General features: G+C 49.5%; 1 protein-coding gene and 1 pseudogene across 5 annotated transcripts; one reads left to right on the top strand and one right to left on the bottom strand.

The window, feature by feature from the left end:
* Positions 1-28,620: 28,620 nt before the first annotated feature.
* LOC147984775 (uncharacterized) lies at positions 28,621-32,321 on the bottom strand (annotated as a pseudogene).
* Positions 32,322-36,518: 4,197 nt separating this feature from the next.
* Positions 36,519-42,737, top strand: LOC125541451 (uncharacterized). Of its 5 annotated transcripts, XM_087543734.1 has the most exons (11): positions 36,526-37,252; positions 37,455-37,529; positions 38,424-39,454; positions 39,555-39,627; positions 39,714-39,815; positions 39,902-40,155; positions 40,244-40,453; positions 40,542-40,634; positions 40,717-40,818; positions 40,983-41,447; positions 41,534-41,923. In XM_087543734.1, exons 3-11 carry the CDS (start codon positions 39,446-39,448, stop codon positions 41,768-41,770), a joined length of 1,545 nt encoding a protein of 514 aa, XP_087399860.1. In that variant the 5' UTR covers positions 36,526-37,252; positions 37,455-37,529; positions 38,424-39,445; the 3' UTR covers positions 41,771-41,923. The 5 variants fall into 5 exon arrangements, 4 of the variants coding, with proteins under 4 accessions (XP_087399860.1, XP_087399861.1, XP_048560820.2 ...); XR_015616219.1 differs by adding an exon at positions 42,556-42,737 and having other exon boundaries at positions 36,519-39,454; positions 40,983-41,481; positions 41,534-41,698; XM_087543735.1 differs by adding an exon at positions 41,957-42,259 and having other exon boundaries at positions 36,526-39,454; positions 41,534-41,698.
* Positions 42,738-72,089: the final 29,352 nt, after the last annotated feature.

The following is a 72,089-nucleotide window of genomic DNA, read 5'->3' as shown; positions in this document are numbered from 1 at the left end:
GCATGATGAGCAACGAACTGGAAAATAAATAATAATATGCCGGTTCAGTCTATGGTCAATTATAAAGCAAGTAATGGCGGTTTAACTAAGGGCTAATGGTATATAAGGAAAAGAAAGCCGGAGTGGTAAGCCGCCATGACTACAGATTTTCTCAGAAGGCAGAATTCAGTTAAGTGTTGGCATAAACAAGTTTCACCAAGTTCTTATTATCATTTTGGATCAAAGGGCTGTTTCAAAAAGGGAAATATTCTAGACCTAAAAAACATAGTGCAGCGGAGTTCGTCGACTATAACGAAGCATCTGTATAGGTAAAAGGGATCTATTGATATCAAAAACGAATGCCAAACAGCTACCGCGCGAGTTATATCTCTTTTCTGGATCAAAATATGTTGCGGAGAGGATCTACAAGATGGCCCGTGATGAACAGATGAAGAACACTGAAGAACTCGTAAAACCTAGAAACAGATCTAGGTGCGAGAGAGAGAAGAAAGCTTACAAGATCCAGGCCTCCCGCGAAGAGTTGCCACGTTCTCTGGACGAACTCAGGGTGATGCAGTGGCCAAGCTTGAGGACGATGATGAGAGTTGCGGCGACGGTGGAGCTCAAGAAGCGACGGAGGTCACGAGAGGAAGAAGATGAGGAAGAAAGGAGAATGAGAAATACCTAAGTTATGCCTATTTATAAGGGAATGCGCGAACAGGCGGGCTCGAAAATCAAGGAGACCCAGTAATAATTATCCAACCGAACAGACGCCTCGATTCCCGGAAGACAATAAAAATGAAGGATTTGTTGGAAGGTGACGTCATGAAAGTTTTTTGTATTTCAAAAAGATGACATCACGGCGGGTTAAGGAAATTTTCAGACGAAGGATGGATTCTACCTAAGTATTAAAGATTGACAAAGAACAAAGTTCAAAGTCAACCTAGGGCCTAATGTTGGGGATATAACTATCAGCTAAAACCTGCCCAGGAGGGGCCGGGTCAGCCTTAATGGCGGATTATGTAAGAAGCCCAATATACAGTCAAGATGATAGTTTATTAGTATATATAGAAAGCCCAAAGGCCTCGGGCTGGTTCAAAGCCCGTTATTGTAAACTGCCATATGTGCGGAAAGACTTGTAAGGAAAGGCATGTAAAGGAAGTCACCGAGCCGGACACGATTATGAGCCGGCCGGGACTCTATAAGACACCAGGCGTCAACCCGTGTATATAAGGGGACGACCCGGTGGCGGCTTAGGGGAAGAAACAATCAAGTCGGTCACCAAGCCGGTGAGTTGAGCCTCTTGGAGATCGAAACCTCAGCAATACCAATCCCAACTAGACGTAGGCTTTTACCTTCATCGTAAGGGGCCGAACTAGTATAAAACCCTCTCTCATGTCCTTTGTCCCGATTAACCCCTTTAAGCTTCCTAGTGCAATGGCCCTACAACTAAGTCCTTGCTCTATGACATCTACTGTGACAATTCCACGACAGTATTCAACCCAAATTTATTGATTAGACATAAGGAGAGCTAAAGACTTTTCTCAAGTATTAGAAGTTGAGTTGTCAATTCAACCACACCTGAAAGACTTAATATCTGCAGCAAAGTATTTAATAGCAAAGTAACTTAGCAAAGATCAATATGAAACAAACTCGTAGCGAATGGATCAATGGTGGATAATTATGTCGGATGGCATTCATCATGCAACATGTTGGGGATATAACTACTGAGTATAAACCGCCCAGGAGGGGCCGGATTATACTCATAGTGAATTCATTTCTGTCATAGCCCACGAGGACAAGAAGTACGACGCTTTACGAAGGAGAGTTAACAAGAGGGCCCAAGGCCCAAAGGTGGATTATGACCCATAGATATAAACCTTCATAAGATTAATAACTTGTGTTGTAAGATAAGAAAAGGTAGAAACCTATCCGGACACGTTTATGAGCCGGCCGGGACTCTGTAAACTGCCGGGCGTCAACCTGTGTATATAAAGGGACAACCCAACGACGGTTTCGGCACAAGAAACAAGAGATCGAGAGCCGGGTCAAGCATATTTTCTCCCCATTCATCGAAACCCTAGCAATACCAACTACAAACTGGACTAGGCTTTTACCTTCATCGTAAGGGGCCGAACCAGTATAAACTCCCGTGTCCTTTGTCCTGTTTAACCCCTTTAAGCTACCCTCAACGCGAGGGCCTCACGACTAAGTCCTCACACTAGGACATTTGCCGTGACGTTTCCACGACAGTTGGCACCCATCGTGGGGCTATCGCATGATGGTTTTGAGTTCTTGAAGGGCAGCTTCGAAGGGCTCAGGGATACGCCGTGGGCCGGATGACCAAGAGTCGCCGTAGAAAGCTCTACATCGATGACGCGGGATGGGGCCCCGAGGCCGGCTCCATTGAGTATGTGTACTGGGTCCCCTTCGGCGGAATTCACGTCTTTATCGGCAAGATCGGCGAACCGGGCCCTGAGCCGGACATCTGCACCGACATCATCGAGACGGCTCAGCGTGCGAGACCCGCCCGGGTTCAACCTGCCATGTAGCTTACCTTCGTGGGAGTCATCCACGGGGCAGAATCTGAGGGTAGATCAGTATCTGATGATGAAACCGTCGGTTACTCCGATGGCGAGTCATCTACTTGAGAGACCGAGTCATTGTACCAGCTGGAAGCTAGCTAGCTTGGGGGCTATTCCGATGGTGACAGTATTCTGGATTCCCAGAAGCCGCTGAACCGGGTTGCAATCTTTATGGCCGGTACACAGCCGAGGCATAATTCTTCAACTGTGGCAGCATTAATATCCGGGTTAGCAGCAGCAATAGCAGCCGGAGCAGGAGGCCCTGCGCACCTATCGACTCAGGTTTTGTCCGTTTTACTTGACGCTTTAGCAACACTGATGGCGACCAAGGTTAGTGTGGCAAACCAGGATGAGCCTAATGCGGAAATTGCCAAAGTAAGAGACCAGATAACTCAAGCCAAGGAAGACCTGGTAGCTGAGGATGTAAGGATGGCCATGATGCGGGCCGAGTTGGAGGCTCGGGCGCAACAGGTTCAATTAGAATCCTTCCGGTTTATGCTAGATCAGAACGCGTCGAATGATGTCATGAGGAGAAGGCATCAGACCCGCTTACCTTTGGTTTGCGAGCCGAGAAACCTCTTCAACACGCCCAGAGCAGGCACGATGGATCCGCCTCTGCAGGGTGATAACCCGCTGCAGCATGCACCGACACCGCATCATATGCCGACATCGCCGGGTCATTACTCTATCCCCTTGGATAACACGGTCGTGGCCGATTCAAGTTTGGCGGCTCTCCCAGTCGAAGGTGAGTCCCCAGTAGCGGTTGAGACGCGACGGGCTAGAGAGCTCATTCAGACAGCCTTGGCTCAGCAGTAGGCTTATTCATACAACCGTGAGAGGATTCATTCCACCCCCCGTTCGAGCCGGAGTTACAGCAGACACATTGATGAGCCAGCCGTATCCAGCAGTGCGCGGAATCGTAATCCGCCTCATGGCAATAACCCGGTAGGCGGTGGTGTCGGTGCTTAGAACATATTGGACCAAGGGAGAGCACGTCGAGAGGCCAAGTTAACGGCGTAGTACGTGGCCCGTCAGCCTTCTCTTGTTCATCCAACGGCTTCGATCGAGACAGGAGTAACTTTCAGGTCTTTTGGTGTGCCGTGTTTGACCCCGGATTTGCGTAACGTACGGTTGCCCAAGGATTTCAAAGGTCCCCGTAAGGTACCCAACTACATGGCCGATTTACCTCCTGAATCATGGATTGAGAGTTATGAGATGGCGATGGAACTGTTGGATGTTGATGAGGCTTCATGTGCTAAGTATGTTACCATGATGTTAGAAGGAACGGCTCGTACTTGGTTGAAGGGATTACCGGCTAACTCTATTGGGTCATGGGCCGAGTTAAAAGCCCGGTTTATCCAGAATTTCAAGTACACGTGTAAGCAGCCCATGTCAATTATGGATTCAGCTTCTGTGTCTAGGAAGAAGGAGAATCAACAACCCATTGGGTGCGCCGGGTTTCAACGATACTGCACTCGTCAGACCGGATAAATGTCGATTCAGCAGTCTTGACATTAGAGAAAAATTGCCGTTTTACGCCCCTCAAGCACAAATTAGGGTGGCTAAAACGTCACTGCAATGACATGGGGACACTTATAGCTGCTCTGGTTAAGTACGCTGACTCTGATAATACCAAAGATCCTGAGTCTGATGATGACAAACCGGGAAAGGGAAAGAAGAGCAGCAGCACCAAAGGGTAGCAGCATAACCCGGCGGCGAATCACAGAGGTAATGGTAAGAGCAAGGATGATAGCAACCTAGATTTTGTGGTAAATACCAATGCACAGAATAATGGCCAGGGACGTAAGGGAGACCCCCCCCCCCCCCCCCCCCCGCGGACCGGAGGATCAAGCATTAATCTTGAGCATATGTTGAATCTGCCCTTCCCAAAGCATGATGCACGTCAAAGAACGCCTACTCACCTTTGGAAAGATTGTTACATCACGAGGGGGTTCAAGAATTCAAATCTTTTTCAAAGCAACCATGGACCGGGAGGCGGTTCAGGATCCGGTTCACAGGGGCTGGGTTATGGAGGTGGCGGTGTAGGCTCTGGGTTCCAGGGTCATCAAGGTCATAATGGTCAGCAAGGTCATCTAGGAATCAAGGCAATCAGGGCGGTTTCCATCAACAGTCTAGTCAGGGGAATCAGCAGCAGCAGTTTGGATTCTAGAGTAACCCAAAACAGTTGAATAGTGGGCAGTATCACGTCTTCACCACGAGGTTGTGCAAGCGGGATCAGAAGCTTCATAAAAGGGAAGTAAACTCCGTTGAACCGGCAGTTCCCCGTTACTTGCGCTTGTCTGAGCAGCCCATTGTGTGGAGTCAAGAGGGTCATCCGCCCCGGGTTGATAATCCAGGTCATCTTGCATTAGTGGTTGCGCCTCAGGTTGGAGGGTATATGTTCACCAAGGTGCTCATGGATAGAGTGTCAGTGTACAAACGTAGGGGCTCTCCTTTTGACCCCTTTACTTGTGCACGGGCAGTCAGAGCCACGCGCCGCAGCCACACTTAGCATGGCAGAGGAGGGAAGCCGGAGAGAAGCCAAAGCACAAGACGACCAAGGTGACGCCAAGACCGGTAGCCCAGGAGGGCAGGAGGGCGAGGTGGACTCCCTCGGCAAGATCCTTGCCGAGGTGGCCCCCCTAAGCCCCGGCAAGAGCGTTGCCAGGGCAACTTGCCTGATGCCAGTGGAGTGAACCACCCTTGAGCCAACCCGCTCCAACCTAACCAACTACATTGAAACCAGGGCTCGGGAGGCGCCTCTCTGGTGGCATGCAAATCTTCGTCAAGCTCATAAATATACGAGTTTAGATGAGGCCTAGAAGACGGCGACCCTCGGCAGGATCCTAGCCATGGAAAATCCACAATACCCCGGAAAGACCCTTGCCAGGGATGACAACAACGCCCCGTGAAGACCCTTGCCGAGGGCGTCAGCAAGGCCACTGCTAGGCCCGCACTAGCCAAGACTCCGCCGCCGTTCGCATGCAGCTACCAGCCCAACCAGCTGGGCAGGCACCTGCGTGGCAATATGCAGCTTCCAGGCCAAATCCGCAAGCACCTGTGTGGCTGCATGAAGATCTTGATGAAGGCCCTACCACCGCGCCACCTCAGCTGCCTGCCTACCTACATGGCGTGGCATGCATCGCTAGCCCGGGCACGTGTCGAAGCGATGCGGGGCAGAGACGGACGGGACGGGCCTCGTTCCCTTCCCCGATAAAGCTAATGGACACCAACGTAGCGCATTTAATGCGCTTTGTCCCGTAATGTCGTGCGATAAGCTCGCACACTGTAGGCCTTTCCACCTCCTGTGTGACACTATGGTAGCCCTTTTTTCCTATAAAAGGATGCCTGAGGCGACCAGGAGAGGGATTCGGCTTTTTGGGACGGCACAGCCACCGTAGCTAGTTCAAAAAGCTCAAGAACACTCAATACATCCACCAAAGCAGGACTAGGATTTTTACGCATCCTCGCAGCCCGAACCTGGGTAAAAAACCCGTGTGCTTGCTCCTAAACCTGTTCTTCTCATGACCCTGCGCCTACCGACCGTAGAAGGGATCCTAGTGATCACATAGGTGTCGTTCTCACCAACATCTTTGGCACGCTAGGTAGGGCAGGCGGTTGTGAGAATATGGTCTAGCAGTTAGCCTAGCAGTTCTTTGTCGCCATGGCTCCCAAGAAGAAGGCGGCACATGACGGTCGGTTAGCCTAGCAGTTAGCCTAGCAGTTCTTTGTCGCCATGGCTCCCAAGAAGAAGGCGGCACACGACCCGCGAGCACCAACATCGCTCTGGCAGTCAGAGCCTGGCGAGCGGTGTCGTTCGTGCACAAGGCGACGGGCCACATGCCGCGAAATCCAGAGACGGAGCTGGGGCCCCGCAGACGATGCGGGACCCTCCGGGGGCGTTGCCGTACCAGCCGCGGGCGGCGCAGCGACCTCCAAGACGCCCACTTCGGCGCCCACAAGGCGCTCTTCCCAGGTTGTGCGCGACGAGCACCGTCACTACACTGGTGACCCTGGATGCTGCCGTGGGAAGAGTACTGTGCGTCATCCGCGGGACGAAGGAGGCCAGCATGCCCACCGAAGTGCTAGCAAGGATGGCGCACAGCCGCTAGGCCGTGACCGAGCTCCTTCTAACGTGGTTAGAAGTCGAAGCGCGCCATGGTCCACGCAACTTTTTCCACCACCCACGCCAGCACAAGCCCTGGCACGCGCACAGCTGCTCCTCGACTTCCGTCCCACCGCAGAGAAGCTCGACGGGTCGAGAGCCACTATCCGGAGCCTCGTCGGCATCGCCAATAAAGACGAGCCACGACCAACAGGGCCCTCAGGTCGGCGCTCCATCGAACCACTCCATGACAGCGGTGGAGGGGCCGGAGGTGCCGTGGCCACTGTGGACTCTCCTCCTCCTCGCCAACCATCGCGGTTGTCGGTCAATCGTGATGATGGTTGTGATGACATTTCCATAGCGTTGTCCGACCCATGGACCCGCCGCGACCAACACCAGGTTCTTCGGGAGCGAGCCCGTGAAGATGCTTGAACCCATATTGAGCACCGGCACGATACGCGCCACCAGTCAGACAGGCGGGTGGGGCCCGCTATGGACCACCCAGCACAGGGACGCTCCGGTGGCCTACCTTACGAGGTGGGTTGCCCAGCTTTTACCCGTGAGTTGCGGCAATTCCAGTGGTCATCCCACCACACGTTCAAGCCCGACGTCGGCGAGAAGTACGAAGGCAAGACCCACCCGTCAGAGTTCCTCAGCATCTACACCATCGCGATGCAGGCCGCTGGAGCCTGTGACGACAATGTGCTTGCCAATTACTTCCCGTTGGCCTTGAAACCCAATGTCATGTCTTGGTTGATGTACATGGCGGCGGATTCCATTTCTTCTTGGTCAGATCTGTGCTACGAGTTCATTGGTGCCTTCACTGGAGGCCACCAAGCTCATGGCCAGGCGAGTGATTTGCAGATCATTCTCCAGAAGGATGGTGAAAACCTGCGCAAGTACATACAGAGGTTCAGCCGAGTGCAATACAACATCGCAGATGTTCATCCAGCCGCCGTGATCAGCGCATTCCATCAGAATGTGCGTAACCGCAAGATGCGTGAAGAGATGGCAATGAACAAGGTGAAGGACATGGCCGAACTTTACATTCTGGCCGATAGATGCGCCCAGGCTGGAGAGGGAAGGAAGTACCCCGGTGAAGACGCCGGTGCGGAAACCGACTCTACTGACGAAGACACTACCGCCCCGACGAAGAAGGGCCGACGTCGCAACAGGAAACACAAGGACAAGACCGTGCTTGCCGTCGAGGGATCCGACGACACCAGTGCCGCCAAGAAGGCCAAGGTAGACGACCCCGGCAAGGAGATTGCCGGGTGCGCCGCTTGCCAGGCCTTGGCGGCTGTCGACAAGCCACGGGGTTCCGACAAGAAGTACTGCAAGATCCACCGCACCAAGGGCCACGACCTCCAGAACTGCTGACAAGTTGAGCTGCTTGCTGAAAAGCAAAAAGCCGAATATGAGATGCGGGACAAGGAGAAGGGTCGGCATGGTGCCGAAGGATCCGTCAAGAAGCGTGGCGGCCAAGGAGGTCACCGCGGCAAGGATAACCAGCAAGAGAGGCCCGCTCGGGACCGCGACATGAAGCAGGAAGACGATGATCATGACGAGGACGACGAGTCCGGTGAGCATGAGTTCCAGAAGGCTACGGAGGCCATGTGTGGCGATGGTGGCGCCTCACTGCACACTTCTCACCAATAGCTCAAGCAGTGGGCGCATGAGATTACAGCAGCATAGGCATCATTCGATGCTCAGAAGCCACTGAAGTGGTCCAGCACGCCCCTCATCTTTGACGCCGAGGACCACCCTGACCGCACAACTGCGGTCGGTTGTTTTCCATTGTTGGTCTCACCAACCATACGCAACCTCAAGGTGAATAAGATGCTGGTTGACGGCAGGGCCGTCCTGAACTTGATCTCGTCCGTCGTGATCAAAAGGCTTCAAATTCTTGATGGAGACCTTGAGGAAACGGGTACTTTCAAGGGGTCAGCCCGGGAAGGAGCCAGCCGAAAGGGAAGTTCACATTGCCCGTGACGTTTGGGGGTGAGTTGAACTACAGGATAGAGAGGATCGTCTTTGATGTGGCCGAGATCCCCTTGCCCTACAACGGAAGTCTCGGCCGCCCGACACTAGCCAAGTTCATGGCGGCGTCGCACTACGCCTACAATACGCTAAAGATGCCTGGGCTGATGACCATCATCACTGTCCCCTCTGACAAGAAGGATGCCCTGATCTGCACTGACCAACTCTATCGAGAAGCAGTTGCAGCTGCCGCCGCCAAGGCACTGGCTCCTGCTGTTAAGGCCCCGGGAAGGAAGAAGAAGACCGGCAAGACCTCTCGCACTCACTCCGGCAAGCACACCTCTTCGGAGTGCTGTGCTACCGTCGAGGATGTGCCCGAGAGATCTACCGGCAAAAGCAAAAAATCCAGAGCTGCACCACCAGAGACCAAGAGGGTGTCTGTCAAGGAGGATGGCATGGGAGGGGCTTTCACCATAAGCTCCACCCTTGACAGCAAATAGGAAGGCGCGATCGTCGCTTTCCTGCGGACGAATGTCGATGTGTTTGCGTGGCAAGCATCCGACATCCCTAGCGTTCCTAGGGAAGTGATTGAGCACCACCTTGCTGTCTGTCCCCATGTGTGACACGTTAAGCAGAAGGTCAGGAAGCAAGCTTTGGAACGACAGGAGTTCATCACAAAGGAGATCAGGAAATTGGAAGCGGCAGGTTTGGTGAGAGGAGTGCTTCATCCGACGTGGTTGGCCAATCCGGTGGTGGTGCGCAAGGCGAATTGGAAGTGGAGGCTTTGTATTGACTACATGGATGTCAATAAGGCTTGTCCTATGGACCCCTTCCCGTTGCCGCGCATCGACCAGATTGTTGAGTCCATGGCCGGGTGTGATCTGTTGTCATTCCTCGATGCCTACTCGGGCTATCTCCAGATCTTCATGGCAAGAGAAGATGAAGAGAAGACAGCCATTATCACCCCACGTGGTACGTATTGCTTTTTACGGATGCCTTTCGGGTTGAAGAGTGCTGGATCGACATTCACAAGGGCGGTCTAGATTGGTCTTGAGCCCCAGCTACATAGAAATATGGAAGCATATATGGATGACATAGTGGTCAAAACCAAGGACAAGGCGACCCTTTTACAAGACCTAGGAGAGACATTTGCCAACCTACGCAAGATCAACCTCAAGCTGAACCCTAAGAAGTGTGTCTTTGGCGTCCCATCAGGAAAACTTCTCTGGTTCTTTGTGTCGCAGCGTGGGATCGAGGCAAACCCAGAAAAGATCAAGGCTACTATGCAGATTGAGGCACCCAAGTGGATCAAGGATGTGCGCCAGCTCATTGGCTGCGTTGCCACCATGAGCAGGTTCATCTCCAAGTCCGATGAACGTGCCCTTCCCTTTTTCAAAATCTTGAAGAAGTCAGGCCCAATGGAGTGGACCACAGAGGCCGAGGCGACGTTGTAGGATCTGAAGAAATACCTTTCCTCTACGCCAATACTGTCGGCGTTCTGGGAACGGGGATCCCTAGACTTGCCTGCCTGCGGCCTGCGGCGTGGCTCAAAGGGGGCCCCAGCATGGCCCATCTTCATCAACATAGACCCAAGACCCTCGCGAGGGGCCAAGCCTCGCGGGGCGGACGACACAGAGCTTCCTCAAGCACGGCCTCATCAGGCTGGCTCGCGAGGAGGCGGAGAGATCAAGGCGGGGTACCTCACGAGGTGCCCGTGACGCAAGCCATGACGACCAAGGGTACCAGGCGGGTGCCAGCCCGCGCAGTGTCCTCCTTTCCTCTTTGGTGCAAAGGGAGCAAGCGCAGGCGAGAGCATCAAGCAAAGGCACCCGTTTCGGTGCAACGAGACCAAGACTAGCCCAATGGCAGGGAGGAAGTCATTGTGGAGCCCAAGCTAGCGTCACCACCAGAGCCTTTGGTAGGCAAGGACCAACTTTAGTCAGGATAAGTGTACTCGATGTTCCCATTCAAAATGGCCAATTGTTGGCGCCCTTCCCGCTCAATATTTGGGAAGAGGCCCAGGGCCTTTGCCTATAAATAGGACTAGCCACCCCCAGGGTAGAGGAGAGAGGAAATGAGTTGAGAGAAGAGATCAGAGAGGAAATGAGCTGAGAGAAGAGATCAGAGAGGATAGAAGGAGACCAGATCAGCAAGAGAGAGAGAGAGAGAAGGGTGACTGAACTCCTCCTAGCAGTTCATCCCCCCAGCCAAGAATAGACCCTCGCGAGGCTGTTCGTCCTTGTATTGTTCATCATCATCAGCCCAAGAGGCAATCCACCACACCACACAATGGAGTAGGGTATTACACCACAATGGTGGCCCGAACTAGTATAAACCCTGTGTCTCTTGTGCTATTCTTTCCATAGCTTAGATCTTAGCGAGGCGGAGGGGTGCAGGTAGGTAGAAGGCGAAATCTCCGCGCGCACCCCAGTGTTCGAACCTCAAGGGTCTGCCGGAACCCGAAACGCGACATTTGGCGCGCCAAGTAGGGGTGCGCCGGAATTCGTCTTCCACCGCCCCGTTCTCCTCTGACCATCGCGTCCATGTCTGACACTCGTCGGGCCCGCGCCGAGCGCCGGGCCGCTCTCGACTCCCGCGTCGCCCAGACGGCTCTAGTCGTCGGGCGTCCTCGCTGTTCCCCGTCACCTGCCGTCAATGCCGCCACCGGCCCGGCGGGACACGAGCAGCAAGCGTCGTCTCAGCATCCGTCCGTGTGGCAAGACGGCCGCACCGCTACTCCCTCGCTCACCCCAGCTGGTTCTTCGTCCCGCGCGCTCCGCGCACCCATGGAGGCTCGAGCTGCGCTCATCGTGGCAAACGAGCTCCTGCGCTACTGTCCCGTCAATGACGTCTACGAAGAATGGCTCGACCGCGTCGCCGAGCTCATCCGCGCCGCAGGGGGCTCTCCTGCGCCGTCCGTTCCGCTGCACCGCACCCCGCCCTGCGCGGGCAAGGAAGCTCCGGGGGCGCCCCAGCCGCCTCCTCCTCAAGAAGGTGCCCAGGCTCCAAGGTGCGTGGCCCCTAGGCGGAACCCACTCCGTCAGGTGCCGGCGCGGCAAGAGCAGAGCTGCCAAGAAATCCCTCGCCCGCAAGAAGCTCCCCGGGCGCTCCCTGCTCCAGCACGTCGCGACCATGCTCCTGCTCCCGCACGTCAAGACCCCGCGCTGCTCCCAGCTACAGCGCGTGGGGACCAGCAATACCAAGCTCTCCATCACCCTAGGCCTCCTGTGGGCACAGCAGGCTGCCGTGCCTTCAACACCGAGCTACGCAGCGTCGCGTGGCCCGGCAAGTTCAAGCCAGACCTACCTCCTCGTTATGACGGCACGACCGACCCTACGGAGTTCCTCCAGCTCTATGAGCTGGCCATCGAAGCTGCCAACGGAGACGAGAAGGTCATGGCGAACTGGTTTCCCATGGCGCTCAAGGACAGGGCCCGCACCTGGCTCCTGAACCTAGCTCCAGGCACGATCTCCTCCTGGGAAGAGATGCGCACCCGCTTCATCGCCAACTTCCAAGGTACTCGCGACCGGCCAGCCGCCATGAGCGACATGCGCTGCATCAAGCAACAACCCGGAGAGACCCTGCAAAAGTACATCCAGCGCTTCAACAACGCACGCCTCAAGATTCCCAAGGTGACCGAGGAGGCCATCATCTCAGCCTTCTCCGACGGCGTGCGCGACGTCAAGATGAAGGAGGAGCTGGCGATGCATGAAGACCAAGGATGTGAAGCGCAAGGGCGCTGCCGTGCTCGCGGCAGAACCGGACACCTAGCGGGGCAGAGATCAGCCTGAATCTTCCAAGGGCAGTCGGTACTGTGTGTACCACGACCTCCACACCCACAACACCAACGAATGTCAAGAGCTCCGAGCCGTACGAGAAGGAAGGATCGGCCATCGTCCCGACCGCGCTGACCGGGGCTACGGTCGAGGAGGAGGAAGAAACGCAGGACGCTGGGAAGACCGATGCCCGCGCCAAGGGTGGCGCAATCGACCTCGCGAGGATCGCTGGCAAGACCCGCCTCGTGAGGGAAACTGGACGGATCAGCCTCGCGAGGATCGCCCGCAAGGCAACGCCGGTCTCCCTCCACTGCCGCCGCAGCCAAGGAGAAACGAGGACCGCCATCAGGACGAGGGGGCTGGGGGCTTCCAGGAGCCGCACGCGATCGCCTGCATCCTGGGCGGGGCTCAAGCCCCAGCCTCTCAGCGCATCTTCAAGCAGTTCGCCCGCGAAGTGAATGCAGTCCTCCCCAAGCTCGAAGCCACGCGCCTCTCAGGTGGTCGGCGCGTGCCATCACGTTCAGCTCAGCGGATCAGCTCAAGTGTGCGGCCACGGCCGGAGTCCTCCCGATGCTTTGTTCCCCAATCATCAGCAACGTGCTGGTCACCAGGAACCTCATCGATGGCGGGGCAGGGCTCAACGTCCTGTCCGTGGAAACATCAACAATCTCCAAGTGCCCTACAACCAGCATCAGCCAACCAAGCCTTTCTCCGGAGTCGCCGACGGCTCCACGGTCCCGATTGGGCAGGTCCGCCTCCCTGTCACCTTCGGGGCGCGCAACAACTACCGCACCGAGCTCATCGACTTCGACGTCGCTCACATTCGCCTGCCGTACAACGCCATCCTGGGGTACCCAGCGCTGGCCAAGTTCATGGCCGTAACTCACCATGGCTACAACGTCCTCAAGATGCCGGGAAGTGGCGGAGTCATCACAGTGCCCTGTGAAGAGAAGGATGCGGTGTGTTCCCTGGAACGAGCCTTTCAGGCCGCATCACTAGAAGACACGGATCGCGGAAGCAGGAGCCTTCCCGAGGCCACCCCCAAGAAGAAGAAGACATCATCCAGGCCCGGCTCCTCAGGAGGCAGGCCCCTCAGGGCCCGCGCCTGCCCAGGGGGAACCTCCTTCCATCGCATAGGAAATCGCGCCCGACGCCGTCCTCAGGCAGGGCTCGGGGCTCTCCCCTGGAGGGCCACCGACCTGGCTAAGGTCACGAGGGAGGCGCTTGGGCACCACATGGAGGCGTGTTTCGAAGCACGTTTCCCTCAAGAAGGAGTAAGGCAAGGAGGGCCAGACCCTCAGGAGTTCGTCAGCAAGGCCATTCAGGAGCTACAAGAGTCAAGAGTCATGAGAGGCGGCCGCCGCCTACCAGCTGTGGCTCCCCATCCAGGCGAGGATGGTGGGCTGCGCGTCTGCATCGACATACCCGGGCTCAATCGAGTCGCCTCTCTGGAGTGCCTCTGGTCCTCGCGAGTGGGGCGCTGCGAAGGTCCACCCCACAGCTACGTTCGCATGCCTTACGGCTTGCCGAGCGCGGCTGCCACGTACCAGTGCCTCATGAGGGGCATCATGGAGGCTCAAGAGGCCAGGCATTCTGTAGCCCTCGCGGAGATGGAGATGGTTCGCGAGTAGCCACCAGCGCCTCCGGAGCCTCCCGAGGCCCCTGGGCCTGGGGGCTCGTGAGGATCGGCTTCCGCAGCCCACCGAGTCTGCTACACCAATGCTGCTTCGTCCTCAACTTCATCAGGTGACATCTTTCAAGTTTCATTTCCAGCTGGGAGTGCCCCCCAGGGCTGCATTATTCCAAGGCCGCGTGGGTCCGTCCCTGCGGCATGTATCCCTTTCATTTCATGTTGCAAGCTTACTTTGTTGGGGCCCCCCTCGGGATGCATCATCCCCAAGTCGCTCGGGCTAGACCCAGCGGCATGTATCCCCTTTTGCGTTTATTTCCGGCTATGCGCTCGACCCACCATGCTTGATTATTTGATGCCGGTCCACGGCACCTCTTCTTCTCCATGTCGACCACTTGCACGTTAAAGGGGGGGTACCTGAGCATCGTGACTCAGGGCTCTTACTAGCTCTCCAGCCCTCACCCTCTGGCCTTGTCCACAGCATCGCGACCTGGCATACCAGCGACGGCTAAGACCAGCTCGAGGGCCGGGACCCGAGGACGTAGAGTGCCGGCATCTAACCAAATTTGGAGTAACACATCACAAGATAAGGCCCAGTGCCAGGCGCAACCCGCCTAGAGGTAGGGCCCCGTGAGTCCCGCGCTGGCTCACGGGTGCCCAGATACACCTCGGTAGGCCCTACCGTGCCAGCCATGTGTCAGGGCGGGGCTGTACACTCCCCGGGGGCTCCTCCCGGAGGGGAGCCCCCTCCCACGTACCAGTGGAAGCACCATGCTCCGTGCTGGCTGATGACACTGCCAAGGAGCGGCTATGCCCGTACGCATACGGAAGCGCTATGCTCCGCGCTGGTGATAAACAACTGAGGGTGGCCCCCGGGCCGCACTAACCTCAGGGAGCCCAGAGCTCAGTGTCTAGCCTCATCGTAACACCTCCCCTCGGGAGTGCCGCGCGAGGGGGCTGGGCGCGGGGGCTGCGCCTGGGTCACGCCCAGACGCACGCCACCCAGCCAGGCCCCCCCGGGCCTATTTCATCGCGCATCTCTCCCCGAACGGAGCCAAGGTACGAAGGCCGTTTGAGCATCAAGGGGGACTCCTGAGCATCGTGACTCAGGAGCCTAACTTGTCACATAGCCCCTCACTCCTTGGTCCTGTCCTGGTTTCCGATCGGGGCTAACGGCGGCTGAGGTATGCGCGGGGCCGGGCTCTGCCGGCGTAGAACATAAGCAAGTAGGAAGGAAAAGCGCAAATTTCAAGGAATTCAAAAGCAAATATTACAGTCCACACTATTATCTCAATGCCAAACGCAAGTTTAAAAGCCTCCCCGAGGCATGATACATGTGCAGGAATTGAAAGCAGGACATGAGCCACAACGGAGTCACTTGTCGGCGGCGGAGCAGCGCGGAGTGGCTCCGCCTCATGGAGCAGCAGGGTCGGCAGCGCCTCGCTTCTGCTTGGTGCTGAAGGCCTGGAACTTCCCCAGCAGAGCCTCCGCGTGACCCTTCACGGCCTCGGCAGCGGCAGCAGCACGCTCGCCGCTTGCTGGCTCCAACAGGCTATCGAGGTCGACGCTGGGATCGCGAAGGTAGATGTGGGTGAGGACCCGCGTCAGCGCTGCAGAAGATAGGACACGCGCCTCGGCTTCGGCCGTGGGGCCAAGGCCAAGGGCGACATCTTCAAGAGCGCGAACCAGGAAGGGAAGCAGCTTGGCGGGGCCGTCCTCGGCGCCAGCCAGCGGGCTCTCCAGGCCGCTGTCGTAAAGCGTCCTCAGCGAGGAGCGAGCCTTCGCCTCCATCTTCGCGAAGGCCACGCGGTCCTCGGCAAGAACCTGGGCCTTGTCGTCCAGCTCAACCTTCCTCACCCCCAACTCCTGCTTCAGCGCCTAGGTGGTCACGACACCTCCTGAGCTTGGCCTCCCGGTCCTTGACGACTGCCTCGCGAGCCTTCACGCCTTCTTCCTGCTCTTGGCGAAGGCGGGCCTCTTTCACGAGCTGGTCCCGCAGGCCTTGCAACTCGTCCTCCAGCACCTTGCAGCTACCACTGACGTCGACAACCTCCCCCAGGGCGGCATCACGAGCAGCCTTCGCCTCAAGGACGACCTGCCTCTCCTCGTCACAAGCCGTCGAGGCCTGGACCAGCGCCGCCCGAATCGAAGCGTCGAAGCAAATCCATCCTGAAGCCAGCTCCAAGCGCCCGGCCACTATGCGAGGGTCGACGCCAAGAAGATCCTGCCGTAGCCGGCCCAGCTCAGCAGCAGCACGATCTAGAACGGCAAGAGGATTCGGAGAGATAGCAGTCGGTGGAGTAGGAGGAGAAGGCGGCGGCGCGACCACATCATCCTGAGGCGGAGCTTGCTGCGCCCCAATGGCTCTGGTGGCGGCAGCAGGCAAAGGCACCTCGGCAGTCGCTTGGGCCATGGGGGCTGAGCTCGCCCTAGCCGGCTCAGCCAGGCCTCGCGAAGACGACCGGGCAGGAGAGGCCCGTGCGTCGCGGTCACCTTCCTTCGCGGGCAGAGGCACTGCCCTGGATGGAACCTCAGGAGCTCCCTTCGGCTTCTTTGCTGCGGGCGCCAGCCTATCCAAGAGACGCGGACGACAAGCCTCAACAGCAGAACAAGAAATAAAGACAAGAATCAAGCGCTTATGGGTCATCGCCAGTGAGCTCAGTCAGCCTCCGGCCAAATTTGAAGCCTGAAAGCCGGCTGGAAGGGTCAACCTCGGGAAGCTCGGAAGCGGAAGGCGCATCTGCGATCCGCCTCGGGGCCGGGGCAGACCCGCGGGAGATCAGCCCGGTCCTATCCTTCTTCGGGATCAGGGGCAAGCTCCCGCCGCTCTGCTCATCATCAGCCTCATCGTCATCGCTCGGAGAGAGGCGGAGAGCGCGGGACCTGCGCCGAAGGAGGGGAGCCCTCGACTCTCCGTCAGTTGCCTCGGAGTCAGGCCCTTTTTCTCGCTCCCTCCTTCCTCCTCCTCGCTGTAGTCATCGGAGGACACGTCCACCGGTTCCTCAGGAACCCCCGTGGGAATGGGCCCGTCCCCGTTGAAGACGGGCATGGACTCCACTACCTGCTCCCAGTCGTCACGGAGGAGCAAGGGCGTAGGAGCGCCCTCCAACCTCGCCACATCGCCCCCGACCAGAGATTGGAGGACCGCAGCCAGATCTTCGCCGGCCAAGGCGGCGGGGCTCGGATGGGGCCTCCACATCGGAAGAGAGTACTGTCGAAGCGGAGCCAGCTAGTGCTCCAGGAATTCCCTCAACAGAGACGCGCCGGTCAGCTTCGCCGCCACCATGTTGGCCGGCCTCAGACCCGCGTCCATCTTCTCCAACACCAGCTTCGCGCGGGGGTCCGCGAGCTCCGCTCGACCCCAATCGCTGGAGCTCGTGGGTTGCTCCGTGGGCAAGATCAGCCAAGGGTGGATGCGCCCAACATCAGCCAACACCCACTTGCTCCTGAAGCCCTCAATCCTTTTCCCGGGGTTCGAAATGGCAATGGAGCCACCGTACTCGACGAAGCTCGCGCATGCGGAAGTAGGACCGCGAGAGGTCCGGTGGTAGAAGTAGTGGCGCAGCAAGGCCACTGAGGGCTGCACCCCTATGTGGGCCTCGCAGTAATAGGCAAAGATTGCCAGGAGAAGGACGGAGTTGGGGTGGAGATGCAGAGCCTGTAGCCTATAATGACTGAGGACAGAGAAGAAGAACTCGGAGAAGGGAGGCACCAGGCCAGCAGCAATGGCGCTTACAAAGAGCAGATAGAAGGTGCTCCCTTGGCCCTCAGGGGTGGCGGAGCCAGCCTTGAGCACCTTCGCCCCGTCGATGCCCTGTGCCGCCACCATCTGGCGCAACCGGGCGAGGCTCGCCTCCGACACATTCGTCGAATCCAGGGCAGACGAGTACCAAGCCCCGGTCGGGGACTGACGAGGCGCCATGGCTTCCTAGGTCACGCGGTCGGAGTGGATCTGGAAATTTTGGAGGAAGGAAGGAGAGGCGCAGGAAAGGGGATCTGAGCAGCAACGGGAGAAAGCAAAGAAAGCAAAGCCTAGGCAGATGCCGCTCCTTTATCAACATGCGCGGTTGCTATGGCGCTCACATCCAATCAACCGCCATGCGGCGCCCAAGGCCGCAGGCTGTTAGGGCCCGCGGCGCTTCGCCCTTGCCCTTTCGCCTCCCTGCACGGCCAAGTCCGGGCGCGCCTTGGGCCCGGGGGCTACTGTCGGTGTTCTGGGAATGGGGGTCCCTAGACTTGCCTGCCTGCGGCCTGCGGCGTGGCTCAAAGGGGGGCCCAGCGCGGCCCATCTTCATCAACACAGACCCAAGACCCTCGCGAGGGGCCAAGCCTCGCGGGGCGGACGACACAGAGCTTCCTCAGGCACGGCCTCATCAGGCTGGCTCGCGAGGAGGCGGCGAGATCAAGGCGGGGTACCTCACAAGGTGCCCGTGACGCAAGCCATGACGACCAAGGGTGCCAGGCGGGCGCCAGCCCGCGTAGTGTCCTCCTTTCCTCTTTGGTGCAAAGGGAGCAAGCCCAGGTGAGAGCATCAAGCACAGGCACTCGTTTCGGTGCAACGAGACCAAGACCAGCCCAACGGCAGGGAGGAAGTCATTGTGGAGCCCAAGCTAGCGTCACCATCAGAGACTTTGGCAGGCGAGGACCAACTTTAGTCAGGATAAGTGTACCCAATGTTCCCCTTCAAAGTGGCCAATTGTTGGCGCCCTTCCCGCTCAATATTTGGGAAGAGGCCCAGGGCCTTTGCCTATAAATAGGACTAGCCACCCCCAGGGTAGAGGAGAGAGGAAATGAGTTGAGAGAAGAGATCAGAGAGGAAATGAGTTGAGAGAAGAGATCAGAGAGGAAATGAGCTGAGAGAAGAGATCAGAGATGATAGAAGGAGACCAGATCGGCAAGAGAGAGAGAGAGAAGGGTGACTGAACTCCTCCTAGCAGTTCATCCCACTAGCCAAGAACAGACCCTCGCGAGGCTGTTCTTCCTTGTATTGTTCATCATCATTAGCCCAAGAGGCAATCCACCACGCCACACACTGGAGTAGGGTATTACACCACAACGGTGGCCCGAACCAGTATAAACCCTGTGTCTCTTATGTTGTTCTTTCCATAGCTTAGATCTTAGCGAGGCGGAGGGGTGCAGGTAGGTAGAAGGCGAAATCTCCACGCACACCCCAGTGTTCGAACCTCAAGGGTCTGTCGGAACCCGAAACCCGACAAATACGGGTTGCACCTAAACCAGAAGAGACGTTGTTGCTGTATCTGGCGGCAACGAATCAAGTGGTCAGTGCCACACTAGTGGCATAGAGGGAGGTCGACGAAGAGGCAGTGGCCATGGCAGGACCGGCGTATGGCAAGTCAGGGATTCCCCTGGCAGGGCCTGGTGATGGCAAGGCAAGGTCCCCGGCAGAATCCGACACCATCGGGGCAGGGTCCGCGCAGCCAAGTGAACTGGTGCAGAAGAAGAGGATGATGCAGCACCCAGTTTACTTTGTCAGCTCCCTCTTGCAGGGGGCCAGGTCAAGGTACTCCAATGTGCAGAAATCGCTCTTCGGCCTCCTTATGGCCTCGAGGAAACTGCGTAATTACTTCCAAGCCCACGAGATTACTGTCGTCACCCACCTCCCGTTGCAATGGATACTGCACAACCCAGATGCAACCGGAAGGATTGTGTAGTGGGCCTTGGAGTTGTCGAGCTTTGGGTTGAAGTTTGAAAGTACTTCGACAATCCAGAGCAGAGTCTTGGCGGAGTTCATTGCAAAATGGACCTCAACGCCCGATGAGGAAATCCAGAAGACCGCTCTCCCCGGCAAGGAGGTAAGTCGCGACTGGATCATGTACCTTGACGGGGCTTTCTCGCTGCAAGGCACCGGTGCCGGTGTGCTCCTTGTCGCACCCACGGGAGAGCACCTCAAGTATGTGATCCAGATGCATTTTCCTAGGGAGATGTCCACAAACAACACTACTGAGTACGAGGCGTTGCTCGCCGGTCTTAGGATCACGGCAGACCTCGGGGTGAAGAAGCTCATCGTCAGGGGTGATTCGCAGCTTGTCGTCAGACAGGTCAACAAAGATTACTAGAGTCCGTTGATGGAGGCCTACGTAGATGAGGTGAGGAAGCTGGAGGAGCACTTCGATGGTATTCAAGCGGAGCACGTTCACCGAGCAGAGAACGACATCACTGACTACCTGTCAAAGCGCGCTGCATTCAAGCTACCTGTGGAACCAGGTACCTTTTTGCTTCGGCTGAGTCAACCATCCATCGAACCGTCAACAGAGCGGAACAAGCGGATGAAATCGGGCCACGGCAAGTACTTCCCCGCCGAGCCCCAGGGGCCCCGGCAAGAGTGTTACTGCGGATTCCGAGCCTGCCAAGGGGCAGCTGGCTCCGGTAGGGCGCCAAGCCCTGGCCGTAGAGACGGCTGCCCCCCATGGCGGAAGAGATGCCTTTGGTCCTTGCCGTCGAGCCCCAGGCTCCGGCATGGGCACACCATACCGTCTCTTTCCTCCAGACAGGGGAACTTCCTGAAGAGCAGGAAGAACTGGAAAAAGTACCCCGTCGGTCTGCCTTGTACCAGTTCGTCGATGACGTCTTGTACAGAAAAAGACCGAAGGGTGTGAAATTGAAGTGCATTCCCCGGGAGGAAGGACTGGAGGTGTTGGCAGAGATACATGGAGGCATATGTGGCTCCCAGATAGGGTCAAGGGCCCTTGCCGACAAGGCATTCCGGCAAGGCTTCTTCTGGCCCACTGCCCTCCAGGATGCGATGTCACTCGTAACCAGGTGTGAAGCGTGCCAGTTCCATTCAAAGAAGCTTCATCAACCAGCTCAAGCCCTTCAAGCAATTCCTCTCTCCTGGTCGTTTTCGGTATGGGGGGCTCGACATACTGGGCCCTTCCCCTGTGTTATCAGGGGCTTTGAGTCCTTGTACATTGCAATCGACAAGTTCACAAAGTGGCCAGAAGTGGAAGCAGTGAGGAAGGTGACAGCACAGTCAGCCGTCAAGTTCTTCAGGGGACTAGTCTGCCGTTTTGGTGTGCCAAACAAAGTCATCACCGACAACGGCATGCAGTTCACAAGCCACGCCTTCATGAAGTACATTCGACACCTCGGCAGCAAGGTCTGTTTTGCTTCTGTGGCACACCCACGGAGCAACGGCCAGGTGCAGAGGCCAAATGCTGTAGTACTGCGAGGCCTGAGAACAAAGACTTTTGACAAGCGGCACAAAAGCGGAAGGCGCAGGATTGATGAGTTGCCGGCGGTTCTTTGGTCTATCAGAACGATGCCAAATCGAGCTACCGGCTAGACACCCTTTGCCCTGGTATACGGGGCAGAAGAAGTTCTCCCCACGGAACTCATATACGGGTCACCTCGAGTGCTTGCTTATGACGAGCTTGAGAAAGAGCAATTGCAGCAAGATGACACAACACTCCTTGAGGAAGATCGTCTTCGGGCGGCTGTGAGAGCAGCACGCTACCGGCAAGCCTTGCGCCGCTACCATAGCTGCAAGGTCCATGCCCGAAGCTTTGAGGAAGGCGACCTTGTTCTTCGGCGCGTTTATTCGGAAAATAATTCCAACAAGTTGACGCCAAAGTGGGGAGGCCCTTATCAGGTAATACGAGTCACCAGGCCCGGCGCAGTCCGCCTGGAGACCGAAGAAGCTGTCCCAGTAAGAAATTCTTGGAACATCGAACATCTTCGCAAGTTTTACCCATAAGGCACAGTTGTCGGGCCTCCCGGCGAACCACCTTTTGTACAAGCCTTGCAGGCAAGGCATGTAACCCTCTATACAAGGCCAGGCACAGACCTTGAGCATAAATAAACGAAGTGCTGGCGCCCTAAGTTATAGCATGCATGCTAGGGCAAATCATTCCCTCGGTTAGGGTTGATAGTGCTTAGCGGTGACTAACTCCTAGCCTAGAGGTCGAGTTTGCGTCTTTCTCTTCTCTTTGGTTCGTAGGGCACGCGGACACTTCTGCTGAGCCGCTTGGGAAAAAGAGAACAAACTGGTGCTCCGGCTTCGGCAAGCCAAGACTGCCGGGGGCTGAAGATACAAGGATCCAACCACGACAAGCCAAGGTTGCCGGGGGCTGCGGATTCAGATAAGTCTTTCATCCCCCTGTTATGCATTTTCGTATAGAACTGGGACATGTGAAACCTCGTTTATGTTCTTGAAACCATCGTGCTCCCCCTTTCCTGTACCCAAGAGCTACCTCCTAGGTCGAAATTTGGTAGTAGTTGCGGTGGCGAGGATATGAACGAGGAGCCTAACTCTACTTCGCCTTGCCTCCGCCAAGAGCGCGAGAATAGTCGACCGAAGTGAAGAGATGGCAAGGCCTATTGCCGGGAAACAATGTTTATCTTAAGAATAACAAGGATTCATCCTTGGCATGGGCCTCGCTCAGGCACAAAGAACCCTACAAGCACCCTTTTTCATTAAAAAGATCCCATATGGGTACAGTTCATACGAAATTAAAAACATGAGCAATGGGATAACAAGTCTTAAAATTAACAACCGCCCGTAGGCTTACGAACTAAAAAAAGATAAGATGCCCATAATCCCTTTCTTGTCCCACTCCTCAGAAGGTGGAACAAGAGGGAAGGAGGGCGAAAAGAGCGCCTAGGTGAGGTGTGAGGAGCAGAAGGCACCAAGAGAACGTCCCGGTGCCGGGAGGGAGCCGGAAGATGGGCCGGCAGTATGCGACGAAGGCATCGGTGCCCGCGTACTCTGACTTGATGGCTGCCACCCGCCTTATTCGCCCTCTCTGGCCCTCCTACGCTAGCCGCCCAAGGAGACGACGGGGAGCACCCTGATGGAGAGCTTGGCGGGATTGGCCCTCGGCAAGGCGCGTGGCCGAGGGAGGGGCGGCGCAGTCAGTCGGAGTCGGCATCCTACTGCTTGACTCCATCGCCGTCGTTGTCCTCCTCGTCACTCCCGCTTGAGGAGGAATCTTCATCGTCGGAGGAGCTCTCCACGCAGCACTTCAAGCGAGTTCCAAGATCTCCGAAGACCTTGACGGAGAGCAGGCTGCCCTCCATTAACTTGAAGTAGAGGACAAGCCCCGCCATCAGGCTATGGTTGCGTGTGAACGTCTTCCATCCACGGCGGAGGTACATGACATGAGTGGCAGGGAAGTCGACATCGACCCACGTGCCGCCGTTCCAGCAACCCTTCATGAGCAACCAGAGGGTCTGGGGTTGATCCAGCTCCATCTCCCGAGCAAAGGTAGTAGGGAGACGGAGGTGGCGACTTGGTGGCCAGCGTAGCCTAATGAAGAAATCGCGGGGCTGGTCCCCGACGTGGTGCTCCGTCTGGGACGCATCGCTGGCGGAGGTGAGGCTGATGCGACGCCCCGTCCTCCTCTCTCCCGAGCGCCACGATGACCTCGACCTCGCCCCCTCCCCCTTCTTCTCGTGCCCGGTTCCGCCGCCACCACCTCTTGGAAAGGAGGAACATGCTGGCGAGAAGCGACCCTCGCCGCCACCGTCGAAGGGCCAGCGCTTCCTCTCGTCATGGCGATGGAAGAAAGAAGCAGAGGTGGAAGTAGATGGATGATGGAAGAACGTGGAATGCTGCCCCACCTCCCCTCCTTATAAAGGGGCGGAATCGGGGCTCGGTCGCCCCACTCGACCAATCCGGTCATCGGGGGCGCAGGGAATCAGGACCGGCCAGCTGCCCCAATCAGCGACGTCCCGATTTCCCACCTCCACCTCCAGCCACCTGCATCAGGGACACATGGCGAGCGAGCAGCATTGAAGGGACAGGCGAAGCGGCCTCTCCACACCCCGTGATCGTGGGGCGCGGGCGCGTTGAAGGCCATGACCCGAGTCCACCCGAGTAAATGTGACGGGCCTCCACGCCTCCCTCCTTTTATGGGGAAGGCGCGAGCCACCTCTTTACCATGATGTGACGCATGCATGCAGGAACCACCCCATGCATGACCCCCACGTCACACACGACCCTCCACGTCGGTCATTCGACATGGGTCGTGGGGAAGCGCAGCGGATGGGAAGTTACTACGGTAAAATCCGCCCCACCTGCCCGCGCACCGTTCTGGGCCTAGCCCAAATGTGTCGCGCTTATGTGTGGCCAGGCCCGGGGGCTCCTGTCGGTGTACAAAAGTAGGGGCTCTCCTTTTGAGCCCTTTACTTGTGCACGAGCAGTCAGAGCCACGCGCCGCGACCAGACTTAGCAGGGCAAAGGAGGGAAGCCAGAGAGAAGCCAAAGAACAAGACAACCAAGGCGACGCCAAGACCGGAAGTGCAGGAGGGAAAGAGGGCAAGGTGGACTCCCTCGGCAAGATCCTTGCCAAGGCCCCCCTCCCCCCCGCAGCCCCAGCAAGAGCCTTGCCAGGGCCAACTTGCCCGATGACAGCGGAGCGAACCACCCTTGAGCCCACCGGCTCCAACCTAACCAACTGCGTTGGAACCAGGGCTCGGCAGGTGCCTCTGTGGTGGCATGCAAATCTTCGTCAAGCTGATAAATATACGAGTTCAGATGAGGACTAGAAGACGACGACCCTCGGTAGGATCCTAGCCGAGGAAATCCACAAGACCCCCGGCAAGACCCTTGCCGGGGATGACAGCAACTGCCGGGACCCCTAGCAAGAACCTTGCCGAGGGCGTCAGCAGGGCCACTTCTAGGCCCACACCAGCCAAGAATCCACCGCCGTTTGCATGCAGCTGCCAGCCCAACCAGCTAGGCAGGCACCTGCATGGAAATATTCAGCTTCCAGGCCAAATCAGCAAGCACCTGCGTGGCGGCATGCAGATCTTCATGAAGGCCCTACCACCGCGCCACCTCAGCTGCCTGCCTGCTTGCCTACATGGCGCTACATGCATCACCAGCCCGGGCGCGTGTCAAAGTGAGACGGAGCAGCAATGGAAGGGACGGGCCTTGTTCCCGTCCCCGATAAAGCTAATGGACACCTACGTAGCACATTTAATGCACATTGTCCTATAATTTCGTGCGATAAGCTCGCGCACTGTAGGCCTTTCCACCTCCTATGTGCCATTGTGGCAGCCCCTTTTTCCTATAAAAGGAGGCCCGAGGCGACCAGGAGAGGGATTCAGCTTTTTGGGACAACACAACCACCATAGCTAGTTCAAAAAGCTCAAGAACACTCCATACATCCACCAAAGCAGGACTAGGGTTTTACGCATGCCCGCGGCCTGAACATGGGTAAATTACCCGTTTGCTTGCACCTAAACCTGCTCTTCTCATGACCCCGCGCTCGCCGACCATAGAAGGGATCCTAGTGATACCATAGGTGTCGTTCTCACCGACACGGAGGGAGCAGCATTCATATCCTTTATCATGACACCTTCCATCGTATGGGTTTGACGGATAAAAATCTAAAACCGTTAAACACTGTTTTCCATGGAGTGGTGTCTGGTAAGTCGACGTATCCAGTTGGTAAGATAGCCCTGGAAGTTGCTTTTGGAGATGATCATGATTCTAGGTCAGAGACGTTGACCTTTGAGGTGGTGAAAATCAAGAGCCCTTATCATGCACTGTTTGGACGATCGACTTATGCTAAGTTTATGGCAAGACCCTGTTATGTTTATCTGCAGCTCAAGATGTCGGGTCATAAGGGGACCATCACGGTACATGGGAGCCAAAAGATAGCTTTGGAATGTGAAGAAGGTGATGCGGGTTATGTTGAGTCGATTTGTGCAATAGAGGAGTTGAATTTTTATAAGGACAATGTTGATCCGGCAGATATGACTTCTTTGTAAAAGCCAACTACAGAGCATGAAACCAAGTTAGTTGGTTTTGTTCCTGGCGATTCATCCAAGCAGTTTAGCATCAGTGCTAATCTGGATCCGATATAGGAAAGCGCGCTCATCGAGTTCATCCGTGAGAACCGGGACATCCTTGCATGGAAACCTTCTGACATGCCAGGTGTACCGAGGGAACTCGCTGAGCACACTCTTAATATTGATCCCAAGTTTAAACCGGTCAAGCAGTTTCTCCGCCGCTTGAACGAAGAAAGGCATAAGGCTATTGGTGAGGAGGTAGCCCGGCTCCTGACAGCCGGGGTTATTGTTGAAGTATTGCAACCTGAGTGGTTGGCTAACCCGGTGCTGGTACTTAAGATGAATGGCACTTGGCGCATGTGTGTGGACTACACAGATTTAAACAAGGCTTGTCCAGCTGATCCTTTCGCCTTTCCTCGTATTGATCAGATTATTGATGCTACGGCGGGTTGTGAGCATTTGAGTTTTCTGGATGCTTATTCTGGTTATCATCATATCAAGATGGCAGTTATGGACCAGGAGAAAATAGCTTTTCTAACTCCCTTTGGAGCCTTCTGCTATGTGTCTATGCCTTTTGGGCTCAAGAGTGCCCAAGTGACTTATCAGTGTTGTGTGCAGAATTGTCGTCATACTCAGATCGGGCGCAATATTCATGCTTGTGTGGATGATATTGTTGCGAAGTCTAGGAAAGAGGATCAAAGCAATTACTTCTTGGGTTTTTTGGTGTCTAACAGGGGCATTGAGGCTAACCCGGAAAAGATCAAAGCAATTACTTCTCTAGCTAAACCGGCGTGTATCAATGATGTTCAATGTCTAGCGGGTCGTATTGCAGCATTGAGCCGGTTTATCAGCCGGTTGGGGGAGAAAGCTATCCCTCTATATTAGATGGCGAAAAAGACAAACAATATCGTCTAGAGTGATGTTGCTAATGCGGCGTTTGAGGACTTGAAAAAGCAGTTAGCCGAGCCACCTGTCCTTGCTGCTCCTATTGATAAGGAGCCATTGTTGCTATATGGGGCTGCCAATGCCAGGGCTGTAAGTGTGGCTATTGTGGTAGAGCGAAAGGAGGCAGGCAAGGAATATCCGGTTCAACGGACGGTTTAGTACATCAGTGAGGTTCTCATTGAGTCCAAGGAGAGATACCCACATTGGAAGAAGCTGGTGTACGGAGTTTTTATGGCTAGCCGGAAGCTTAAACAGTATTCACTACAAGGATTCCGGTCTATTGCAACAAAAATTATTGCTACAACTATCTTTTGTTGCAATAAAATGCTATATTTCCACAAAATTCCAGTCCGTGGTAATAGGATCTACATATTGCCACAATTTTGTTTCATCGCGTTAAGTACTCATTTTGTTGCAATAGAAGCCATGTATTGCCACAAGCTGCATCGTCGTTGTAATATGGTATTGATATTGCGACAGCCTTGTCCCGTTGCGTGAATTGGTCATCTTGTTGCAATAAAGGCTAGGTATTGCAACAAAGTACATAGATACTATTGCAACACCTGTGACATGTGGCGCTAGTCAGAGATTCTATTGCAACAAAGCATGTATTGGTTGTAATAGGGTGACTTTTTGCCTCACCTTCGTTGCGTTGCAATAACTGTTACATATTGCGACAAATTAAGCATCCATGGTAATACGTACAACATAATGCAACAATCCTCTAGTGTTGCCAAAAAGGAGCAGGATATTGCAACGATATTCTCTACTGTGCTCCTGATTTTTTCCTTTATTTATTATACTATTTTGCAGGATCTGATTAAAGGGGCGTACTAGTTTACAGAGGTATTAACACATTAGGTACCACAACTTGCACCTAAGTTGCATTTTAGTCACATATCTTGCAAAGTGGACATCGGTGGTACCACAACTTGGAGGAGTGCTCTACGCGCGTGCGAAGCATTGCACACTCGCGGGCGCCCTTCACTTTAGGGTTTCTTGCACCGCCAGGGTCTCCTCCACTGACCCTACTGACCTCCTCCGGTATCAAGGTCGTGCTCGGCACCCGAAAGACGGCAAGCTCAGTGCCCTTTCTCACAAAGGTGAGTCGTGAGAACTGAGCACCACACACTCTTCCTAATTTTTCTGTATCTTGCTTGATGTGATGTATTTATATGTGCTCTTAATAAAAAAGGAGATTCAATATAAAATTATGTGTTAAATAGAGAAATTGTGCAAGGCTGCATTCTAGCTATTTTTAAACACTCCCAGGCTTCATTTGAACAGCTCTTCAGCCACCAATTGAGCAGCATAACAGTTGTATCCTAGAGTAATTTTCAGCAAGAATTCATCACCAGATCAACAACACTACATCAAGATATATATATAAGGACATATGACACAAGATTTTAGTAGGATATAACAAACCATCTTAGCGAGATATATAACAAATGTTTCAAAATGACAGCACACAAGTTTCAGCAGCTATACTTGTATAGATTGTTCACACAAAAGACCATAAGTTCAAGGCAAAGTAGTGTAAATAGCAAAAACACTAAAAGACCATAAGTTCGTAGCAACAGTGTGTACATAGCATCACTGTCAAAAGGAAAATAGCAACAACACTAAAAGAACAGCAAGTACTCTTCTCTTCTCTTCATCACCAAATTGTTAGTGCTGGGCACTAGCTCTTGTTCCCATTTGCCACAACATATGACCCTATGCAGGCATGCCTTGTTTCAACCTGTTTTATATCAGATTAAACTTCAGGAGAGATATTTCTCGTAGGTAACCATCATAACAGTTAGGAACTTATAATTATGGCTTACACATGTGAAAAGCACCTTACCAAGAAATTAAAAACTATACAAAGAACCCCTGGTCATCATCCAATTCTTCTTGTCCCAAAGGAGCAACATGGCCATCATTTACGTAAGCCTCATCATCATCCGTATCATCATCAGATTCGAATTGGACATCTTCAAACTCAATAGGTTTTATATTTTCTATGACTGAAACATCAATGCTGGATCCTTCGTCATCATTTCTACACCAACTAGTGATCTCTTCAGGTACTGTAATTTTTGGCACTGTAATTTCTGCATCAACGACATCCAGTACATCTGCCTCACCACCCTCATCGGCTTCAACAACTTCATCAAGGCCTACACCATTTAAAACAGAAGGAGCAAACAAATTTCGTGGATTCATTTTAATAACAGCTTCCCAATCAGGGTTCTTCACATCTCTCACATAGAAAACCTGTTGAGCTTGGAGGCCTAGAATGTAAGGGTCTCCCTGGAATTGGTGTAGAGTAGTGTCAAGGTCAATAATTCCATATTTGTCCTTTTTATACCCCTTACTTTCAGTTTTGTTGGCAGGAGGCACATCAAACCAGTCACACTGGAATAGAACAACCTCCTTATCAAGAGGAAAGTCAAGAAATATGATTTTCTTGATCACCCCGTAATAATCAATATTTCCTGTGTTTGCATCGCCCTTGACTATGACGCCACTATTTTGGGTACTCAAGTCCTGCTCTATATAGGAATTCCGAAAGAAATATCCATTCAGAACTGTACGGTTGTATACCCGAGCTAGATGATCAGGTCCTTTAGCTAGTGCATAAAAAAGATTGTTGACGTTCCCATCATTGTGGAGTTCTGTAATCTATTTCATGAAATAGAATATGTGTGAGTGTATTGTACAGCGTTGGTACGTTATTACAAGGAACATTAGTGAAAATGCGAAAGAAAATTACCTGTCTCTCAAACCAACCAACAAACTCTTCCTTGTGCTGCTTTTTAGGATTAGGAGAATTGTTCCTTCTGAGCTCCTCACGATGTTCACTTCAAAGAGAAATGATTGTTAGTTGAACAGGAAAGTATTAAAGCATATCATGATGTGAATTAAATACATAAGTATCCTTACTCAATCCATGGCGCGGTTTCCTCACAGTTTGTTATTATGAAATGCCTCATTTGATTAATCTCAGCCAAAGACAATGATTCACAAACAAAACCTTTCTTGGAGTAATCAACTGTACTCATTATGCTAATCCCCGTTGGTGATTGATCTGTACCCCCGTCTTCATGACGTTCGGACTGACTTAGCTTGGTAGGCATTCCATCAACGAATCGACTGCAAAAAGTCATGCACTCTTCAATTATGTACCCCTCTGCTATAGAACCTTCTGGTTGAGCCTTGTTACGCACATATCCTTTGAGCGTACGCAAGTATCGCTCAATTGGATACATCCATCTGTACAAGACAGGCCCTCCCAATCAGGCCTCTTCAGCAAGATGAATTGGGAGATGCATCATAATATCAAAGAATGCTGGTGGAAAGATCATCTCAAGCTGACATAGAGTTTCTGGAATTGTTTTGCTCAACCTCTCCAAATCTTCATCCCTTAACTCCTTGGAGCATAAATCGGAAAAGAATTTACTCAGCTGAAGCAATGGGTTAACAACATTCTCTGGCAAAAGCTTGCGCAATGCAATAGGAAGAAGTTTCTGAAATATAACATGAGAGTCATGAGTTTTGAGTCCACTAATCTTGCACTGATCGAGGACTACACATCGCTTAATGTGTGAAGCATAGCCATCAGGCATCTTAATGCTCTGCAGAAACTTGAGGAGCATTATCTTTTCTTCCTTTTTTAAAGTATAGCAACCTTTCTTTATGTCATACTTATGCTTACCAGGCTTTGGATGCTGGTCCTTCCTAATTTTCAGGTCCTGTAAATCAAGACGAGCCTTCACACCATCCTTTGATTTCTTATCCATCTCAAGAAAAGTCCCCACAATGCTGTCACAAATGTTCTTCTCGATGTGCATAACATCCAAATTGTGCCTTACGAGCAAGTTCTTCCAATATAGGAGCTGGAAAAATACACTTTTCTTCCGCCAGTTATGCCAGCTACTAGTTTCCGGTCGCTTTCTCTTATTTGACCGTCCAAATGGTGCATGCTGAATGCTATCAAGTTCCCGTAGAACTTGTTCACCTGTAAGTGCCACTGGAGCTTCTCTATTATCTGCCTTGTTGAACAAACACTTGTTTCGACGCCATTTGTGGGTCCTGGGCAGAAAACGTCGGTGTCCCATGTAGCAATGCTTTCGACCATACTTGAGCCATAAAAAATCTGTATGTTTGTGGCAACACGGGCATGCTAGCTTGCCTTTTGTGCTCCAACCACTCAGCATTGCGTAAGCTGGGTAGTCACTAATGGTCCACAACAAGCATGCATACATCTGGAATTTTTTTTTAGTTGCAGCATCATATGTCTCAGCACCATCCTCCCATAGAACATTCAGTTCATCAATCAAGGGCTGCAAGTACACATCTATGTTATTTCCTGGAGACTTTGGTCCTGGAATAATCATTGACATAATCCAATTTTCTTGTTTCATACACATCCAAGGTGGCAAGTTATATGGAATAAGAATGACAGGCCATGTACTGTGTGATATACTCATGAGCCCAAAGGGGTTGAATCCATCTGAAGCAAGGCCAAGCCGAACACTGCGAGCATCTTTTGAGAATTTCTTATAATATTTCCTATCAAAATGCTTCCATGCCTTGGAATCTGCAGGATGCCTCTTTACGCCATCATCCATCCGACCCTCCTTATGCCATTTCATATGTGATGACATATGTTCTGTCATGTACAGCCTTTGCAGTCTTGGAATGAGCGGGAAATACCTTAGAACTTTTTGTGGCACTAGCTTCTTTGATTTACGACTTGATGCATTGTCTTCATCAGTAGGAGGAGTAGATTTCCATCGAGACGCATGACAGACAGGGCAATCTTCTGCATCAGCATGTTCATTACGGAATAGCACACAATCATTAACGCATGCGTGTATCTTCTTGTAGTCCAGCCCAAGATCTTGGATCACCTTCCTTACTTTAGCGAGATTAGTAGGAATGCAGTGACCCTTTGGCAACACCTGTGTGAACATCTGCAGAACTAAGTCACATGCTCTATTGGTCATCCCAGACGCGCACTTGATTTGGTAAAGCTTCACAATGAAATATAGCTTCGTGAAATCCTTGCAACCTGGGTACAACTCTTTTTTTGCCTCTTTCAATAGTTCGAAGAAGACCTTGGCTGTTGCATTTGGCTCCTGGTTCCTTTCATCACCGCTGGAAGCATCCACATGAATGTCTCCCGCACCTTCACCAATGTCTGCATTGCTTTCCATGTTTGTGCCCCTTATGAGAGTATTGAGCATGTCACATACCCCAGCACCATCATCTCCAGCGTCTTCATTATCAGAATCTTCAGACATGCTTCCCTCATCGGATTGTTCACCATGGTATATCCAGTGAGTGTAGGTTGGATCCATCCCATTGAACAACAAGTCAGTATGAACATCCTTTTTCGTTTTTGGAACAACATTGAGACATCTCCTACATGGGCATGGGACTGTTGAGTCCGGGTGATCACCATCGAAGGCAAAATTCAAGAAATCCTTCATGCCAGTTTGCCACTCAACAGAATTTCTTTCCCTGTCCATCCAGCTCTTATCTCGTGTCATTTTTGCCTTATCTCCGTAAAGCCAGTCCTGTTAAAAAACATAACAGCTGCTTTAGTAGCTAAATTACAGCCAACAGCATCACTAGCTGCATTACAAGACAAGACAACAGGGATACATACATACAAATATTACTGTCACATGGTAAAGCAAAATTTATCTATACATTGTAAAGCAAAATTTGGTTGATGGAAGAAGAAATAGTACTACTATCACATGGTAGTATATGTGACATGAGTTTAAATAAGTTTAGTTTAGTAGTTGGCTAGATAATGCAAAAACAGAAATTCAGGGACAGTGAAGAGATCACGGCTCAAAACTAACAACCAGATTGTTTGACTTATGCTGAAGAACATAGCATACCTTTATGCTACTGATCTCCACGAATGTGTTACTCTACATACCTCACGCTACATATCAGATTCAAGATACTTGCTTGATTCTTTACTTGATTCAGTGTATGATACTTGTCATGCAATTTTACTTTAGGAGTTTCAGTTGAATGGTTGCAGCCATATATTAATTTTTATAGATGGTTTAATTTGAATGATTCACTCAATTAAAGCTCCTGTGTGTTTCTGCTTAAGTTCCATTCAGTGTGTTTTTTGTTTAATTTCCCTTTGGTTTGAGGTTCAGTGTGAAGCAGCCAAAATGTTTTGGAGCAACATCACTAAGAAGACACCATCTTAAGCCAAGGAGCTCGAGACAGCAGCTTTGTGATTATATAAGCACATGAGCAGGGAACAAATTGAACTGAACTGAAGTATATGAACGGCATTCATGTTCATCAGATTCAGTTTTGAAATTTGCGTGGGTTTTCTATCTTATTATTTTCCTGAACCATCTTATTATTGCAGATGTGGAAGAACATGAAAGTAGCTACCGATAAAACAACAAGCAAGGGAAAATTAGTTTGCTACTTTCAAACTAAAATCAGCATCCTTATGTTGTATGTATAGCACAGTACTAATGCTCATGTGATGTATTTTCAATCTAAATTTGCTGCTCTTGCAATGAAAAAAACAGAGAGAAACATGAGGGGATAATCATACTATTGTTGTTCAGGTCGTTGGTGGCGGTCCAAAAAAAAACAGGCAAGTCCTGATAGACATCAGGTGCCTCAATCCACCCAGATGTGTGTTTAAGTTGCCACCTTAGATAAACCATTAAAAATTATCAAACTCACATCTGTCATGGATATCACTCACCCAATCCACGTCTACTAGCATAGCATGGCATAATAAGCAAACGTAGAAGTAACTCCCAAAGGTTTCATGGTAACCAGGTAATAGGTACTACCTCATCTACTTCCCATCCCACAATTTAATTAGATCCTAATCATGCAATGTGTGAGGATTGATCTAATGCAATAAAACTGGGTTGTAGAAAAGGTATGATCAAAGTGTGAACTTGCCTGCAATGTTGATGAAGATGATTCGCACTCAAAACTCTTGATAGACCTACTCGTCACACTCCGGTCAATCTATCGCAGACAAACAAGCAAGCACACAATAAGTACTCATCTAACGCACAGGAAAACTCGAACAAGAGAACGAACTAGAAAGTTCAACTTAAGAACTCCGGTTGCAAAGAAAGAACGAACCGAACAAAGAAATAGAAAACAAACGGCGGAAAACTACTCGGTTCTAGCAAGTTGAAACTAGGTCAAATTTTTACTGTGGCAAAAGCTTGTTCAAATTGATTAGACGGAACGGCGGTTTCAAGACGAAACTCCAGGCGCTTGAATCACCTGATTCCGATAAACGAGCGAGAATAAAAACTAGAAAGAAGATCGGATCTGAGATCGCGATCGCGGAATAAATCCGACGAGAAAGAAAACGAAGAACGGTTAAACGAACGGACGTCATTAACCGGGAAAGAATCGGTGATCACGTTCGTTGAGACGAACGGTCCGAAAGAGAACGAAAACCGATCTAGGGTTTTCGGAAAAGAAATCGAAACGAAAAACCGATCTAGAAAACCGGAACGGTTTAGAAGAAAAGAATCGGAACGATTAGAAGAAAACGATCCGATGAAAAGAATAGATGCAGCGCGGGGCTACCTCGGGCGAGGTTCCGGCGAACGGGGCTCCGGCGGCGTGGCCGTTGGGCAAGGGGCGGCGGTGCGGGCACAAGGGCGGCGGCGGCGGTGACGCAGGGCGCGGCAGCGGCGGTGGTGTAGGGCAGCGCGGCGCGGTGGCTAAAGTGCGGCGCGGGTGAGGAGTGGCGCGGCGCGGGGTGTGGTGGAGCTCTAGGCTTTGAGTTTGATGATTTAGAGGGGGGGTGCTTGGGTATTTATATTGGGGAGGGGTGAGGAGACTTGGGGTAGGAGACAAGAAATAGACAAGGAATAGGAATCCTAAAAGAAAAAGGCAAACGGAGTAGGACTAGGAAAAACAAAACAAGGAAAAGGACTAACCCTAGTCCAAAACGGATTAGAGGCAAGGCAAGAGGCGGCGGCCTCCTGCGCCAGCGCTAGGCACGCGCGGCTCCCTGGGGCGGTGGCCTTCGGCCCGGCTGGGCCTTGGCCTGGCCGGCCTTGGTCCAGTTTTTTTTTAAACAGTTCCGCGCTCGGAAAAACACAGAAAACAAAATCTACCGGACTCCAAAACTAATGAAGTAAATTTTCCTCGATTCCTAAAAATGAGCCGAACAAAATAAACTTTTCTACGGACCTAAAATGCAATAAATAAAATACGCATGATCTAATGTATAACATTCCAAATTGAAAATTTGGGATGTTACACGAGCCTCCCGAAACCCTCTTCTCACCTCCCTCTTCCTTCGACCTGTCTCTCTCCTTTCTCTTTTCTGGGTTCGATTTGGTGTCTCCCCTGTCTCTGTTCTCGCTTTGATTTTTTTTTGAGGGGTGACAGAAATGATGTCGCGCCCCTTTTCTTTCCTTCGATCCCCTCCTTTGTGGTTCAGCCGCGCGTGGCATCAGACGGGTCCTCTGGTCGGTCGCGCCACTGGGTGCTTCGATCGCCCGGGGCGCGTGGCATCAGACCGGTCGTCTGGTCGGTCGCGCCATTGGGTGCTTCGATTGCCCGGGTGACCAGACACGCTCTTCTGCCGTATATACTTTCTTTTAAGGTCGGATAACGTATATTACTGAAATATGTCCACGCAATTTTTTTTATTGAAATATGTTCACGGGCAATTGGATATTTTTTCACCCCTTTCTTTTTCAGTTTGAAAGAAGATAGTAATTCTATTCAAGTACAACCCGGGTCCTGACACCAGCCAATTTCCCTTAACCGTCCATGTGTCCCGGAGAGTCACCTGGCTGTTCAATTCCTCCCATCGACGCCTCCCTGCCGCAATTGAGGCTCAGGGCAACTCGTCTCCCACGAATCCGGGGGCGGCTCCGTCGAAAGCTTCCAAGACCGTGCGATTCATTTTTGAGCTCTCCGTCCATCCACCCCCGGCCCCTCCTCCCAAGCCCTCCCTCTTCCCTTCCTCCCCGCCGCCGTCGTTGGTGGCGGCGACCCCTAGACCAGTGGTGTTCCGACCCGGTCCTAACACAATAAATCTCAAAACAAAATTGGTTTGGTTGTTTGATTTACATAGTTGAATCTCTATGATTATCATTTGAACAAAAGCGACATAATTATGTTCGACCTACTCTGGCTTGGACGAACCCTCCACGGATTGTCCGATAAGATGAATGATGTTGAGATCACCCCATCTCAAGATCAGAATTTTAGATCGGGACCGACATAGATCGACTGTCTCATCAACCCATCCCATCAGTACTTATGTTTCGAGACAAGAGTATAACCTAATAGTTTAAAGTGAGGGTCGCATGAGGTTTCTGTGACCTGTAGTTCTAAACTAGCCATTTTTTTGCTGCTTTGACCAACTGACCAAGGCACAAATTTTTGACATATCCCAACCTAAGTGCAGATCCAAGATGAAACAGCACATTCCTAAGACGATAAATCTCAATATTAAATGAGGTTTCAGTGTTCTCCATCGGCACTAAGTGATTTTTTTGCACATCTTATAGGTGCTTGGTACTCGTATTTGGTGTTTTTTTCACCATGATATAACTTTTAACAAATAAATTTCGGAATCTATAACTCCTAACTCCTGAAAAACCCGTAATTTAGAATCTCTGTGCCATTGACTACAGGCACGAATCTCATAGCAACTGAGGTCCGACACGTCACGTTTTGTTTTCGTTCGGTAAAACAGTCTAAAACAGGCTTCATCCCGAACGCCAGCATCAATCCTATCTTCTTCTCCCCTTGCTCCACCGCTCAGAGCACACTGCTCTGTCTCCGCCACGCAATACAGAGAGGAGTGGCCTTCGCCGGCGACGAGGATCCTCCCTGACCAGATCCCGCCACAGTCGCGGTGGCAGGGGTCGAGGGATCCGCGGAGGGGGCCAGGGATTTGGTGTTCGCTACAGCCGAGCACCAGGTACTGCCGCACTACGACTCAGCTCCTCGCCGACCGGAGCGAGGTGCCGTCGCGGTCCGAGGCCGAGCGCCGCCGCGAGCACCAGGCCGCCGCGCTCGGGGCGACGCTGCCCGCACCATCCCTGCGATGCGCCCACCTCCAACCCGGCGGCGATGGCGATGTCCGCGAGGCCCTGGGCGCGAGGGAGGCGATGGCGACCAGCTGAAGCGGCGGCGCCATCATCCTACACCGGGAGGCGGGGCCTGGTGGCGCACGAGGCTGCGGGACGCGGAAGGGGGAGAAGCAATGGAGGTACTGACGGGCGCGGTGCTGTTCGAGGAGGCGGGGCGCGGAGGGAGAGAGCAGTGGAGGTGCTGACGCTGACGCCGCGGCGCTTCATGGAGGTCAACTAGGAGGTGGACGAGGCCTTGCGGCTCGCAGCCGACCTGCTCGCCGATGCGCCAATAGGGATCTGCTCGCCGGCGGGGACGCCATTTTCTTCTAGTGATGTGCGGATGGTGAACTGCTCACTGGGATTCACCCCGAGCCCAGGTATTCCGCCGCCTCCTAGTAGCCGCCCGAGCTGTGCTCATGTGCCTTGCCGTTAGCTGAGCTCTCCTACTGCTACTGACCTGGGACGAGCACAACAGCAGAGCACATGCGTGCAGATTTAGTTAGAACAGGAAGTTTCGTCACAAAGAATGGTTCAGGTTCAGCTTAATGTACACTGAAACTTTGCACTTTTGTTGTACAGGGAGTTGGAGTATCGGGGATAGGATATGTGCATCGAGAAGATTTTAGATTTCTGGTTCACATGGGTACACATTGGGTACATCTTGACAATATTTTTTCTGGAATAGTTTCTTTTGAGCATGGCAAATTGTGTAGAACATGATATTTAGTACAATATGGCAAATTGGCAACTAGTGTGTAGTGTTTAGCACTGTTTAGTGTTGTTTGTCCTCCTGCGAGAATTATATTCAGTAATTTCCCATGGCATTTGTCCTCCTGTATTTAGTCTGTAGTGCAAATTTTGTAAACTTGCCATGTGATCAGTACATACAAACTCTAGCTTTGAAATGAATCATGAATCGGATTTTCTCTAGATTTTTCCATGAATCAAAAGTATATATTGTTGAACTTGCTTTGCCATGGCAAAAAGGATTTTATAGCTTTTGGCATGCCTCTAATATAGCTTTTTCCATGTCACCACTATAACTTTTGGCATGACATACACATATTTTTTTACCATGGCAAATTTGCTAATCTATTTGCCATGCCTCTAATATAGTTTTCGCCATGTCACCACTACAACTTTGGCCATGTTCACATGGAGTAGTAAAAAAACAAATTTGAGTTGATTGTAGAAATATGTGTTTGTTTCCCTTTTTTGACTTTGTAGGATTGATGATGACCACATTAAGCATTGCAACTTTTAAGAGATTTGATTTTGCTTTTGTACTTACTACTGCAAATCCACCCAGGTAATTTTGCCATGTCAATTAACATGCAGTATGTTTGTGCCATGGCAAACATTTTACATCATGGCAAATTTGCATTCTTTTAAACAGAAAGAGTTACTTTCCCACCACCTAATTTAGGTGTACGCGCCAATATTTTTTAACCTCCCGCTAAAAGGTCCCAAATTAGCGTCTTTGTTCCCACCAAAAAATTAGCTTCCCGCTAAATACCTTCCTAACAACCCACGAATATATAATTCTAGACCAAACGACGGCGTCTTCACGGGCGATTGGATCTGAGCTCTCGTCTCGGTTCATCTGTGCTGCCGGCGTCATGACGGCGTCAACAAAATGAACCACATCAGGTGCACGGCGTCAGGTTAGTCCTCCTCCTGATCTCCTCCATCGCTGAAAAATCCAGTCCTCCTCAATCTCCCCCTCCTCCCTCTCCTCTGCGCCCGCATCTGTCCGGGATCAAACCCCCACGAGCTCCTCCTCGGTGCGCGGCTCTCTCGATCCCGATCCATTCAGAGGGGCTGCCCCTTCTCTCCTCCGCTCGCCGCTTGGCCGTAGAAAAGAAGTTAGGGCAGGGGACATGCCGCCGCCGGTGGCATTTTCCCATCGCACCTCGATTTGGCCGCCTCGGCGGAGGCGCTCGTGGCCTGGAGGGTCGGTGCAGCGCCTCACCTTGGCCTGGAGGCTGGCCGCCATGGAGCTCGCCTCGGCCTTGAACTGGGGCTCGACGGGGCCTCCTAGCCCGGTTCATGGCCGCAGCCGTCTTGGCTGTGCACGCCGGTGTCGTGACGTGGTGGCCAGGCGCTGGTTACTGCCTCACCCGACCCCAGCATGCCCGAGATGCCTGCAGACCTCTCCACCATCTCTGCTCCTGGTTCGCTGTGTTTCCTCCTGGACGCCAAAGGGGGTCGTGAGCATTAGATTGGTTTTTGAACATTAGATCCATTAGATCCATTAACTGAAAGATATAGACGTACTCTGTATGTACAAAGCTAGCTAGCTAGCTAATACAAGCAGCTTAATTGATTGTTGTATGAGCAGCTTTGCCGCTGCATATCCAGGTTTAGTCATCCTCTGCATTGCATTTGATTCAGATTACCATAAGATGATTTTTAATAGATATTTGGTCTTACACGAGTCACATTGGATTTTTTCCCTATAGATTCAGAGTAGTATTTTCATGAACCTATCACTGATACTTTGCCTTTCATGTCCATTCACATATGTCTGGTTTACCTACACAAGGGCACAATGATGAATTTTACGGAGGATGCTCCGGGTACACAACATCCTTACTTCATAATCACCTATCTGAATGGTGCAGAATATCAATACTTTGTTAATGCTAAGTCCCATGATTGTTTTTGTGTGCGGTAAAGAAAGGCTCTGTTCTCTTAACAAGGATGGAAAGTATAACGGCATACAAAAACCAACGTGGACAACCCAAATCTGGTAAATTGTTTAGCATTTGCTATAATGCATAAAATCTTGATGTGTGTTAAATAGCTAAACCTTCAAGACTACAAAATCTTTTACAGGAACTCCAGAACAATCTGACATTCCAGTATCTGCTAATGACATGTGTTCCCTTGCTGAATGGCCATCCCATGCTCGCCGCAACCGTGCGCTACTACAGGATGGTACTTGCTTTCGTTTACATTTATGTCATCATTTTTACAATCTAATGCTGAGTAATACAATTTTTCTTGTATGATCTAGGCTGTAGAAGCTGGTGGACAGAAGAAGAAAGGGCGAGGTGTTCTAAAAGGTTTTAAAGCATCTAAGAAGCGTTTTGCCAATGGATCTGCAAAGCTAAATATTACATTCTCTGAAAAATTGGGTGGTACAGTAGGAATGAACTATCGTTCATTCAAGGATGACGTGGTAGTCATAATGAAAAGAAAGTTACCACTCATTGGAGTGAGGACGTGGTCGGACATTCACCCTACCATTCATCGACTCATTGTTGCAGATATGATAGTGCGTACAACATTTTTCACATGTGTTATCTTATTTTACCATCGATAATGCAGTGCTTATGTATATTTATTTGCTGTATGCTTTACAGGACAGATGGGACCTAGAAGATACACCAGAAACAGAAGAAAAAGTTCCTAAAATTGCGAAAGAGAGATATAGAGGCTGGCGATCAACTCTAAGCTCCACTTACAAGGCATACAAAACAGATGCAGCTAGATTGGCTAATCTGCCAGAAGATTTACAACCAGAAGAGTGGGAATGGATGATTGAGTACTTTGGCACTGATTCAAAATTTCAGGTTATCTCTAAGATCACGGTTTGTCTATTATGTGTTAAGATCAAATGGCTAGTCTCACTGGTTATATCTGGTTTCAATGAATTGATAGGAACGCAGCCAAATGAATGCCGATAACCGTAAGAAACAGAAGACAAAACACATAATGGGATCAAAATCTTACTCGCAAGTTAGTTTTGAGAAGGTATGAGTCCAACTAAATATGTATGCCTTGCTGCTAATTATTGTGTCATGTTTCAAGCATCTCATTGTTATATTACTTGCAGAGAAACTTGGAAACTGGAGAAGAGCCAGATTGTATTGCTCTATGGGAACTCACCCACACAAACGTTGGAACATGGTCTAACACAGATTCCCAGAAAGTTTACGTGAGTACACTGACTTTTGGTTATTCTATAGTTAGTCAATGATGTGAATTCAGCATGTTTCATCATCAGATGCGATTATTCATGCGTTGGACCGTGTTATTCTTGTTTCATCTTTTATAGTGTCAATATTGATGCTGCACCTATAATTGTTCCTTTCATTTTAGGACAAAGCACTTGAAGAGGTTAAAAACAAACAAGCTGAAACTGAAGGTCCACTTTCAAGTGAGCAGAAAAACAATATTTTCCAGACCGCTTGCAAAGACACTCTGGAATGCAAGTCATCGCAGCCTCGTGGGTACGGATACATGGCCAAAACTTCAACTAGTTCTGAAAAGTTCCGTATCCAGATTGAAGAGCAAGCTCGTGCTACAGCAGCCACCCAGGAGCGAAACTCTCAGCTCAGCCAGCAGGTCAATGACTTAGAAGATCAACTACAAGATGAACGTGCTAACACACAAGAGAGGATTAACTTGGAGCGTGCTGAGAGAGAACAACTTGAGGAGAGGTTAAAAGAAGAGCGTGCTGAAAGGGAAAGATTGTTGCAAGAGGAGCGAACATCAAGGCTGGAATTGGAAAAAAACATGATGGCAAAGTTTGTAGAATTGAGCAAACAGATGGGAACCCAACAGGTGATGGTGATTACAGTCATATGCTTCCGACCTTGTAAGATTTATGTTGCTTACTTGCATTGCTAAAAGTGCACTTCTATTTACAGGTGCCTACGAAGAGGGTTGACAAAGAAAATAGTAATCCAAACTTGCAAAATATTCTTTCACAGACATCTAGTCCTAATAAGACTCCAGGTTCAAGGCCGACTGCTATTTCTTCAAATGCGCTCATACAAGCTGCAACAAGGCAATCTCGAATGTTTAAAGCAATGGTAAGTCACAACCTTGCTTTCTCTTCATGTTCACCTGCATTTTATACATCATTGGTCTTCATAATTAGCTAGCTGCTTCTTCTCTTTTACCATGTGTTGTTGCTGCATCGAGTCACAACTTCAACAAAAAACGAATATGTGATAGCTAGGGACATGAACTTAACTGAAACTATACATCTAGTCATAACTTAAATCAATAGCAGGAGCTTTTAGTAGATGTATGATCGGATGATGGTACCATTCTGTATGCACGAGCAGGATGTCATGATCATGCGCGTGATGCCTTCGCTGATGAGTCCACTGCAATGTCCCATGTAGTATCTCTTCCCGCTGATATAGGGGTTGTGAGGGTCGTTTTTTAAATGGACTCGCAACTCCTGATGGAAGCACTTAATATCAATAAGGTGGACTCGTCGGCCTATGCTGCTGTTATTGAGGATACCAAGTACCCGCTCAAATTATGGTTTTCTTATTATGAAATAAATGTATGTTGTCGCTCGGCAAACTCTGTTTTTCATGCGCTTGCTAGACTTGATAGGATGTTAGAACCTAACTGGAATGGGGAGGCTGATGTACCAGCCCATGTGGCTGCTCCGTGCTTTGGGTGATTCAGCCCAGCACTGTTAAGTTAAAAGCAATGTTTTTTTCTGAAAAAAAAACTTTTAGTAGATGTACTTGTGGTTATGCCTTAGCCATTCACACTTGTATAGTTGATCTGATGCCTTAGTTACATGCTTGCTGACACAGTATTAGCTAGTTAGTCTAGCAATAGTTCTTAACAATGGAGCTGGCATAATTGTATGGCGTATGTTATGTTCGACTCATTAACTAGAACTTTTTTTATTTCTTGGTTGCAGGATCCAAAGAACTAGCTGGACTGGACTCTAGATCATCGGCAGTTTAGTCTTCGAAGTTAATTAGGATGGCTAAATTACATTTCAGTTTTATTTGATGGATATTTTCTATCAGAATTATGAATTGTATGAATCTACATATTATACGTATGGTTTTGAATATTGTAATTGAAAGCTTGTATTTTTTACGGTTGCAATAGACTATTACCACAACCTATCTGTTTTGTTGCATCATATCTTAGTTGCTACGCCTATCTGTTTTGTTGCACTAGGATGTTGCAATGGAGCACTTTATATTGTTGTAATAGTTTGGCGCCACAAAAAATTTCATGATGCGATAACAGTTTGGCGCCACCAAAGTAAGTTTGTTGAAATAGAGCATCGCCACGGAAAGTTTAAATTGTCGCAATAATTTCTTGCTACAAAGATGTTACTTGTGGTGATACCTATTTGTCACCATCAAAACAAGTATGTTGCAATTTCCTGTTACGACGATTGGAATATTTGTTGCCAAAAGTTAATGCCACAAGCGAAGTGGGTCGTGGCAATATGCCTAATGCCATGAAAACAAGAATTGTTGTCATAGGTTATTGCCACAATTATAGTGGGTCGTGGCAACATACCTAAAGCCACAAAAACAAGGATTGTTGCCATAGTTTGTTGCCACAATTGACTATTGCCACGAAAGAGTAATGCGCCACGAAATGGCCGTCGTTGGCATAGGTTGTTGCCACAAATGTCTATCGCTACGACATATCAGTCTCCACAATTCATTACATGTTGCATTAAAGCTATCTCCACAAATCAAATTGTGGCATCAGGTGAGTGCTGCCACGGGAAAACATGTGGCAACTTCCCGCATGGATGTTGCAATAGCACACTTTGTTGCCACAATTATTTTTTTGTGGTGATAACCTATTACCATGTGTCCAGTCGCAACGGCTGCCAACGAATGTCGTTTCGTGGCAATAGGTACTTATCGCCACGAAACAACATGTATTGCAACAAACGGTTTTGTTGCAATGGACCCGGATCCTTGTAGTGATTTTCAGGGTCATCCCATCACTGTGGTCAGTTCTGCTCCCTTGGGAGATATAATCCAAAACAGGGAAGCAACTGGCCGGGTTGCCAAGTGGGCCATTGAGCTTGGACCTCACGGGTTAAAATATATGCCTCATATGACAATCATGTCCCAGGCACTTGTGGATTTCATCAATGACTGGGCAGAGTAGCAGACACCGGAGGAAAAACCGGATAACACATATTGGACTGTTCACTTTGATGGGTCCAGGTAATTGGAGGGCTCGGCGGCTGGAGTTGTGCTAGCTTCCCCTCGAGGTGATAAATTTTGTTATGTTTTCCGCTTAATGTTTCGTTGCAATAACAATGCATCAGAATATGAGGCCTTACTCCACGGTCTTAGAGTGGCTAAGGAGATGAACTTAAGCCGGGTTAGGTGCTTTGGTGACTCGGATTTGGTAGCTCAACAAGTATCAGGTACATGGGACTCCAAAGACCCACTCATGGCGGCTTATCAACAGGAGGTGGATGTTATTGCTGGTCACTTCAAGGGTTATCAGGCTGAGCATGTGGACCGGAGAAAGAATGAAGCGGCGGACGCTTTAAGCCGGTTGGGTTCTCAACGTAAACCAGTGCCGCCCAATGTTTTTCTTGATGTCCTTCATAACCCGTCTGTCAAGTTACCCGAAGAGGAGGATTTGGCTATCCCTGGCCCGGGGGATGAGTTCGTGGCAGCTCTTCATGTTATCCTGGATTGGACAGTTCCCTATTTGGCGTATATGACTTGGGGCGAGTTACCTGAGGATGAAGTTTTGGCCAGGAAGATAATCTGATAGTCTAAGTCAATGACTATTGTCAATGGAGAGTTGCATCATTGAAGTGTCACAGGGGCGTTTCAGCGTTGTGTGTCTCCTGAAGAAGGTTGTCAGATCCTACATGAGATGCATGAAAGGGACTGTGGTCATGATGTCAGTTCAAAATCTCTGGTAGCCAAAGCTTTTCGTCACGTTTTTTATTGGCTGACGGCTCATGCTGATGCTGAGGACTTGGTCAGCATGTGTGACGGTTGTCAGAAATTTGCACGTCGAGCTCATGTTCCGGCTCAGGAGTTAAGGATGATTCCAGTTACTTGGCCATTTGCAGTCTGGGGACTTGATATGGTTGGGCCCTTTAAAAGATCCAAGGATAAGAAGACTCACCTCTTGGTGGCAGTTGACAAATTCACTAAATGGGTAGAGGCAGAGCTAGTGAGTAAGTGTGATGCAGCACCGGCGGTTCAATTCATGAAGAAGTTGACTTTCCGCTTTGGCTTTCCACATAGCATTATAACTGATAATGGCACTAACCTTTCCAAGGGAGCTATGGAAGATTTTTGTCAATGTGAGCATATCCAGCTTGATGTATCCTCAATGGCTCACCCCCAGTCTAATGGTCAAGCTGAGAGAGCCAATCAAGAGATTTTGAGGGGTACCAAACCCCGGCTTTTTGTTCCCTTGTAGAGGACGCCGGGTTGTTGGGTCGAGGAGTTACCATCTGCATTATGGAGCACTAATACCACCCCCAACAGGTCTACGGGTTATACGCCTTTTTCATGGTTTATGGAGCAGAGGCAGCTCTCCCTAGTGACATTCGTCATGACTCGCCCCGCGTGGCGGCTTATGTTGAAGCTGACAATGAAAAAGCACGTCAGGAAGCACTTGACCTATTAGATGAAGAGGGTGACATCGCAGCGGCTCGTTCGGCAATTTATCAACAAGATCTGCACCGTTACCACAGCCGCCGGGTTTAAACTAGAACTTTTCAAGCAGGCGATCTGGTGCTCCGGCTCATCCAGGATCAGGCTCATATGCACAAGTTATCCCCACCTTGGGAAGGACCCTTTATAGTCAGCAAGAATTTAAACAATGGGTCATATTACCTTATCGATGTTCGAGACCACAAGGACTCACGCACGTTGGAGGAGGCGACCCGCCGGCCTTGGAATATAGCTCAGCTTAGGCCATACTACACTTGAGCCGCAGGCTCTCTTTATGTACATATTTATACAATGTATATATTATGATTGATATAATAAACTGGCTTCCTTGCTAAAGAGGGGCCTCTGTCGTTCTTATAAATGAGTTTTTGATCCGGCTATCAAGCCTATATCATAAGAGCACGGCTCTGGTTACTTCGGTATTCCGGCCATCAAGCCCATATCATAAGAGCACAACTCTGGTTACTTCGGTAATCTGGCTATCAAGCCCATATCATAAGAGCACAGCTCTGGTTACTTCGGTAATCCGGCTATCAAGCCCATATTATAAGAGCACAGCTCTGGTTACCTTGGTAATACGGCTATCAAGCCAATATTATAACTTCATATGAGCATAGCTCTGGTCTATTTGAGGCTTAATGCCCGGATTAAAGGGACCAAAGAGAGTCTGTTGCATAGCACAGCTCAAACATAGGTACCTCTTGGGCACAGCCCACATAATCACTTTGGGGCTTGGTCGTATTCGAACCATAGATACACCTCTTGATTGGCGTAAGGCCACCAGGGAAATCACTTGGGGCTTTGTCATATTCGAACCATAGCTAAACCTCTTGATTAAGACCCTGCGAAAACCTTTCTTACTGTCTCTTGTTGATACACATCCCTCGGATTCTCAGTACTATTGAGAAGGATGCTGACATCTTGGCATGTGGCCACGTCAGAATAATGCACGTACTTGGACACCAGGGGCTTCTTACAAAGGGCACTGTTTAGGCCCGGTTTATACCATAAAGACCGAATACCTTAGGGAGTGTTCGGCGTTGCGAGTTTGGCCTTATATGCATCAGCTCCGAATCATGTCTTTGGTCAAATGTTGGGTTTGCCTGGCCCCTGTGTTTTGCTGCCTTACGTTCCGCTCTATCGGCTAAGGCGGCACCAAGAGAACTACTGCGATTGTGCCCCGGGTCATCCGGATGTGCACCTTAGTAGAGAAAGCTGAAAACTGACTGTCATGATATAGCGTGAGACTGGTCAACCACTCGATGACCTATCGGAATGTTAGAATTCCCCCGCCTTAACGAATGGCCGTTTCCCAGCCAGGCATGTACACACCCCGAATTCGGGAGAGTGTGGAGCCACCAGGGGCTATATAGTAGCCCCACTGTCAAACTCCTATGGCTAAGTGAAAGTGTTAAAGCATTATAGTCCGGTTGCCTAGTTCGCTACGCTATCACCTCCTTATTAGGACCAAGACGTTGGATTAAGTGCGAATACGCGTCTTCTGCGAACACCCCCGCATTATATGCGTGGGGGCTGAAGGCAGCGACTGCAATCTTTCAGCTTATATACATATATACATACACGGCCACACAGGAGGCATCATATTACTTTCAGGCAAAAGTATAAATACAGCCTTAATAAATTCAATAAAACATTATTTTTACAATGGGAATAGATGTCACTCAAACATAATATTCTTCGAGCAATGGGCCTCTATCAAACGAGCACCCTCAATAACTTCTTCAAAATAGTGCTCGGCAGCCACTCGGCCTATGGCCGAACCCTACGCCGCAACAATGGCAGCATCCATCTCCACCCAGTATGCTTTGACATGGGCAAAGGCCATCTGCGAGCCTTCTATACACGCCAACCTTTTCATTGCATTATTGCTCGACACCACACCAAGGAACTGTTGCACTAAGCTGAAAATAGCTGTTCAGCTTCGGCTTTTCCGGCCACAGCTGATCCACGATTGACCTCATGGCGAGTCCGGACAACCTATTGAGTTCGGCCCATTCGGCTAGCTGATCAGTCAATGGAAACGGGTGCTCTGGAAAGTTAAACTGCGACTAGAACAACTTGTCCACTTCACGATCTGTTTGATCTCGGAAGTATTCGGCCGCATCGACAACGCTCGCCGCCAAGTGCATATATGCGTCTGCCGAACTCCACAGCAGATCCAGAGGGGCATACTGCAGATCTCCGAACTTCCTCCACAGCATAAAGTGCTTCCCAGCCGCAATATCCCTGTCTTCTCGCAGTTCCTCCTTCTTCGCTCTCATGGCAGAGTGGGTGTCCTTGGTCACCATCATGGCCTTTTCGAGGTCCGTCTCCCTCGCCCGGTTTTCTTCTTCCAGGAACTGGCAACGATCGGCAGTGTCTTTTAACTTTACATCCATCTTGGCCATTTTATCTTTGCTCTCACAATGGGCAGCCTTTTCGGCTCTTAACTCTTCGGCCGCCTTTAAAGCAGCCGCATTACTACTCCTTGCTTGTTCCTTGGCTCGGGCAAGTTCCGCCCGAAGGGTCTCCAGGGTGGCAGCTCCATCTGTAGTCACAACATATTAAAGATACTGGCATTACGCTGCTCTTACTATGTGACATTCACCAGAAAATATCACTTACCCTGTGCCTCGTCAAGCCGCTTATTAACAAGCTCGATGTCGGCATCCGCCGCATCCAGTTGCCGCTTTAGTTTGGCAATCTCATGAGTCCGGCCAGCCACCGGGGCTCCAGCCACCTGCACATAAAGGCGGTTTGGTTATTACCTGGGACTACGATCCTCTGTTCGCCGCCGTTCTCGACGAAAACCAGAGTCTCAGGGGCTACTATCTACACAGGGCACACCTAAAAATGTGCGGTACTATCAAAAAGTATATCATTTCACGTACTTCAAAGCCCATCAGTAGACTCATAAAGGCTTCATGCAATCCGCTTTCGGGTGACGAAATTCTTTCCATCACTGTACCCATCAACATACGGTGTTCTTCCAAGATGGCCGCTCGCTCCAACAGCTCCCTCAGTACGTCCGACCGCATAACAGACGGTGTCGGACTCTTCTGTTTTCTCTCTTCAAGAGCCAGATATTGGGGACTTCGGGTGACCATTGGGTTATCTTTTGGCCTCACCGGGTCCGGGGAGGCCCTCCGAGATAACAATTCAAGGTCGCCCACTTCTTGAGCGGAGGAGTCCGGGAGAGGCATTTCGCTCTCCATCATCTCTGGAACAAGATCCCTCGAAGAGGAGCTTTGCTGAGAAGGGCTGAGATCCGAACTGCAAGATAAATGCTTCGGTTATTTTCCTTGGAAGAAAGGCAGAATATCTTTACTATCAAGTAATTTTCGATAACTTACAACTCGTTAGAGGGCAGATCTCTGCACGGACTTTGTGCGGCAAGAGCACCCTCCGGGGCCGGATCCTCTGGTGGAGATTTCTTCTCCCGTTTGGAAGCCTTGGCTTTCGGATCTTCATAGGCGGTCCTCTTCCTTCCCCGGGGCAAGAGAATGTCGGATTCTTCCCCTTTTTTATCCTCCCTCGCGGAGGCGCTCATTCCCTTGGTTGGAATTGGTAGCGATGGGGGCCCGCTTTCGCCCTCATTATTCCCCCCTTTATCTTCCTTTAAGGGCTCCGGGCAAGGTGCTAGCTCGAGCATCTTTTCCAGTACCGGATTGTCCAAACCCTCAGGAAGGGGGGCCAAACACCGAGTCATCTTCGCCTTTGTTACCCAGTCTTGGTCAGAGAGCGATTTCTTAGAATGACGTCATGATAAATGAAAGACGGTGTGTTCGGCTAGAGGACTACTTACTTGGTCGGCGGTGCGGTTGCTGCTCAGGCCCACATCCTCGGTAGTATCCAGACACTCTATTTGGGGTCCGAAGAATGATTTATACATCTCCTCGTGCGTCAGGCCGAGGAAATTCTGAATAGTGCACCGCCCTTCTGGGTTGAACTCCCACATGCGGAGGGGCCGGCGTTTGCAAGGCTGGACTCGACGAACCAGCATGACTTGCACCACCATAAACAGACTGAAATCTCCTTCGAAGAGATCTTGAATGCGGCTCTACAGTACAGGCACGTCCTTGGCTGGACCCCAGCTCAGCCCTCTGCTAATCCATGACATCAGTTGTGGTGGAGGGCCCGAGCGGAAAGCAGGGGTAGCCACCCACTTGGCACTTCTGGGAGCTGTGATGTAAAACCACTCCTATTGCCATAATCCGGACACCTTTGGAAAGAACCCTTTGGCCATGGAGCTCCAGCGATCTTGCTTATTAATGCGCCTCCGCACGCTACAGGCTGCCCCTCGACCATCTTCAGCTTCACGTCAAAGGTCTTGAGCCACAGGCCTAAGTCAGGGTAATGCGGAGAAAGGCCTCACATACGACAATAAATGCCGAGATGTGGAGAAAGGAGTCCGGGGCTAGATCGCGGAAATCTAGCCCGTAATAGAACATAAATCACCGGGCCATGGCATAATGTCGTGTTGCCAAAACATGGCAGCAGATTAGATTTGTGGAAATATTATTCTATCTACGATGGTATGTGGAACTTATTTTAAAGGGTTGGAAACTATCCTTGTATTCAAAGTCTTCCGTGGTGTATTCGGAGGAGGAACCTGCCTTGCAATGCCGAAGACAGTACTGCGCACTGGACTCATCGTCATTGAAGCCTGGTTCAGGGGCTACCGAGGGAGTCCTGGATTAGGGGGTCTCCGGACAGCCGTACTATATCCTTTGGCCGGACTATTAGACTATGAAGATACAAGATTGAAGACTTCGTCTCGGGTCCGGATGGGACTCTACATGGCGTGGAAGGCAAGCTAGGCAGTGCGGATATGTATACCTCCTCCTTTGTAACCGACCTTGTGTAACCCTAGCCCCCTCCGGTGTCTATATAAACCAGACGGTTTAGGTCCGTAGGACAACATACAATCATACCATAGGCTAGCTTCTAGGGTTTAGCCTCTCCGATCTCGTGGTAGATCTACTCTTGTACTACCCATATCATCAATATTAATCAAGCAGGACGTAGGGTTTTACCTCCATCAAGAGGGCTCGAACCTGGGTAAAACATCGTGTTCCCTGCCCCCTGTTACCATCCGCCTTAGACGCACAGTTCGGGACCCCCTACCCGAGATCCATCAGTTTTGACACCGACAGCAGGCCTTTTAATGACCTTTGTCTTGGGGCGAGGCGTCTTGGCCGGTTTATCCTGAGCTTTCTTCTTCCATAATGGATCATCAGCATGTTAAAAGATTGACAAAGGTTATAACGAAGGGTTAAGAATATCAGGTGAAAACAAGGGTTATGCAATTCTTATAGCTGGCGGTTTGTTTGAAACACAAAAGGGACTAAGCCCTGTTTTGCTGCAGACAGCCACCGGTTCATCTAGAATCTTTTGGACAGCTTTAGTAATTGCAGCATTAGTTAACTGAATGTTAGTGTGCCATTGAGGGTCTTTCAAATCGCCTGTGTACTCGCACATTAAACCGGGGCGACGACTTAAAGGCAAAATGCGCCAAGATATCCCGCAACAAACAAAGTCAAGGCATGTTAAACCATTAGCCACAAAGGCTCTGAGTGTTGCAAGCTGTGGTGCATATTTGGCCCGTTCTTTTGCGGTCATCCTTTGGGGAAATGGATGTGTATTGGTAAGATGGTGAGCACGATAACCCGGCAGAGGATTCTCGTCATCTGGAGACGTATCTTTGGAGTAGAACCATGTCTGGTTCCAATCCTTGGGTGACTGTGATGCTTGGCGTGAGTGAAACTGACATCTTTCCTTTTCTGAATTGAAATGCCGCCAAGTTCAGTATTGGCCCCATCTGTAAATTCAGTACGGCGGTTTAAATTGAAGAAGTCTATGAACAGTTCAGCGGTCGGCTCTTCATGCAGATAAGCCTCGCAAAACACTTGAAAATTACAAATATTGGACACAGAGTTACGTCCAATATCTTGAGGGTGGAGTTGGAAGCTATCAAGCACATCACAAATTTTTTTTTATCCAGGAGGTTTGAAACCGTGGCTCAGATGATTAACAAACACAATTATTTCGCCATCCTTGGGCTCAGGAGGATTCTCTGGACCGGGAGCTCTCCAATGGATTTCACTCTGTTTGGGTAAAGCGCTAGTTGCAACACAGCCGTTCAGACCTTCTTCCGTAATCCAGGACGGAACCCAGTTGCAGGCATAAAAAGACTTGGCCATTTCTTTAACAACCTAAAGGAAGGTTTGTGCTGGTTTAAGATTTGTGATTGACAAGCATAAAACGTTGCAGGTTAAGAGATGGAAAGTGTTGAAGCATGCAAAATTATTAAACCAGATATCGGTGTTGTCAGAGGTACAATCCAAAGCGATTGGCGGTTTAAGAGGGGACTAATGGTACCTGGCGGGTTATCATTTTCTAAAGTTAAACCGCCCACATGGTATTGAAGATATAGATCTGAAATAACTAAGTGATGGAAAAACAAGTTTCACAAGTTGGTACAATAATTTTGGATCTACCACGGGTCAGAAAATGAAAGTATATTCAGACTTCAATATGGATACTGAAGCAGTTGATAAAGGTTCAGATTGGAGTTTCTGTTTAAACAAGATGAAGTGATGAAAAAAAGAAGGACTATTGCCATCACTATACAGATTGAATACTAAGGTTTGAAAACAAGATGAAGTGATGAAAAAATCATCGCACAGTGACGAACGCCGATCAACACCGATGAATGCTCAAACCCGAAAGAAGGATCTACAGAGGAAGAAAAGGAAGCTTACTAAGGCTGAGGGAATAGCGGAGAGGTTCCGCGATTCTCTTGTACGTTCAGGGTGATGCATCGGCCAAGGGTGAAGCAGAGGCGAAGTCCGATGGCGGCGGCGGAGTTTGAAGCACTAGGGCGACGTGAGGAAGACAATGAGACGAAGAGGCACGAAGGGGAAAAAGGAAAATGGACCCCGGCCCTATTTATAAGGTGAATGGATAAGTGCCAGGCGCAGAAATCGAGGAGGTCAAAAAAATGGATCTGAACATATGTAGTGTAACAGCCTGGATTTTTGCCCTTTTCTTTTTCTTTTGATTTAATATGTTTTCGCTCTGTTTTCTTTTTGGAGTGGTTCTGTGGCCTTGTCGCCTGGGAAATCAGCTTCATTTCCTCTCCCATGTGGCTCATCGTTCTAAAAACCTTGCCAAGATCATGTCACTCCAATTCTTGACCAAACCCTAATTTCTTTTATAAGGAAAATTTCTTTTCCTATTAAAGGAATAACCCTATCTGCCCTAGGTTGTGAAGCAACCTATATTTCTGTCCATCCAAAAATCCCCAAATAATTCTTATAAATTGTTTGGGTCATATCTTCATCAAATATGGCAAAATATTTCATTGGCCATATTTTCCATGATGCTCAATAAATTCATTTCCTATTCTCTCCAAAATGGCACATTGTGAAACAAGTGCTATTTATCTTTGCCCATTTGCCCCCACACTTTTTGGGCATTATATATCATCCAGATAATAGACTTGTGCCAAAATTCAACTTTATTTGCATAGCCAAACTTCCTCAGTGATTTTTCAAAGTCCCTGTCTGAGGGAAGCATTTGTGAAGGAAGTGCTAGCTAGGGTTATCCAAATAAGTTTCAATTTTGCACACTTCTTCTTGTGGTCATATCATTGCTCTCCTCCAAAATTAAGCCCCACCCAATCATCTATGTGGGCACAACATCAAATCTTTGATTCTGTCAATATTTTCAGGTTGTGAAGCAAGTATATTTTTTGTTGCTTCATTTTTCCTGAAAACTTGCCAGAGCATTCTACTACCCAAATAACTTCTCTCCACCAAATTTGGCAACAATTATTAAAGCCAATATTTCTTTAGAATGTTTGCAAGATTCAGGACACAGGGAATAGCTGTAAAGTAAGTACCATTTTGGTAAAACCAATTGGTATGAAATTTTGCAGCACCTTTATTTGGCAAAATCACTAAGCCCTGCCAATTTTTACCTCAAGTGGTTACTCCATGTGAGTGCATCATCCAAATCTTGATTCTTGACCCATAATGTGAGTTACAAAGCAACTATATTAGTTTGTGCTCCATTAGGCCTCAAAACCTCCAGGATCATAATCCTTCCTTAGTTAATAACCCCAGACAAACTCTTTGGCGCCAGTGAAATCCCTGTTGATCACCAGTGATCTGCCAAGTTTACTGCAGTAAACTTCAAATGGTGATTACCATTTAACCATATCACTTTTCATTGATCTACCATCGTAGTTGAGACCTCCACTGGATAGAATACACACTAGACAACCCGTTCCAGCCCCTCTCCCCTGCTACATGCCAGTGCACGCGGTGACCACGACAATGGCGTGCCTGTGCACGCGCTTTGTGTGAAGTGGTCGCGGCCAGTGGTTGTTTGTGCTAGACCCCCTCCTGCTCTCGTCGTCTTCGCGCGTGTGAGCGTGTCTGGCAGATAGCCTGTGTCGTCGCCGTTCCCCTGGACCCCTCAACCCCTCCGGCAGCTTCCTCACCGACGCTCGCCGATGCTCGCCCACGGGAGCACAGTGCCTGTCAGGACCCCGATTCCAAGTCACATCGATCTAGCCGGTAACACCTCATATCACTTTGTGGCCTCACGCACGGTATTCCCACGGGTGTCGCCTTACCATGGCCCGGGACCGTATGCGCCTTTTGGCTCATGTATATGATAGTGTCGCTAGCATCCATATGACAGAGAACCCGGGCAGACATGGCTAGTCGTGAACCCAAAGCGGCACCAACCTATGGGGACAGGCATACATGAATCACATCGAGCATGTCGGTCAGCAGCGTGTGAATCCGGGCTGTAGCACTGGGCTAACAGGACTCCGGGAACCCGGGCTATAGCAGGCTAGGCAGGACTCCGGATGTCACCGCATGACATTTCCCCGAAGGGACAGACACAGGATCGAAGTGAAACACATGCCGGCCAGTCAAGTGTCCTGAGCAGTAGTGCTGGGCTAGCAGGACTCCGGTGAACCGGGCTGTAGCGAACTACTATGGCCCATGGAAGCACTAGACTAAATTTCCCTATAAGAGAGGCTGCCCAGGATAAACAACTAGATTGTCGGATCCCACACATACCAAGCATTTCAATCATACACACAATATGCTCGATATGTGTAAATACAACATGGCATCACAACATAACTCTACGACTCAAGTATTTATTCATTAGGCTCCGAGGAGCGAGATATTACAAACATGGGTGCCATGACCCAACAATCATAGCATACAAATCAAAACACATGCGGAAGCTTAACATGTCTGAGTACAGACATCTACAAATGAAAAGGGCTGAGAAGCCTGACTATCTACCAGACCCTCCCAAGGGTACAAGATCGTAGCTGAGGTAACAAGCTAAACGTCGAAGTCCAAGCGTAACTACTAGTGATACTGGCGTCTCTCTGCAAAACATAAATTAAGCAAACGTGAGTACAAATGTACCCAGCAAGACTTACATCAGAACTAGCTACATATGCATCATTATCAACAAAAGGGATGGTGGGGTTTAACTGCTGCAACCCAGCTTTTGACTCAGTGGCTAACCTGAACTACAACTACAAGTAACTCCTTTGAGGTGGTGCACACGAGTCCACATATTCACCATATCAATACACCAATATGGATCCGCTCCTGTCTCCCTACGAGAAGGCCATCCATACCACTCACACTTATCTTGCGAGTTTTAGAGTATCCACTTTCACTTGTCTATGAACTGTTATAGGCAACCCAGAAGTCCTTTACCACGGACACGGTTATTTGAATAGATGATGTTAACCCTGCAGGGGTGTACTTCTTCACACACGCTCTCACCACTTACCGCCGTTTACACGACATGTACTCGGCAACCTTCAAGCGGAAGCCCAACGAGGGTGTCAGCCACGGCCTACCTAAACACTCAAGTCTCTAGTCCAGGTTTATCGCCTATCCAGGTTCCATCTGTAGGGAGTCCAGCCGAGGTTTCCACATACGGCCCCGAACGACGTGAACAGGGTTCCCGAGACACCAAACGGGCGCCCGGTACACTGTGCCATGGTGTATCTACCGCATCATAGCCCACCCCTAGGGTCAGCGCTACGCACGCCCGCCAACACATATCCTATAAACACCAGAAACTAGTTGCAACTCCTGGACAGAGGACAAGGGTGATCAAGAAGTCGAGAGGGTCCATTGGTTTCGGGCCCAATGCGTGGTAGTAACTGTTTCATGGATCACAAACACAAAACTCAGTTCCTAAGGACGGCTTCAATGAGACAACCCACCATGTACTCCTACATCGCCTCTCACCGCTACCTTTACCAAATCGTGTTCACACACTTAGCTCTCAACAGTAGGACATGTTTACACACCTCCGATCCATCCCCGATGAATCAGACCTGACTCAACTCTAAGCAGTAGCAGGCATGACAAACAAGCATGAATGAGTAGGCACATCAGGGCTCAAACAACTCCTACTCATGCTAGTGGGTTTCATCTATTTACTGTGGCAATGACAGGTCATGCAGAGGATAAGGGGTTCAACTACCGCAACAAGTAACAGATGAATCATTGTTGTCCTAATGCAGTAAAAGAGAGCAGGAGCGAGAGAGTGGGCTTGTATCGGAATGAACAAGGGGGTTGTGCTTTCCAGGCACTTCTGAAGATAGTATAGTTCTTCATCGGTGTCATCGAACTCGTCGTCGAAACCACGTCTATCAAGAGGGGACAAATACCGGCAACAGAGAAGGAAAACACAATCAATGCAATGCACAATATGATGCATGATCATGACATGTCAATATGATGTGTTTTGAGCTAATGCAACTAGCAACATGTTAAATGGAGTTGGTTTGAACCTTAGGTTCAAATTCAAACTCCATATGTGAGGGTTTAAATGTCATTTATATGATTTGGCCTAAACAGCAGCCATAAGTTGTTCTAACATGCATGAAAATGCCATAAACAGAATCCTTGAATTTTTATGATAATTTTTCATATATAAATTATTTCATTTGGAGTTACGCTTTAATTTCTATGATTTTTTGATGTTTAAGTCATTTTCTGGAATTTCCTGAATTGTTTTAAAACAGAAATTAATTACTGCGTCGGCATGACATCGTCATGACATCAGCAGGTCAACGGGGCACGGTCCAGGTCAAACCTGACCAGTGGGACCCACTGGTCAGTGACCCAGTGCCATTTAGTGTCACCGACAGGTGGGTCCGGTCAACGGCCACGTCAGCCGGGTCAAAGATGACGCGTGGGGCCACTGGATTAATGTAAAATAAACAGGGAATAAACCCAGGGTTAACTTGGGTGCGGGGCCCATATGTCAGTGAGAGAGGGGGTTAATTAGCGGGGTAATTAGTCCCTAATAACGGTGCCACATCAGTACGCCGGAGTTGAACGTCGGCGAGCACGCGAACGCATCGGCGATGCTCGGGAACGCGCTACGGGCGGCGGTTGGACGTGCTGCGGGCACCACGAGGAAGCCCTCGCTCGCCCGCATCCAGGGGTGCTCGCAGCTGGGCGCAGGGAGGCCGGGGTCGATGGCGGCGACCACTTGGGCGGTGGTCGGAGTTCGGGTGGTGGCGGGTTTGGCGCTACGACTTGCATTCGAGAAAAGTAGCAGGCTAGAGAGGCACTAGGCGTTGCTACGAGCGCAACGGCACACGCACAGGACCAATTGGTCACCGGAGCCACGTCGGCGACGAGGCCAGGCGGCAGCGCGATTTGGTCGGCAAGGGGGCGACGGCTACGGGGCATAATCGAGCTCGGGAAGAGGGGGGTTAGACACAGGAGCTCACAGCGCTTCGGACAGAAGGCTCGAGGGGCTCGGGGAAGGCCTGCAGACGGCGGAGCGGCGATGGCGTTCGTCGGAGCACGAGGAAGAAGATGAAGTCGATGCCGGCGATGCAGTGCCTACGGGCTCGAGCGCGTCAGCTTGGAGACGTTAGGCGTTGTTGTGAAGCTTCTGGATGCGTCGAGGGGGCGAGGGGATGGCAGTGGGCGCAGCAACGGCGAGTGGCGGCGGCGGCTGCGTTCGGTGCGTGCGAGCGAGAGAGCTAGGGGATGGGGACGAGAGAGAGTGAGAGAGAGTCAGGGGGCAGCGTGGCGTCTCCAGGCAAGCAGCTGGACTCGCAGGGATGCTGCCAGCGCGAAGCAGGAGGTGGAGGCCTCCCGGCGCGCGCGTGCGTCTTCACCTCTGCCTACTGGCTGAGGAAGACAACGAGCGACGAGGTAGGTGGGCTGGGCTGGTCAAGTTGGGCCGGCTACAGGTAAGTGGTCCAGGTAGATTCCTTTCTCCTCTCTGTGTTTCTGTTTTTTTTGTTCTGTTTGTTTTTATTTTATCTTTGCCACTGCTTTTAAAATTCAAAATAGTTTCAAAAACAGTGTCAATTATCCTCTAATAATTTCATGTTGCAAAATGGACTTTTCCAAATGCACATAAAATATATCAGAGGTATTTGAAGATATATCCTATATATATTTGGGTATATTTCCAAATTCAAATAGGATAGTGATTTAAATTCAGTGCCCAAAATATTCCACAAAAATGTTCCCTATTTTTGGTTTGGTCCCAAAGCCTTGCCAAAATTAACAAACATTTATGAAGGCATTTTGGAAACAATGAATGCAATTTAAAGGGTTCTTGCCCTTCTTTTAAATTGATTTCTGAGGCTTTCACTTTCCTCATTTCAAGTTTCATGAGATTAACAGGATGCATGATGCTCACTGATGCAACCATCTCCAAACAATTCTAGGGCTGTGACAGTGCCCCGACATGTTTTAATGGTGCTCGGCTTCTTCCTCTGGTCCCCGGCGTCGTCTACCCCTCCGTGAGCTCTGAATCAATAGCTCGTCGTGTTCCCGCGCCCTCCCGTGCTCGCTGGCCGTCACCAGAGCCTTGGCCGGACGTGCACGGCGGCACCCGAGCCCATCCCTCTCTCCCGCCTATATATAGGCCTCTCCCAAGCCGTTCGAGCACACCAGCAGCCTCTCCTCACTTCACTACCACTCCCCAACCTATCAAGCGAGCTCGAGAGGCTCTCCTCGCCTCTGTTGACCGCCATGGCCGCCGCGGCCATCCTCCTAAATTAGCTTGAGTCCGAGCCTCCCCCTCCCTCCCGACCTCACCATAGCCTCACCTAGACCCCGGCGATCCTCCCTGTGTCTTCGCCCCACCGCCGGAACCACCTTGGCCGCGTGCCCCAAGATCAACCGCCGCCGCCAAGCTCTCTCTTCCCCACGTGGTGCCGCCCCTCCTCTCCTCCCCAGAGCTCTTTTCCCCTCTGGCTGGATCAGGTGGACCTCGCCACGCTCGCCGGTTGCCTCCCCTTGGCCGGACCTGGCCGGAGCCGACGAGCCCATCACTGGCCAAGCCCAGCCGCTCCTCTGCCTCGCCCCTCTCTGCTTCTGTCGGGAGCAAGCGAGAAGAGTGGGAGGAGAGAGAAAGGAGTGGGACCCCTCGTCAGCCGGTCAGCGCCGGTCCCGCCACCACCACATCACTTAAGTGGAGGCGGAAACAACAGGGTATGTTTTCCCCGACCGAAAGCATTTTCACTTCTTCTTCGGGTGTAAATGCGTCTTCCTCTCCGAAAAGCGTATTTCCTCGAAACCCGCTTCTGCCTTATCCACTCAGGACTTGTTTGTGATGATATTTTTGCAGAAAGGTCCCTAATCTTCATCAGCTCATATCTTTTTACCCACAACTCCAAATGAGGTGAATCCAAAGCCCACTTCTTCGTTTCGTTGAGCCCTTTCCGATGGAATCATTTTCACCATGTTTTGAAATTCTGAAAATGACCATTTTGCCCTTACCCTTATTCAGCCCCTCCGAGAGAGAACGTTTTTCCAGCGATTCTTTTCGTGAGCTTCTCGCACCTCTTCTCGGTGATTTGTTCCACCCAGGCAAGCCATACCCTCCATTTGCATGATTGAAATGTAGTGACATGGTTTATTCATTTAAACTTGTTTAAAATATTCCTTTAGCTATGTGTGATCTGTTCATGGCATTCCCTGGAGTATTGATTTGATCTTGATATTTCCATAATATTGCTTGGAGTTTTAGGATTATTTTTTTGGATGATTATGTGGATGACATGTGCCTTTGGATTCTTAGTGCCTATTAGGACTATTTTCATGATGGTATCTGGTATTATTTTGGAGTATTACTTTGGACGACATGTGCCTTTGGATTCCTAGTGGCTATTAGGATTATTTCCATGATGGTATCTGGTATTAGTGTGGAGTATTACTTTGGATGACATGTGCCTTTAGATTCTTAGTGGCTATTAGGATTATTTTCATGATGGTATCTGTTAATTATATTTTGGAGTATTACTTTGGATATCATGCTGCCTTTGGATTATTAGTGGTTAGTATGATTATTTTCATGATGCTAGTTGATGTTCTGTTGCTTGGAGTATTATTTCGGAAATGATGTTTACATGTGGATCTTAGTCGAATAGCTTTATTCTTGTTATTGGAGTAGTAGGATTATTGCCTCTGGATTCATCATGACAGTAGTGATGTGCTACCCTTAGAGTATTTTGAGGTGATGATATTAGGCTTGGATTATTTGTCGGATTTTGCTATGACTTGGATTATAGTTTGATAGGTGATATCGGAGTATTAGTTATCACAGTTATACTTTTGGGGATAAATTCTGTCATTAAGTTGGTCAGGTGCCACCGAACCGGGCTTTCTCCAGTGCAGCCACATTTGCCTTTATGGGAAGGCCCTAATGCGGTCTATTTCCATGCCTCTCGCCGGTGCCTCCAACTAGGGAAGGTTATGGGAATGCGGTACCCTGGCCCGGGAAGCAGACATAACCTTGTGCGCCCGTTGTTGTTGTTGTACCTGGGTTGTCCCTGTGTGGGACCGTTTATTGTTTTGGCCACGACGGTGGCCGTTGTGTCTTTGGTAGACACGGGGCCACCTAGGACTAGCCCAGTAGTAGATCGGTTTTGTCGGAACGCCGTTGGTCCACCCGAATGGGAGTGCGAGGCCATGGGTTTCGTGGTGTGGGTACAGTGCACTACCTTTGCAGAGTGTATTTAAATCTATCGATAGTCGTGTCCTCGGTCATGGGCATGGGTTTGTACTAGGTCACACCGTTCGATCAATACTCACATGACGGAATGACTTATAGGTGATTTATATGTGGATATTTTGAGCCATACAGATTGGAAGGATGTTGATGATGACGTTTAAGACCAAGTGTTGGTCATGGTAGTGATCGCCGGAATGGTCACCATTTGGTTTGGATCACGAGGTGATCGAGATGGTATATTGCTTGGCCAGTTAGCCAAGAGTGATATGGTTATGGAGATCTGAGATGGTGATTTACCAGTATTGTATTAGTTTCATACCATGCTTATTAGTTGCTTCATAGTAATAGTTGTTAATTTAATTAACCTGTTAAATGCTATGTTATTTTCTTGCCTTGATGTTTATGGTTGTTGTGAGCTTGAAAGTACATTCAATGTACTGACCTGGCGTGTCATGCCAGATTGTAGGTGATGCCATGATTGCTTGATTTCTTGTCAAGGTTGTTGTGCGTGCGAGATAGATCGTGTCCCAGCCAGAGTCCCTGCGGAGTGGAGTTCACTACCTTCGTCGTTGTTCCGCTGCTACGAGTTGTTCTGCTGCTAGCATAGAGCAAGTGGTAGTATTGTAGGCGTAGTGTCGCTGTGCAGATGTGCTTCTTTGTAACATCAGACCCTTGTATTATTATCCTTGTAATAAGAGCTTATGTGTTCTATGTAAAGAAGTGCCGTATTCCAGAGACTTTTCCTCGATCTCTGGGCTGGAATACAGGGCGTTCCGGTAACTCTGAGCCGGGGTGCCACATGTAGACGCCTCAATTTTTGGAGGTTCATTAAATGGGATACATTAAAAGATTTGGGTTCTGTGTAAAGTTAATGGCGGAGGATGTCACAACGGATTATCATGGTCTTAGAAGATGACATCACGGCGGTTTACAAGGTTTCTGTGAAGATATTAAAGAAGGAACTTTTCTAAGTGCTGAAGATTGACATGAACATGTTCAAATCAATCTGGGGCCTAATGTTGGGGATATAACTACTGAGTATAAACCGCCTAGGAGGGGACGGATTATACTCATAGTGAATTCATTCCTGTCATAGCCCATGAGGACAAGGAGTATGATGCTTTACGAAGGAGAGTTAACAAGAGGGCCCAAGTCCCAAAGGCGGATTATGACCCATAGATAAAAACCGCCATAACATGAATAACTTGTGTTGCAAGATAAGAAAAAGTAGAAACCGAGCCAGACACGTTTATGAGCCGGCCGGGACTCTGTAAACCGCCAGGCGTCAACCTGTGTATATAAAGGGACGACCCGCTGACGGTTTAGGGACAAGAAACAAGAGATCGACAGCCGGGTCAAGCATATTCGCTCCCTGTTCATCGAAACCCTAGCAATACCAACTACAAACTGGACTAGGCTCTTACCTTCATTGTAAGGGGCCGAACCTGTATAAACTCCCGTGTCCTTTGTCCTGTTTAACCCCTTTAAGCTAACCTCAACGTGATGGCCTCACGACTAAGTCCTCACACTATAACATTGGGTGACACAGAACTAGCTCCAATTCATCAATATAATGTAGGCATGTATTCCGAATATAGTCATACGTGCTTATGGAAAAGAACTTGCCTGACATCTTTTATCCTACCCTCCCGTGGCAGCGGGGGCCTATTAGAAACTAAGGGATATTAAGGCCTCCTTATAATAGAGAACTGGACCAAAGCATTAGCACTTTGTGAATACATGAACTCCTGAAACTACGATCATCACCGAGATGTGTACCAACTATTGTCACTCCTGGGTTGCAAGATAGGATGAAGAACATAAATATATTCATGAAAACATAATAGGTTCAGACCTGAAATCATGGCACTCGGCCCTAGTGACAAGCATTAACCATAGCAAAGTCTTATCAACAGACATCTTAGAACTTAGTGGATACTAGGGATCAAACCCTAACAAAACTAACTCGATTACATGGTAAATCTCATCCAACCAAGAACCGTCCAGCAAGCCTGCGATGGGATTACTCAAGCACGACGGTGAGCATCATGAAATTGGTGATGGAGGGTGGTTGATCATGACGATCGCGATGATTCCCCCTCTCTGGAGCCCAAAACGGACTCCAGATCTTCCCTCCCGAGGAAGAACAGGAGGTGGCGGCGGCTCCTTATCGTAAAACACGATGAAGCCTCCTCTTTGATTTTTTTTCTCCCCGAACGTGAATATAGGGAGCTGGAGGTTAGGTCGGTGCAGCTTCGTGGGACCCACAAGACAAGGGGCGCGCCCAAGGGGGTAGGGCGCGCTCCCGGCCTTGTGGACAGGTGGTGGGTCCCCTTCTATTGATTCTTTCGCCAATATTTTTATTTATTCCAAAAGAGGTCATTCTGAGAAGTTTTATTACTGCATAAAAATAACACCATGGCAATTCTGCTGAAAACAATGTCAGTCCGGGTTAGTTCCATTCAAATAATGGAAATTACAGTCCAAAACAAGGGCAAAAGAGTTTGGAAAAGTAGATACGGCGGAGACGTATCACTCTATGCTAAGCTTGTGGAGCCGCTCTAGGATGGGGCCTGGAAGGTGGATGGTATCCTGGAAGAAGAGTGATGCGAGCTCTTCTTCGTGGCTGCGACCCCCGTCTTAAGACACCTCCTTCACCAAGACCCCTCCTTCGACTTCAGCAAGGTGATAGTCCCTGTTCTTGCAGAGTTTCGCAATGGAATTGCAGCGGCCGTAGAAGACGATGTCAACGCGCTGCTTGGTAGGTTTTATTATAGTGGCAGTGGGAAGCATGGCGTGACCGCGGCAGACGCCAACAACGTTGGCTGTGATGCCTCCTCCTAAAGTTTTCCTTAATCGTCATGTAATAGATTGAAGCTGCCTCGCGGAGGCACGAGACATGGTTTTATTTGTTTGAACTTTTAATGCTTGTAATGAATGTTTACGATCCCGTGGGGTATCCATTCCATACTAGTTTTTCCTCTTGTCTGCCTTGGGGATCTACTTCGGCAGGGCCCAACCCCGTGAAGGCATGAACCATCATGGGGATGTCAGGTCACCATGCCTAGACATGGCTAGAAGTTGAGGGGATCCGGAAGCTGGTGAAGGCTCCGGAGGCGCAATTCTCAGGAGTCCCACCTTTACGCGCAAGCAGGCCGTGCGAGGAAAACATTAGCGTCAGTGAGGATGCCCCCTAGGTGCCCAAACATAACTCTATGCGGCGCTGGTGGTCCGTTGCTCTCGCGAGATACCTTGCGAATCCTCTCGGCGACCCATTCCTGAGGGGGAACCTATGCATAAAAGTTTCATTGAAGGACGAGCTCTCGCGAGCTTGCGCATGGGCGTTACGTGAGAAAACCAGACACGAAGGACCTCATGTTGTGACGTGCACTGGAGCAGGCTCGCAAGCCAGAGCTCGGTACCTGGGATTCTCAGTGCTGTTGGAATTGACCTGAGTTCAGGCACCGTGTCCAGTCCCTGCTTGCGTGAGGCATATGAGGGAGCTGCGAGCGCGTGTCGCGGGAGAACCATGGCACGGGTCATCCTAAGGTTGGTGTGACCTGTGGATCACCCTCAATTGTCTATCCACCAACACGGAGCATGGGGCATCTACTTGGGCATGGGCATGATTATGGTTTGATCATTCCGCCAACACGGGACATGGGGCTTCCTCTTGGGCGTGGGCATGGTCCTTGTTCGACCATTCTACCAGTACTGGGCATGGGGCTTCCACTGGGTCGTGGGAAGGAGCTCAGTTCTAGGGTCTCCGGGGCGTGTATTGCCCTATTTTGTTCATACACAAGGCAGGCATGACGGGACTTGCGGAGGTGTCAGATGCCCGTTAGCCAGCGCGGGGCTCAGTATATCCTTCTCAGGCCTCAGGCGGCTTGCACCAAGATCTTGGCGCGGTTGCGCACTCATGTAACCTCTGATATAGGGGCGGCCCGTGTCAGACAACCATCCCGAGGCCATTGCACGAAGTGGTCGGACACCAAGGACCCAAATTAGGTGATGTGTGCAGGTCCGGCCCGCCAGACAGAGCTCGTTCACTTAGATTTAGTGACGCTGCAAGGACAAACCTAAGCAAAGGCGACGTGTCGAGTTCCTCCATGGAATGATCAAGGGAAGAGTTGTCGGACACGCGGCGCCTGAGGTGGCACAACACAGAAACAGGCACACAAATTGGACCCAAGAACAGCCGCCGTTTCTGATATGTCTCCAATGTATATATAATTTTTGATTGTTCCATGCTATTATAATATCTGTTTTGGATGTTTAATGTGCTTTAATATGAACTTTTATATTATTTTCGGTACTAACCTATTAACCGGAGGCCGAGTGCCAGTTGCTGTTTTTTTGCCTATTTCAGTGTTTCGCAGAAAAGGAATATCAAACGGAATCCAAATGGAATGAAACATTCCCGAGGATCTTTTTTTGCAACAACCGCAATCCAGGAGACTTGGAGTGGAGGTCAAGGAAGCAACGAGGCGGTCACGAGGTAGGGCGGTGCACCTAGGAGGGCAGGCGCCCCCCACCCTCGTGGGCCCCTCGTCGCTCCGCCGACCTACTTCCTTTGCCTATATATACTCTTATATTCTAAAAACATCTAGGGGAGCCACAAAACCACTTTTCCACCGCCAGAACCTTCTGTACCTGTGAGATCCCATCTGGGGACCTTTTTCGGCAACCTGACGGAGGGGGATTCGAACACGGTGGGCTTCTACATCAACACCATAGCCTCTCCGATGATGTGTGAGTAGTTTACCACAGACCTTCGGGTCCATAGTTATTAGCTATATGGCTTCTTATCTCTCTTTGGTTCTCAATACAAAGTTCTCCTTGATGTTCTTGGAGCTCTATTCGATGTAATTCTTTTTGCTGTAGGTTTGCCGAGATCCCATGAATTGTGGGTTTATGATCAAGTTTATCTATGAACAATATTTGATTCTTCTCTAAATTTTATATGCATGATTTGATATCTTTGCTAGTCTCTTCCAATTATCAATTTGGTTTGGCCTACTGGATTGATCTTTCTTGTAGTGGGAGAAGTTCTTAGCTTTGGGTTCAATCTTGCGGTGCTCGATCCCAGTGAAAGAAAGGGAACTGACATGTATTTTATTGTTGCCATCGAGGATAAAAACATGGGGTTTATATCATATTACTTGAGCTTATCCCTCTACATCATGTCATCTTTCCTAATGTGTTACTTTGTTCTTATAAACTTAATACTCTAGATGCATGCTGGATAGCGGTCGATGTGTGGATTAATAGTAGTAGATGCAGAATCGTTTTGGTCTACTTGACACGGACGTGATGCATATATTCATGATCATGCATAGATATCATCATAACTATGCGCTTTTCTATCAATTGCTCGGCAGTAATTGTTCACCCACCGTAATATTTGCTATCTTGAGAGAAGCCACTAGTGAAACCTGTGGCCCTCGGGTGTACTTTAAATTATATAACTTTTCGATCTATAATTCTAGTTTAATATTTATTTTGCAATCTTTATTCTCCAATCTATACAACAAAAATACCAAAAATATTTGTCTTATTATCTTTATCAGATCTAACTTTTGCAAGTGGTCGTGAACCGATTGATAACTCCTTTATTGCGTTGGTTGCAAGGTTCTTATTTGTTTGTGCAGGTACTAGGCGACTTGCGTGTAGTCTCCTACTGGATTGTTACCTTGGAAATACTTACGCTACTTTGCTGCATCACCCTTTCCTCTTCAAGGGAAATACTTACGCTACTTTGCTCCATCACCCTTTCCTCTTCAAGGGAAAACCAACACATGCTCAAGAGGTAGCAAGAAGGATTTCTGGCACCGTTGCCGGGGAGATCTACACTCAAGTCAAAACATACCAAGTACCCATCACAAACTCTTATCCCTCGCATTATGTTATTTGCCATTTGCCTCTCGTTTTCCTGTCCCCCAATTCACCCTTGCCATTTTATTCGCGTCTTTTTCCGTTCGCCTTCTCTTGCTTGCCTCTTGTGTATCCGTTCTTAGTGCACTTTGTTGCCATCATGTTTGAAACTGGGGAGAATATCATTGATAAGGATAATAGTAACAATGGGGGGAACCTTGATGCTTTTGATAATCCTCATGAAGAACCGACTATTTTAAACACTAAAAAGCTTTGGATCGGTAGTGGTAATGTTATTCGAAATGGAGTTATTCCAGATTTCTTTACTTGTGCCGGTGCTTTGCCCACTATGGGAGGGTCTATTCTTCATAGAACTAGTAGTTTTGCGGATGCTATATCTTTGGTCATAGTTGAACTTGAAAGACAATTTATTCATATGCACCCTTGCATTCAAAGGATTTTTCTAGAATTTTCCAATATCGTGCATTCTTCTGTTAAGCGAGGAGCTACCATATTTTTAGCTCATGAGTTCATATTTATAATAAAAGAGGATAACGATTTTTTTTGCATTATAGGGTGGATGCCGGCCGTCCTCCCATAGAAGTGATTCTTTTTACGAAGAAGACATAATGTGCTTACGATCTCTAGATCATGTTGCTTTTAATGAAAACCTTAGAAAAATGGTTCCTACCGATGTTCTAGTTGACAGAATTTCTGAACTTAATGATAACTTTGCTACCCAGAACAATGGGTTAGGTTTTTTCCTTGAACAAAAGCTCATGACTTTTTGCCAAAAGAATGCTTATAATGATGAATAGGTTGTGCAATATGAGGGGCCAAACCTCCCGAGCTTGATCTTGCGGACTTTTGTCCCAATAAATTTAGCCATTTTATTAATTTTTCTTGCCACAAAGAAAACATGCTACTGAACATAGTCAGTATGAGATGAGTTTTAGTGATTTACCTTAATACTATCATGGCAATACCTAGATCTATCCTTTTTTCTGCCTAGCTAGGGTTGTTAAACGATAGCGCTTGTTGGGAGGCAACCCAATTTTATTTTTGTTCCTGTTTAGTAATAATTAGATCATCTATCCTCTGTTATGATTGTGTTTTTTATGTTTTAAATATTGTTTGTGCCAAGTAAAGCCTTTAGGATCTTCTTGGGTGATTGTTATTTGATCTTGCTGAAAAAACAGAAAGTATGCGCTCACGAGAATAATTTTCATTTTTACCAGAGAGCGATAAAATACCAATTCCAACTGTAGTAGGTCAATATACAAATTAGTTACGACTTCCTAATATTTCAGGATTTTTTGAGTTACATAAGTATTTGAAACCTATAGATTCCTACATACTATTCTGTTTTTGACAAATTCTGTTTTTCGTGTGTTGTTTGCTTATTTTGATGAATCTATGGCTAATATAGGGGGGTATGAACCATAGATAAGTTGGAATACAGTAGGTTTAACACCAATATAAATAAAGAATGAGTTCATTACAGTACCTTAAGGTGGTGGTTTGTTTTCTTATAATAACGGAGCTCATGAGATTTTCTGTTAAGCTTTTTGTTGTGAAGTTTTCAAGTTTTGGGGTAAAGATTTGATGGATTTTGGAATAAGCAGTGGCAAGAGACTAAGCTTGGGGATGCCTGAGGCACCCCAAGGTAAAATTCAAGGACAACCAAAATCCTAAGCTTGGGGATGCCCTAGAAGGCTTCCCCTCTTTCGTCTTCGTCTATCGGTAACTTTACTTGAAGCTATATTTTAATTCACCACATGACATGTGTTTTTCTTGGAGCGTCTTGTATGATTTGAGTCATTGCTTCTTTGTTTACCACAATCATGCTTGTTTTACACACCCTTTTGGATATACACACATGAATCGGAATTTATTAGAATACTCTATGTGCTTCACTTATATCTTTTGAGCTAGATAATTTTGCTCTAGTGCTTCACTTATATCTTTTTAGAGCACAGTGGTGGTTTTATTTTATAGAAATTATTGATCTCTCATGCTTCACTTATATTATTTTGAGAGTCTTTTAGAACATCATGGTAATTTGCTTTGGTTATGAAATTAGTCCTAATATGTTAGTCATCCAAGATGGGTATAATAAAAAACTTTCATATAAAGTGCATTGAATACTATGAGAAGTTTGATACTTGATTATTGTTTTGAGATATGAGAATGATGATATTAGAGTCATGCTAGTTGAGCAGTTGTGAATTTGAGAGATACTTGTGTTAAAGTTTGTGATTCCCATAGCATGGACGTATGGTGAACCGTTATGCGACGAAGTCGGAGCATGATTTATTTATTGATTGTCTTCGTTACGAGTGGCAGTTGGGGACGAGCGATGGTGTTTTCCTACCAATCTATGCCCCTAGGAGCATGCGCGTAGTACTTTGTTTCGATAACTAATAGATTTTTGCAATAAGTATGTGAGTTCTTTATGACCAATGTTGAGTCCATGGATTATACGCACTCTCACCCTTCCACCATTGCTAGCCTCTCTAGTACCGCACAACTTTCGCCGGGACCATACACCCACCCTATACCTTCCTCAAAACAGCCACCATACCTATTATGGCATTTCCATAGCCATTCTGAGATATATTGCCATGGAACTTTCCACCGTTCCGCTATTTATGACACGGTTCATCATTGTCATATTGCTTTGCATGATCATGTAGTTGACATCGTATTTGTGGCAAAGTCACCATTCATAATTCATTCATACATGCCACTCTTGATTCATTGCACATCCCGGTACACTGCCGGAGGCATTCACATAGTCATATTTTTTTCTAAGTATCGAGTTGTAATTCTTGAGTTGTAAGTAAATAAAAGTGTGATGATCTTCATTATTAGAGCATTGTTCCATGTGAGGAAAGGATGATGGAGACTATGATTCCCCAAAAAGTCGGGATGAGATTCCAGATGAAAAAAAGAGGCCATAAAAAAAGAGAAAAGGCCCAAATAAAAAAACTGAGAGAAAAAGAGAGAAGGGGCAATTCTACTATCCTTTTTCCACACTTGTGCTTCAAAGTAGCACCATGATCTTCATGATAGAGAGTCTCCTATTTTGTCACTTTCATTTACTAGTGGGAATTTTTCATTATAGAACTTGTCTTGTATATTCCAATGATGGGCTTCCTCAAAATTCCCTAGGTCTTCGTGAGCAAGCGAGTTGGATGCACACCCACTTAGTTTCTTTTTGAGCTTTCATACACTTATAGATCTAGTGCATCCATTGCATGGAAATCCCTACTCACTCACATTGATATCTATTGATGGGTGTCTCCATAGCCGGTTGATAGGCCTATTTGACGTGAGACTATCTTCTCCTTTTTGTCTTCTCTACAACCACCATTCTATTTCACCTATAGTGCTATGTCCATGGCTCACGCTCATGTATTGCGTGAAGATTGAAAAAGTTTGAGAACATCAAAAGTAGGAAACAATTGCTTGTCTTGTCATCGGGGTTGTGCATGATTTAAATATTTCATGTGATGAAGCTAGAGCATAGCCAGACTATATGATTTTGTAGGGGTAGCTTTCTTTGGCCATGTTATTTTGAGAAGACATGATTACTTTATTAGTATGCTTGAAGTATTATTATTCTTATGTCAATATTAAACTTTTGTCTTGAATCTTTCGGATCTGAATATTCATGCCACAATAAAGGAAATTACATTGAAAATTATGCTAGGTAGCATTCCACATCAAAAATTCTGTTTTGATCATTTACCTTCTCGAGGACGAGCATGAATTAAGATTGGGGATGCTGATATGTCTCCAACGTATCTATAATTTTATTGTTCCATGCTATTATATTATCTGTTTTGGATGTTTAATGGGCTTCAATATGCACTTTTATATTATTTTTGGGACTAACCTATTAACCGGAGGCCCAGTGCCAGTTGCTATTTTTTTTTGCCTATTTCAGTGTTTCGCAGAAAAGGAATATCAAATGGAATCCAAACGTAATGGAACCTTCATGAGGATCTTTTTTGGAACAAACACAATCCAGGAGACTTGGAGTGGAGGTCAAGGAAGCAACGAGGCGGCACGAGCTAGGGTGGCGCACCCCCCCACCCTCGTGGGCCCGTCGTAGCTCCACCGACCTACTTCCTTTGCCTATATATACTTCTATACCCTGAAAACATCCAGGGGAGCCACGAAACCACTTTTCCACCGCCGCAACCTTCCGTACCCGTGAGATCCCATCTGGGGACCTTTTTCGGCGATCTGTCGGAGGGGGATTCTATCACGGAGGGCTTCTATGTAACACCCCCATTGTCATGCTACAATAACCCTCTGTGATCAAACTAATCATTTTTCCAAACAATGCTTCATCACCTTTGATCAATATGCCATTCGAAATTCCAGTCAATTCAAATTCGAGTGAAGTTTGAAGTTTCTCAAAAGTTGCTTGAAAAATGTTCATCACTTGTCAAAAATTCCATAACAATTATTTGTTAAGGAACACAACATCACTTTTGTGCAAAGATGAGCATTAGCAATCATAACAGCACCAATTCAGCATTTTAAATGCTATCCTATTTATGAAAAATAGTAAATGAATTCTTCTGGTCTCCAAAATATGTGTGGCACTGTCTAAAATCACCAGGGATTTAATGGATCACATCCCAAATTTTTCTTAAGTGACACGGTTGACCAAATAATTCCCTTTCGCTCTCTGTTAATAAATAATGGTAGAATATAAAAAAATATAAAAAGGGCCAGGCTGCATTGTGCACTTGGCCCAGCCGTGCAACAGTGCAGCCCAGCCCACCTAACCCTGCCGTCCCCTACCTCTGTTCACCGGGGGCTGGGTGGACGCACGCGCGCTGTCCGTGGCTGCCGATGGCCACGAGGCGGCCATCCGGCAACTCCCCGGCGACTACTAGGTCGCCCCGACCTGGACAAACCCTAGCTGCCCCCACTTGCCCCATGCACCTCGTCTCTCTCTTTTCCCCCACCTTGCCCGAGAGCTCGCCGCAGTCGCGGCGTCGATCCCACGGCCTCCATCTTCGCCCCGCGTCGCCAACATGCCGTAGGCATCCACCGCCATCCTCCACATCGAACGGTGCCCACCATTGGAGCCGGAAGGCTCCGCAGCGCCGGGTCCACCCTGTCTTCCTCCTCGGGGCGCCCGAGCTCTCCGCCGTCGATTCGCTCCGTCGAGCCTCCCCGAGCCCACGTTTGTACACCTACCGGCGCTCAGTGAGCTCCGCCTCCCTCTCCCTCTCTTCCCGTGCTCTTCCCCGCGCCGTAGCTAGCTGACGCCGCCGTGGCCGAGCTCTGTTCGCAGCCGACGAGCCTGTGGCCGTGGCCATGGCCCTTGTCACGCTTTCTTGAGGCTTCCGTCGTGCTCCTAGTGCTTCCAGGAACGCAACGCGCGCACGCACGCTTCCTGTCGTGCCCCTTAGCACCTACCTCAACGGGTGCCCGAACGCGTTGCCGCCTCCGCTCGCCACCGTCGTTCTTCCGGTGACCTTTTGGTCACGGGCTCAAGCCCGTTGCACTCCCCACACCGCGTAGATCCCACCCAGCCTCTCCGTTTGCTCGATAGCGCATCGTAGCTCCGTTTTTGTCGAGCACCCGTGCATGCCGCCGCCTTCGCCGCTTGCCGTCGCCGTCACCGGCCTTTTTCGGCCGGGCCACCACCGCAGTTCGACGCGCGCTGCTCCGCTCGTTCAAACGCACCCTAGCGCGCGGGAAATGGTCACCTGTAGGAGAAATCCGACGAGGCCAGAGGCCCTCCGCCGCATTTTGGCGTCGCCGGCATCGAGCCGCCGGCCACCGCCGACGTGGCTGGCCTGGG

The sequence above is a fragment of the Triticum urartu genome, chromosome 2A, assembly GCF_056163025.1.
Source record: "Triticum urartu cultivar PI428250 chromosome 2A, HENAU_Tu73, whole genome shotgun sequence".
NCBI lineage: Eukaryota > Viridiplantae > Streptophyta > Magnoliopsida > Poales > Poaceae > Triticum > Triticum urartu.
Note: the sequence above shows the minus strand (reverse complement) of the source record. Positions and strands in the feature narration are given on the sequence as shown.

Excerpts from the sequence above, each read along its gene's own strand:
- LOC125541451 (XM_087543734.1), top strand. Across the intron at positions 40,454-40,541 it reads GCACTGATTCAAAATTTCAG|GAACGCAGCCAAATGAATGC; the intron begins GTTATCTCTAAG and ends ATGAATTGATAG. Across the intron at positions 41,448-41,533 it reads AACAGATGGGAACCCAACAG|GTGCCTACGAAGAGGGTTGA; the intron begins GTGATGGTGATT and ends TTCTATTTACAG.